The sequence below is a fragment of the Amia ocellicauda genome, chromosome 6 (assembly GCF_036373705.1).
Source record: "Amia ocellicauda isolate fAmiCal2 chromosome 6, fAmiCal2.hap1, whole genome shotgun sequence".
NCBI classification, from domain to species: domain Eukaryota; kingdom Metazoa; phylum Chordata; class Actinopteri; order Amiiformes; family Amiidae; genus Amia; species Amia ocellicauda.
Window position 1 is genome coordinate 18,504,520 of NC_089855.1, and position 72,089 is coordinate 18,576,608.

Below are 72,089 nucleotides of genomic sequence, written 5' to 3' on the forward strand. Positions count from 1 at the left end.
ATCAAAGTTCCTTAGTGCTAGATGTCAAGGGCTGTCTAATTAGGCCAGCCATACCACATATTTGGGGATTTAAATACATAAAAGTTTAGTTTAGTTTACCCATAACATGATCCGTCCCTACTGACTCACTGTTACTCTTTTTACTGTACATTATTGCTGCATTTAAATATGTTTTGCACATCATACAAAGCTTAAGCTTTTTTATATATATATATAATGGAATGGAACCAAATGGAAAATTAGCTTTTTTAATGGTTGTCCCTTTTTTCTTATTAAACTTTGGTAGTATAAAATATAGTTTAGTTTTCCAAATCTAAAAAGGACATACAAAGTAGCTTAATACAAAGCTTTATGTCAAGAACATACATTATTAATGGAAATGTATGCATACACTTACAATAAAGCAAAACAAAATGCAATGAAAAACACTCAAGGACCATAATAAATCTGTAATACTAGAAAGGAGTATTTTCTTTCCCTTGTACGGTCAAGAGCCAAGACTAAACAATGCTTCCGAGATTTCTGATATTCCCTTTGAAATAAAGGCATAGGGCCTTAGTCCTTCCAAAAGAATGTAACAGAAACGCAACACCGCATTTCCTCTGAGCTGTCACAAGTAGCCTAAATCATTACTGAATTCTATGTGTTTTGGATTTTATAGATGTATAAAATGTTATGTGCATAAAGGTTTCAGTATTACCTTCTTAGTCAAATCTTCCACAGTATAAATAAAACCATTTCCTATCGTTCGTTTAAATCTGAACCGACATTGGCCCTCCTGAGGTTCCGTAGTCTCCGGGAGGGGGGGTGACCTTTCTTGTTTACACCAAGATGGCGCTGCCCGTGAGAAGTAGCGTGAAAGGACTCTCGAGTTTCATTCAGTACTTTAAAGTGGCGAAAATGTTATTCAGCGATGGATGTGAACAGAACAGAAGGGTAACGTGTCTAAATACATGCCTTCAGTGTTAGTGGGAATGAATACGACAGGATAAACTGCGGTCAAGGTCATAAAAAGCAATTAGCTAGCAAGATCTATTCGTGAAATATAGTTGGAACCAAAGCACGTACGTTAAACGTTGTAAAATAGTATAATTCATAGTCCGATGCTTTTATATATATATATATATATATATATATATGCAGAAAACAATCACAGTTGTTAAATGCAAATCTTTTCGTTTTTAGATTCTTATGTGTGCAATCTGGCTTAAAAATTCGTGCTTCTACTGTAGACACTTCGTATGTGTGTGTGTGTGTGTGTATATATATATATATATATATATATATATATATATATATATATATAGTTGCACAAATTTATAATTTTCTTGATTTTAAATAATTCACTTCACTGGAATTATCTTGTCTGTAAACACAGGAAGTTTTAAATTGGTTTTAAATTGAAAGATGATGATTTAACCACGTAAATATCCAACAGAGTATATTTTAAAGTACAGCTTTCTCTTAACAAGAGACAATTTAGACTGTGTGTTCACTTGTAGGTAGTCTGTGTCACTTTATCAGCTGTAAATGTAGCTGTCTAGCTGTTGCCATTCAACAATATATTCCACCAATTTAGGTGGAATGGATTTGCATATTTGTAAGAATTAAACTACAATTATCTCTAAGTTGTTCTATAATTCCTTTGTGCACATGAACCTATAGAACAGAAAACTGGAATACTACACTAATGACAAGACACATGGTTATTTTAAATGGACATGCTACCAGTACTTTTTGGTAAAATCTCAATATCAATACAATTTAAAATAATTCCCCTGTTACAAAACAATTCCACACACAACATTATCAGTATATTTATAATCCGTTATTAAACAATCACAAAATGTATTTGGAGTCCTACATTGGTTTGAGTTGGAGTAATCAACCCATTAAAAAACAAATATGGATTTTTACAAACTCTGTGATTTCTGTTGAGGTAGATTGTAAACTGTATAGAGTTTCAAACCAATATATTGTAACCATGTTAAAGGGACTAATTTATACATTTATTTCTGTGATAGATGTCCAATAATGTCTTTACTTTAAACCTTATGAAAAGGACATGAAATATTAATGATGCATATCAAAATAAATATTACAGTTTTTCAATTTATATGTGGAACATTGCTATTTCCTATTGGGGATTTGGCAATGTTGATTTTAAAATAATCCGTCATTAAGTCTAGCGTATTAAACCAAACTGAGTACAGACGTTTTTCATTCTTCATCATATTAACTTTCAGTTCTCTGCTCCACTATGTTCACACCTCTGTGTTTGTTGGTAATGGAAAATGCTTCAGTCAGGTACAGAAACTGAAAGTGTTGAACCCCAAGGAGGATATGTGTAATAGTAATAGTAATCATCATAACGAGTGATTCACAAGGGCTCCTGAAGGCCAACTTTTAACACTTTTGGCAAAAGATATTCAGGGATTATGTGTTTTTGCACATTACTCAATTTGGAATGGCTACTTTTTTATTACTTTCAAATTTAAAAGTTGTTGTTCCTACTTGTTTGGTTAAGGATTTAAAGAGAAAAAGCCGGCAAGTTATTTGAAGTGTGTATGTCTGCTTCTGCTAATTGGCCAGCAGCAGTCTGGGAAATTTAGTAATGCATTCAGTAACCCCAGTCATTCGCATCTCAAAGGTAAACTGGGCAGCACCGGACACACACAGACACACATATGTTTGTAGTTTTACAATTGTAATCAAAGCTCTTTGGGGTGTTAGTTGTACTTACGGTGAACTGGTACTTGCAGAAAATGTGATGTGCAACTCTCCATCTCCTCCTATCTCTACAAAACTCATATAAACAAAACCGATGACATTGCTTATCTCTTGTCCAGCTAGGGGCAGTGAATGAGAAGCTATGGATTTCTGAAACATTATTTCTTGAAATATTATTAATAATAAACAGAGAATAAACTTTACAATTTTTAAAGTAAATAGAGTAGTGCTTATCTGTACTAAGTCATCCACTGCAGTGGTAAAGTTACTAATTAATCCTCTTCTTGTATTTTGTGCGCAATGCTGTCCTGTATGATTGTTGCACACCAAACCAAGGGGTGCTATGATCCTCTGATGGATGCAGTGAACTTGCTTGTGTTTGTATAGTGCTTTAAAATCCTTTGGGATGAAATCGGAATGTAAACGCAAGATCTCATGTACAGTTCTATGCAACATACAGGTTTAATGATGGTCATTGTTTTGAAGAGTCTGTGGTTCAGGGGCAATCTAGTGATTATTCCAAAATTGAAACAATTAAAATAATCAATTCCTGATTGTAATATGAAGTGGAATTATTTCATCTAGGAAAAAAAGTTGTCTAAATTGTTTGTGGTTTCAGATCAGACCTGGGTCTCTAACTACCCAGCATGGCACGAGCAGCATTGGAAGGCTAATAGAGTGCGAACTCAAACAATGAGTCCCAAGGTGCAAGTAACAATCATTAGTACATTTACAGAAAACAAGGGGACTAATTATGAGTCTATTCCTGCATGATGGTGCAATTAAGTTCCTCATGCTTCACTTTCTCTCCCCCATGAAGTATGAGCTGCGTGTTGTAATGCTGCCACATGGTGTTTTATTGTTGGAATGCAAAGCTAACTGCTGGGCGTCTGTATTTTGTTAAGACGAGGTCAAGAGAGACATTGAAAAGGTGTGTGCTGGAGTGGGAGAGGGGAGGCCACATCCAGGCCCTCACCACAGCAGCAGTTCATTACCAGAAACAACATTAGAAATGAAGTGTTGGTTTTCATTTAATTAATTTGCAACAAATGTGTGTACACTAACGCAGACACACACACAATGCCCTAAGGTGTGATGTGCGTCAAGAAAGTGGGAAAACCCAGAAAACTTCCTGTAGAGAGTAAAACATCATATAGGGACCAATTTATAGCTGTGTTAATAAGCAAAAGAATGTGACAAACGATCAGCCTTGCAGTAATTGATTACCTGCAGTGGAAACATTCACCCTTTTAAACTCCTAGCTTCCGGTTAGTGCATTTATATTAGGATGTTTTATTGAGATGTACAAACACAGCCATGTAGAATTTCTGTAATGTGGTGCAAAATGTGTAGTTTCACAGCTATTTCTAAAACCCTAATGTTTGTTTTATAATATTTAAGGTTTTATCTGTACAGTTTTACAATTCTTACTTGTTTTTAGCACTCTAGTGAGAGACTTTAGTCCAACAGCATTATGTCCTCTCTGGCCTGTATTGGCTTAATTTCTTTAGAGGAACAATGCCTTGAAACCATAATCAGTGCTTGACATTAGTCAACTGTACATCTTAAGACAGTTGCATACTCATGTTTATTAATAATTGAAATTGAGCTCCAGAAAGTGACACACACAGTGAAGATAAGCAAGGACCAGACACAAAAGTAGCAATATTTATTAATTAATTTATGTTTACCTTTATGCATGTTATTTTTATTATGTATTAGGTAAGGGGGAAAAGCCCATTAAAACATCAGGCAACTTATTTACCTTAATTTCTTTACTGTCGTGTATCTAGCTAAAGTACTTTCAATGACTGCGTTGCAAGTTAAAATTGCAGCATTTTAGATCAATTAATCTATTTTACAGTGTTTTTAAATACATTCCCAAAAACTCCAGTGGTGCTGTAAAAATGTTCCATATCACATCATGTAAAAATTGGACAGAATACCTTATGTTTTAATTAAAATGTACCACATATCTGGTATCAAACTTTTGGGCCCAGTTCAAGTAAGCAGCAATTCCCCACACAGAGGAAATTACCAACGTCTTCAGAGAGCTTTTTGGCAGGAGTGTTTCTGAGTATTACCATAATTATATATTGATGAATTTATGAAGTGTGTGTGTTATTTTTGCTTCGTTGTTAGTTTTAATGTGTTTGTGTGTGTGTGTATATATATATATATATATATATATATATATATATGTTATGTTTTCATTAAGGAGAAAATGCTTTCTTTAACTCTTTGTATCCAGGAGTCTTTCAGAGATTGCCATGTAATGTTGAGCATGGTGATTAGAAAATGTACCGTTACCTTCTTTGTCTTATATCTCAATCTTTGTGTGCCTCAATCTCGAGTCCAACTACAACTAAATGGATATTTTTTAAACTGACAACAGTAAGTCTCAGCCATGTAGTCTTTATTCTGTTTAAATCAAAGGTTTTTATTTTTGGCAGTCTGTGGTTTGGATTTTCCATGACAAGCTGACATAGCTTTGAAGAATAGAAAATTTAATATTAAATTTTACCTCAATATTTTTGGCCTTTGAAACTGGTCTTTTAGAGCTATTTTGATGAATGTTAACTTTTTTATATAGTTAACTATATAATATGGGAGGAAGGGTAGTGAACGAGTGCCAAGGGGGTTTACCGGTGGCAAACAACAGTGGGTTGTCAGGCGGCACCAATGTTTGTTATAATTTAAGTTGGTCACAGTATATATACATGTACAGACGGCTGAAAAAGTGAAGGAAAAACCTGAATAAATGAGTTGAGGAACATAACGAATGCAGATGCCTCCAAAGAGGTGTACTGAATGATCCAATTAATTAATTAACATCCTATCATGCTCTGTGGCATGTATAGAAATGCTGAACAGGCCCAGTTGACCTTGATTTTGGATCAAGATGGCAAGAGGAAAGGATCTGAGTGACTTTGAAAGAGGGGTCATTATTGGGGCACGAATGGCAGGAGTTTCAGTCACAAAGACGCTCAACTGGCTATTGTTCTCGACAAGTGGGCGAGTGCATGTGTGATGACACCAAGAGAACATTACAGTGAGGGCGTCCAGAGGTGCTGTTATGCTGTGGGGGGCATTTTCCTGGCATGGTTTGGGTCCACTTGTCCCCTTAGAGGGAAGGGTCACTGCAAATCATTACAAGGTTATTCTGAGTGATCACCTTTATCCTATGGTGAAACATTTCTCTCCTGATGGGTGTGGTCTCTTCCAGGATGACAATGCCCCATACACAGGGCAGGAGGGGTCACTGAATGGTGTGATGAGTATGAAAATGATGTGAATCATATGCTATGGCCTTTGCACTCACCAGATCTCATCACAATTGAACACCTATGGGAGATTTTGGACCAATGTGTTAAACAGCGCTCTAACACCATCATCAAAACACCAAATGAGGGAATATCTTTTGGAAGAATGGTGTTCATCCCTCTAGTAGAGTCCGGAGACTCGTAGAAAATGTGCCAAGAGTATTGAAGCTGTTCTGGTGGTTCATGGTGGCCCAACACCTTACTGAGACACTTTATGTTGGTTTTTCCTTTAATTTGTCACCCGTCTGTACTGCACTGTGACCAAATTAAATGATACAGAAATAAAGGTTGCATGAGTCCGTAAGAAAAAAATCCTTGAAGATACATCTGTCATGTAGCCTCCCTTAATTAGATCTTAGTGGATCAGTGGATGTCATCACTTTTAATATGAATTTCAAATTGAGTTGTCCTGCTATGACAAACCTAAGAAAGGTTTTATGTAATGCTACTGTGATTAAGTTAAATTGGTAATAATGGAGCTTCTAGTTTTTAAAGAAATTCATGCCATGATGTTATATTCTGAAATGTGTGTTACTTTGACTAAGGCAAATTTTACTGTGCAAGATGCTGGGTAAGCCATGGTATAATAATGTAATTCAGTCTTGTAGATCAGCGTTTCTGTCTGAATCCTCAGATGGTGTACTTGCTAATCTTAACTTCTTGGTTATTTTTGGAATCTTTTCCTACCTTTCTACTGGGAATGCTGTTTTGAAGTAATTTCAGCCTCATTAATCAGGTTTCGGACCCACGTTGTGTAGGCTCTGGCTCCTACAATGTGTTTTTCAGTTTTTTTCCCCCTCTCAGCACAGTGTGAAGCGTAGAGGAAAATCATCAATCTTACCTGTCTAAGACGTCAACCACAGATTTAATCAAACGCTCCATTCTGTCTCTCTCTCCCTCTCTTTCTGCCTGTGCCTCTCTTTTGGTCTCATAGTTCTTATCATCATCTGTCTCTTGTTTTCTTTTCCTTTTTGCATTCCTTCTTTTTGTTGTGCTGTGTAATTCTTGAATAAGCAAGCAAACAAACAATAACTTGGCAATGGAAGAAGTAGTGTTGCCTGAAACGTCTGTGAAACAGCCTGGCAGTTTGTTTTCTGTAAGAAAGCTGACATGAGAGACAGTGGAGACATTGCCCAGTAATGTCTTTTCGTGGTCAGCAGGGTGTCTGCTTTAATGGGTATATGGTTAAACCTGACAGAAGTGTATACAGTGGGCTGCGTGTTTTAAACACAGCAGGACCCTCGTGTTAACTATGGGAGAGTGTGGAGCTCACTTCAGACCTCATTCGTGGTTGCTTTCAGGTTTTCTTCCCCTCCTCTTTTAATAAAAGCGACGGCTCTTTAGCTCTATCACTGGCCTTGTGGGTGTGAGGTGCTACTTGGCCCTCTGGCAGGCGCTTGTACTTTGTACGTGTCAGCTGCAGGTATTAACACTAACAGACGAGCATAGCGTGAGTTCTCACTTCTCTCTCTTCAAAGGGACGTCCGTTTATTCAATATTGGTATCAAAAGTATCAACTGTAATTGGAATATATTGAATTTAGGGGGGAACAAAATACATTTCTTCACTGTAATAATTTGTGAGAACTGATATTTTATTTGTTAGTGTCAAAAGTGCAATGCCTTCACAAAATCAGAAGTCATAGATGCTTTGTATGTTTTCTATAGGGCTGTAGATTAAGTGTCCAAGTTCTAACTTTCAGTAACATGTATCATTTAAGATGTCCTTGTATAATGTTATTGCTGAGGGAAAAGTATAAAAGTAGCCTAAACTTTTCTTAACTTCTCCCCCCAAAACATTTTTAATGTTCGTGATCTAGCAGAATCTGAATTGAAAACAATGACATCTCTGCAGATTTGTGCTGGAGATTAATTATATTTATCCATGTGAATATGTATTCTCAAAATACATTAAAACTACTTGTATTACTGATCTCTAGTAAAGTCATATAGTAATGTATACAGCATATGGGAGCAATGTATGAAAATCTGTCATTGCCTTCCCTAGACTAGCACAACAGCATTGCTTCTGTCAATGTAAAATATGATCGCAGAAGAACACCTAGTGACGGTGCTGCCGAGCACAATATCAAGAGGGGCCATGAATTGAAAGAGGGAAATCATCAAAGAGAAATTGTGGTTTCCTGAGGATCTGGAAACCTAAAACAAGAGTTCAAGTGCATACACTAATGTGTCTGTGACATAAACACCCAGTGAAATTTGTGAATACCCTCTTCTGTTCTTGGAGGTCTGTGTTGTGAACCTGTGCTTAATGCTTAAATAATGCTTTTCCCTGCCAATGCCTGGTAAATAGGGGAAATATGTTATCCTTACCCACAGTAGCCATCACATACATCTAGGTTACAGTTACATCCATAACTAGCAAAGTATTGTGCTGTGATAGATGTTTGGAAATCTACAAAACATGTAAAATGAACAGAGGAGCCAAGACAGGGCAAATGGTGAATTTGTTTATAGAAGAGGCATCTTAGAGTTATTGAATAGTTAAAATATGCCAATGTGTTTATTACAGAACTGTATTGTAACACAATGTATTTTGGTTAAATTATGTAGTTTTTAGACAATTATGTAGGATATGATGCAACATGCAATACCCCACAGAAGGTTTGATCAGCAGCTTCTCTACAGGTACTGTACACTACCTTTCAGCTTGTCTCTGGATAATGCCAGGCCTTGTACACTGTAGTATGCTGCTTCCCACTAAGTTATATTTTAAATGAATAGTGCTAAGTTGTAGTGTTTTGTTTTGCATGGAAGCGAGGAATCAAGCATTTGCATCATTTAAATGGTATGTGGCATGCACTGTCTCTCATAGTTCGCTTGGGAATTTCCCTTGTTCATCTTGGCTGCTTTGCCTCCACGCTGCAAACTTGCCCCCCCCCTACCCCACCTGCTCCCCCTAGTCCTTACGAGCCACATTCCTGCCTCATGATTTCATTGTACCAGGCATAGCCGTACTGCCAGGGCCATTCTGGAGGGGCGCCAGGCCCATGCCTGCTGTGTTGCAGCCCTTACAAAAGAAAGAAATCAAATATTTGTCTAAGGCTCCAAAACACTGTAATTTTATTTTAATTCATGGAGAGAGGATCCCCTAGCCCCTTTTTTTTAAGTGAAAAGGAGGGGGAGCTTTTTTTGATATTTTTGTAGAGCCCATAAGAAGAAACAATTAGTTTCTTGTGGCTCTGCCAAGGGCTGTGTAAGTGCTGGTTTGCTGTGGGATATCCCCCAACCATGCAGCGGTCAACAGAGCAGGAGCTGTCCTGCTGCTGGCACCATCCAGCCTCTGTCTGCATCACTGAGTACAGAAGTGTTCATTTCACATGCTCAAGGATTTATTTAGTTTTTTGTTTGTTTGTTTAGCAAAATGTACAACCATAATCTCATAAAATTATATTTGAATTAATTTTGGTAGGCCACCTTACAGCTTTGTTTCACTTTCAGTCTGTTTGTGATTTAGTGATCACAGACGTCCATATTTCAGAGGTGCAAGGCAATGCAGAATTCTAGTTTTTCTAACCATTAAGTCGCCTGCTAAGCAGCGGATTGAAATTTGAAATTCCTTTTTTAATCTCTTTTACAAACTGTTCCCTGTTTCTTATAAATGCATTTCAAACTTTATTTACACATATACACTCACCTAAAGGATTATTATGAACACCTGTTCAATTTCTCATTAATGCAATTATCTAACCAACCAATCGCATGGCAGTTGCTTCAATGCATTTAGGGGTGTGGTCCTGGTCAAGACAATCTCCTGAACTCCAAACTGAATGTCTGAATGGGAAAGAAAGGTGATTTAAGCAATTTGAGCGTGGCATGGTTGTTGGTGCCAGACGGGCCGGTCTGAGTATTTCACAATCTGCTCAGTTACTGGGATTTTCACGCACAACCATTTCTAGGGTTTACAAAGAATGGTGTGAAAAGGGAAAAACATCCAGTATGCGGCAGTCCTGTGGGCGAAAATGCCTTGTTGATGCTAGAGGTCAGAGGAGAATGGGCCGACTGATTCAAGCTGATAGAAGAGCAACTTTGACTGAAATAACCACTTGTTACAACCGAGGTATGCAGCAAAGCATTTGTGAAGCCACAACACGTACAACCTTGAGGCGGATGGGCTACAACAGCAGAAGAGCCCACCGGGTACCACTCATCTCCACTACAAATAGGAAAAAGAGGCTACAATTTGCACAAGCTCACCAAAATTGGACAGTTGAAGACTGGAAAAATGTTGCCTGGTCTGATGAGTCTCGATTTCTGTTGAGACATTCAGATGGTAGAGTCAGAATTTGGCGTAAACAGAATGAGAACATGGATCCATCATGCCTTGTTACCACTGTGCAGGCTGGTGGTGGTGGTGTAATGGTGTGGGGGATGTTTTCTTGGCACACTTTAGGCCCCTTAGTGCCAATTGGGCATCGTTTAAATGCCACGGCCTACCTGAGCATTGTTTCTGACCATGTCCATCCCTTTATGACCACCATGTACCCATCCTCTGATGGCTACTTCCAGCAGGATAATGCACCATGACACAAAGGTCGAATCATTTCAAATTGGTTTCTTGAACATGACAATGAGTTCACTGTACTAAACTGGCCCCCACAGTCACCAGATCTCAACCCAATAGAGCATCTTTGGGATGTGGTGGAACGGGAGCTTCGTGCCCTGGCTGTGCATCCCACAAATCTCCATCAACTGCAAGATGCTATCCTATCAATATGGGCCAACATTTCTAAAGAATGCTTTCAGCACCTTGTTGAATCAATGCCACGTAGAATTAAGGCAGTTCTGAAGGCGAAAGGGGGTCAAACACAGTATTAGTATGGTGTTCCTAATAATCCTTTAGGTTAGTGTATATGTACTGTGTATCCATATATATTTATAAATGCATCATCACCATCTGCTTATATTGATGCACTGCTGGATGAAGGCCTTCCCAAGATGTTTCCACTTTCTACTGTGTATTTTCTACCACATGCACTCCATCCCATTGTTACTCTTCTTTTGATTTCTTCCATAATATAACTGTCTGTGCTGATTTGTTGTCCAAGCTAGACATAACTTTTGACTTCTTAGATTACCAGTTGACCAAAGCTCTTATATACACACACACATACACTTTTTATATAGTTCTTATTTGCTTACCATTGGTTTCTTTTTTGCTGGGTGTAGTAATTTTTACATAATTTCTTAATACAATTTTGGAAGGTTGCTGCATAGAAATTGTGGCGTTTAAGTCAGGATATTTCAGTCAGGATTTTTTAAATCTGAAGAACTGCAAAGCTATTTGTCCAATTTCAAAGTGTTAGAGCTGAGTTTCACTGACTGGTAAATTGCATTCTGCTGCCTAGGCCAGCTGGCAACTCACAGCCTTTTTATCTGGTGTATTTCCAGTGGACACATCAGCCTTTGTCCAACGTCTGTAAAAGGTTGCACACAATATGTTTAGTACATTCTCCATATGCCAAACTGTCTAATGCAAAGGTCTGTTTTTCCTGTCGGCCTCACACTCGCCCTTTGACTTTATAAATGGTCCCAGCATTTATATATTCCCTTCCCAGCTCTTTTAGCACCACTACACATGGTAATTAGGCAGGCATACCTCTTAAATTCTTCTAATTGTAGCTTATATAATTCAGCTTGATTTAATGTACATACTAATAAGTTATTTACCTTTTATGTCATTATCAGCAGCATCAATTCAGTTGAGTGTAGGATAGATCTCTCTGAGGAGGAGGCCATTTGACCCATCGTGCTCGTTTAGTGTCCATTAATAACTAAGTGATCCAAGGATCCTATCCAGTCTATTTTTGAATGTTGCCAAGTTTTCAGCTTCAACCACATCACTGGGGAGTTTGTTCCAGATTGTAACAACTCTCTGTGTGAAGAAGTGTCTCCTGTTAGGTTGGTTCATCATTATGGGCTCCACAGTTATTGAGGCATGTGCTTAAACTCCTGCTGTTTCCTGTCGCCCTTGCAGAGTGCTGCAGTTCGTGTGTTCTCTGGGATCCAGCCCACAGGGATCCCCCACCTGGGGAACTACCTCGGTGCCCTGGAGAGCTGGGTGAGCCTGCAGGGCCAATACGACTCGGTGCTCTACAGCATCGTGGATCTGCACTCCATCACGCTTCCCCAGGACCCGGCCCAGCTCAGGAACAACATCCTGGACATGACGGCCAGCCTCATCGCCTGTGGCATCAACCCACAGAAGTCCATACTCTTCCAGCAGTCCCAGGTCAGAACAGCCGCTTTAGTACATTACCAGATAAAGCCTCGTGTCCCGGCTTGGTGATATCCTTATTTTAATTTACTTGGTAACTTATGCTAGGCAAACTTAATTAATAATCATTATTAGTTGTGAGGAGTGATTTATTTCCACCAGTGTAATATGCCCCTATAGTTTGTTGTTGCTCATGTGGTTATTATAGCATTTCAGGATTTGCTGGTCCCTTTACAGTGGAATTTTCTCCCCCACAACCCTCTTTTTATTTGAATTAAACTTCATGCCACATATCTTGGCAATGCGGGGGACCTCTGGTTGAATACAACCAAAAGCTCATTCCATATGTAAAAATAAAATGTACATCCAAAACAAACACTTGACTTCACTGAAAATAGTGACGAGTTGAAATCAATAGTGGCTTAAGTGGGATGTGTAGCTGAAGGGGGCTGGGGAGACGGGGGTTAAAAGAGGACAACATCCTGGAGTTTATAATCGAGTCATGCTCTTCACTCACTGGAACAACAGCCTGAGGGGAGTCTGTCATTGACTTTATGTTTTGTAGTTTACAGAAACCAAAAGATACTTTAGTAGATATACGTGTACGCACAAAACGCATAGGCTATTTAATTTTTTATTTATTTTTTGCTAATGAAAAAAGGCAAATATTTAGAACATATGTATTATAGTTACGAGCAAAACTATTACACTTCGGTTCTATTCTATGATGTCCACGTATGAATGGAGTTAAAATGATCATGAGTCAGTAGCTTGTGAACAGACTTAAATTTTTGAGGTATAATCCATTATCAGATTTAGATCACAGCAGGTGAGTAGAAAGGGATCTGAAACCGAGAGAGATCAAATGACTTTAGTTTGCTGATATAAGGACCAGCTAGTTGATCTGGAAGTTATTTTAAAATGTGAGTGAAATGAATTAAAACGGATGCTGAACTTTGGGTACTTCTTGCATATCTTAATTTTTTTTCCTGTCAAAAATTCACATTCTCATACAATATAAATTCACAAACTGCAACAGAATAGAAGTCAACACAAAAGGTTGGTTGAACTGAATGACAAACAAAATACAAAACTCTCCAAAAGCTGTGTGCAGATGTTTAACTTTAGGTTTATGTTACTTTGGGTGGAAAATAAATAAATAATTGAACAACTAAAGGAAGTGTGTATTTTTAAAATTAATTTTTTCACTTTCTTTACAGGTGTCTGAGCATGCAGAACTGTGCTGGGTCCTTGGCTGTTTGACCAGCATGCCTCGCCTTCGACATTTACCTCAGTGGAAGGTAAAATCTTTGAAGTATTATATAGATATTTCTTAACTAAAATATGTGTGAAAAAAGCATATGAAGTTATGTGTTCTCTAACTTGGCACCAAACAATTCTTCTCAGACAAACTTATTTTCTAAACATTCACTTACTTTCTTGTTAAAACAATATTAGAAGTCAAGTCTCTTTTACTGCAAACTTTTTTGAATTTCCTTATAGCACAGTGGGAGCACATTAGTCTGCCATTTTGCGCCTTATTTTTACTGAAATTTCGATTTCCCCAGACAAATAGTGTTCCAAATACACAAACCTTTTTAATATTGTAGAGCAGTATACTCCAGTATGAAAAATATGCTTCAATTGCATGAATAAACTCTTTTAAATGAAAACTACTTCCTGCCGAGGTCAAACCGTAAAGACAGACGGCAATAAATCAAATGTCACTAAATGCAATGAAAAATATGAAAACATGTCCGGCCTTTAGCAAAGTCGTCCTGAACATGGGCTCTCGTAAAACAAAAATAAAATCCATTAAGCATCCATATGTGTAGTCAGGCGCTAGAAGGCCTGTGATCTCAAAGCAATATGTGTGAGCTTCCCAGACAGTGCTAGTCACAGCAACATACCGGATACGGAGGTCCACCAGATGTCCTGGTCTGAAGCATCTTTGTGTGCGGTGAGTGTTGAACCAATAGGAATGCGATGTTACTTTCCGTCCACTTCATTTTCATTCACTCTCCTTCCTTGCTTTATACCAGATGAAGAGTAAACAGAAGACCGAAGGCAGCGTGGGCTTGTTCACCTATCCAGTTCTGCAAGCTGCGGATATCCTCCTTTATCAGTAAGGCAAATCACGGCATAAATATGATGGCACATATCTAGAGAAAAGCAGACAGTGCCTCTCAGTAACCCTTTAACGCAAGGTAGGATTTTATTCAAGGAAGACCACACTGGTGCCTGTCATTGACCATTTATTTAATTAAACTCTAGATGACCACATTTTGAGTTATAGTTAAAAGCTGACAAGGTGTCAAACACAATGTGCTTAACAGGATCAGCATTATAAATTGTGGTAAATAGGCAGATCCACAGATGTGAAACAGAAGGTACCCTGACTTACTGATGTTGCTAAATCAAAAACACAAACAGACTTAGACACCTCCTCTGTCTCTTCTGTGCTGCAGATCCACTCATGTTCCAGTGGGAGAAGATCAGGTTCAGCACCTAGAACTGGCGCAGGACGCCGCTCGCATCTTCAACAGCAAGTACGGCAGCTTCTTCCCCGTGCCGCAGCCACTTCTCAGTGAGTTCTGCTCAAATAATTTATTTCATGTGCCTGGGACTGAAATTCAAAACTTAGAAAGTACATTGAATGAGTCAAGCAAATAAAGAAATTTAAAATGAGCACTATATAAAAACTGAATCTGCACTCTTGCATACTCACTCATTTATGAGTATGATGAGTATTTTCATAATGACAAGGAGATATAAAGATGATTATAGACTGATTAAAACTTATAAACCTGAGGAAGTCCTTAAGTCTATGTTGGGAACAATTCAAGAACCCATCTAGCACAGATTTTAACTTATTTGTGTAATAATTTGGCTATTTAAATGCAGGATGTTTCTGCAGATATTATGGATTTGCCCATTTTTACCCCTGTCTGAAAATCATTAATTAAGAGGAAATTTAAATCATCATAAATATCTGCTTATGTAATGTTTTGCAATTGAATTACAGTCAAACCTTGTATTTTTAACTGTTGCTAAAAGTAAATGAAATCGATAAAAGGTGAAAAAGTAATTATTTATTTTTGGTATTTATTTTTTAATGCAGGTTCAACAAAGAAGGTAAAGTCCCTCAGAGACCCCATGTCCAAAATGTCAAAATCAGACCCTCAGAAGTTAGCCACGGTCAACATCACTGACACTCCAGATGACATCAGGATGAAATTCCGTAAGGCAGTCACAGATTTTACCTCCGAGGTGACCTTTGACCCTGAACAAAGACCAGGAGTTTCCAATATGATTTCAATCCATGCGGCAGTCGCAGGACTTACAGTCGAAGAAGTGATTTGTCAAAGTAGAGGACTGGACACCGCCCATTACAAACTGGCGGTGGCTGATGCTGTCATCCAGAAATTTTCACCGATCAGACAAGAGGTACAGAGACTCCGAGGTGACCCAGGGTACTTGGAGAAAGTACTGAAGCATGGGGTGGAAAAGGCCAAAGAACTTGCTGTTCCTGTTTATCAAGAGGTTAGAAAACTTGTTGGGTTTTTGTGAGGAAGGAAGAAAACTGAAGAGTGACAAGGAGTTCTTGTGCATCTGGATCATATATATTAGACCTATATATATACCTATATTTGTTATACATTATGTAATGTAAATAAAATGTATAAATACAGTTGGGGTGCCATATTGTTTTCTGGAACTCTCACAAAATGTTTAAAGACAACCAGCGTTTTAGATGCGTTTTGTCTTTAACCAAGTCAGCATTGTGACTGTCACACGCTATGTTTACATGACATGAGGTTTTCCAAAAATGACTGTATTTGGAAAACTGAATCAGAAATTATATTTTTATCTTAAAAGGCCATTTCTCCTTGTTTACATGACAAGCCAGTTAGTCTTAAAGCGTTCCACAGATGTTTTTTGTAAAATGTAGAGAAGTCATGCAGACGTATCCGTGGCTGAGCAGAAATTAAGATCAGTTTGCACATGTGCAGTGCACTGTCAGAATACATTTTTAGAAAACTATTTACATTGTATCTATTTTATTTGTTTGTTAACATTCAGAAATCAAGGGGATATTTCTAGGTGTTGTTTTCTGCAAATTGGCTTTCAGAACATTGTTACATTAAAAAAAAAAAAAAAAAAATGTTTACGTCACTTTTGATATTTGAAATAATTTCCAGGAAACTCGGTTGAATTTGCATGCAACATAAAACTAACATATATGTGGAGCACAGTGTTTTTGTATTTGTTAACATAAAACTATTTGTAAAACATTACTTGAGAAATCAAGTGTTCCACTTAATGCTATATATTAATATATCTTTTGAATGTTTTATTTTTTGTTTTTTAAACCCTTTTGTGATTGGTATTTGCACAGTGCCTCCCTGCTGTTCCGGTAGCTGAGGAATGTAAAGGGCTCCAACCAGGTGTACAGTTCACTTATTTCATAAGGTATAAAACCAAAGTAGAATAGAAGTAAATTAGTAAATCCTTGATTTATATTAGTCAAACATGGAATACATTTGGAAACAAATACTTGTATTAGTTAGAATTATGAACAGGTGTGTCTCATGGAAATGTCCAATCAAAGATATTTGTTTCTTAGTTAACTGTTTACAATTGGAAAAATTGCATTGAAATAACTACAATCTGAGAGAAAATTAAAGCAGACGAGCCTTCCACATCTGGATCTGGTAGAAAAATAAAATAAAATAAATTCACAGCAGGTAATGCTTCTGAAAGTCTTTTAGAGAACTGATGGCCAGCCTGTATCTGATAAGAATCTGGGAAGAACCTGAGACATAATGTCTGTTTTCAGATGCAGCTGTGTGCACATATATGTAATCAAAAGGTTTGTGTTTTGATTTTGATTTTAAATATCTTATAAATTGTTGTTGTGTTTAGCTGCATTCCCGAAAATGCAATTTTTTGTTGAGTTAGCTTCTTAATGCAGTGTTGCATTTATCACCTATGAGCAGATGTGTCTAAAGGCTTTGCAGCGTTGTTTCCCAAACGTAACAACATAGATGGCTGAGAAAAAATGCTTATACATCCTTTTGGTCAGGACTGTCTAGAGTGGGATAGCAGTGAAATAATATACAGTTGAAACTGCTGAATAAACACAGGGGAAAAAATGCATTCTTTCAGAGCTTCTGGTAATTGGAAAGAAGAGCTGTAACAAACCACTTCAACATCTGGTTTACAATAGAATCTATTGTTAAACAAACCTTAGCCTGGGAATATGTAGAAAAGGCAATATGTTTTAATAAAAAAATATATACATGTGCTCCATTTTAATTTAATTTATTAATTGTTCTTTAATAATTAAATAATTGTAATTTATTAATGTTTCCTTCTTTCTGGTTAACAACCCTTAAGTTTTATTACATATTTCCTTTGTGAAACTGCTAAATATTAAATGGAAAGCCAAGCACACTGTCAAAGGACTTTATTATTTGCGAAGCTTTTCACTTAGTAATGTGGTGGCATTGTAAAATAAGCCTGTGTGAATGTACTAAACAACGAACTGTAAGTAAGGGAATAGTTTTTTCCTAGTAATGCAAGTTATGGAAATTTAATGAGCTAACTTCAGGCTAACCATTATTGTCTTATCAACTTTTTTATTGCACTATTACCAGAATAAGGGTTTTATGTTGCAGCTCCAATTACCATGGGGTCACTGATACTTTCCTATAATTGAAATGTTTTAGTATGTAAACATTAGTAATTGAAGGGTACATCTTGTGGGTTTCTTCATGGTTTAAAATATTTTGTTCTTTTGACTCCAGTGACATTTAACGGCGGGGGGAACAGTATTATATTTTTCAATGAAATGTTATGCATTTTGGCAAATTCCATTTTTTTCTTTTTCAGTTTCAAGAGACCTTCAGTGGATCGTGCTTATTTAAAAATCGTTCAGCAATTTAGTTAAATGATTATTATTTAAGTATTTTTTCTCTCCCCAAAGACCTCTTACAGAAGACGAGGTTAAGACCCATCTAGAGTCAAGGTTTGCCCACGAGCACAGTTAATGATGTTTCTCTTGCCTTCTTGAGCAAGAAGAGCAAAATTACTTCCATCTGTACTAAGAGCATCCCCCCCAATACATGAAATGATCAGGGGTGTTGAGGGAGCAGTTATTTTTGTAGAGTGATCCAAGAGAAAAGTTTTGTTAATTTGAAAGGTGCTATCATGGGATGCAATGTAGAGCCGCTCTTAAGCTGTGAAATGGTTTTTCTCCCTTAGGTCTACCTGAAATGCCATGTTCCTCTTTGTTGGGTAGAGATGATTGGGAACCTCTTTCTACCACTACCAAGACTTCATAAGCCCAGTTGTTTGAACCTTTCTGAACCGTCTGTAAATGTGTATTATAACTGTAGATGAGTATGATGCTTTGGTCACTAGAATCCTCATACTCCACTGAATGCCACTGGAAAAATAGCATTAAACGGCATATATATATATATATATATATATATATATATATATATATATATATGATTATGAAAACAGTAGGGTGTCACTCCAGATTCACAAATGATTTATGTAGGTGACATTATTCTGTAACACACATTCATAAACACATATTTTCCATTCTGTTGAGTTTGTTTGCTTGCTTGCTTTTTCAGACCAATGTTTAGGGCTGTGGGCTTTCAAAAACACATGAAAGTAATAATACCAATAGCGTGTTACGAAAATACTACTATATATACATACATACATACATACATACATACATACATATATACCTACGTAATAAGTTACACTCTTAGAACTAATGTGTTAAAATTACAACACAATACTGGGTATTTTTAACACATTAATGTGTTTTTTCCACACAGAATCGCATTAAAAATACACATTATTGTGTTGTAATTTGGTCAATTTTAACACAATGTTGTGTTGTCCTTCAGCAAACTCAGAATGTGTTAAATATAACACATTAGTTCTAAGAGTGTAAAGATAATGAATGCTGACCTCCACATTTATATATGCTTAAAATGACGAATACATTTAAAAATGATTTATTTTATTTTTATTTCTTTATAAATAGTCCTATGCCGGGTAGCGTTTAATCGTTTTGAATCATGATTTTGAAGCACTTGTCTAAAAAAAAAATACTTTGCCGGGAGAAATGTACCCGAGTGAATGATTTCTCTATTCTCTATTTTTTTTTCAAAAGTACGTTTCACCAAGGCGCTATAATGTATTATTTTTATTGTTATTATAGTTTTGCAACAACTATCGTAATAATGTATCTATCGTTCATTTCATTATCGGAAGAGGAAACACTAAACAAAATTAATATTTTTTTTTACTCGTTTATACAAATTTTTCCATTACTGTTTCAAATATGATGTCCATTTCCATTTTTTTACCTTTATTTTTTAGGAAGGATAATATATATACAAACATATTTATTATTCTCTATTTCAATGTATTTTCAACTTGATCCCTAGTGAAGAAATTGGTGGGCATATTAAGGCAACATCTTGACAATTAAGCCTAATTATGTTAAATTGCATTTTAAGCTTCTAACAGTAACACGCACACATACGCTTATTTTCTCAATTTCGGTCCAGACTACAGTTCTACAGTCTCCAGTTTTCCTTCAAATAGAAATAAAAATATCTGGCCTTATTTTGTTTTTTCCCCTCATTTTATAATAATGGAAATAATTACAAGGCTTCCAACTGACACATTTAGAATCTGTTTTTTTATTTCTCACTGGTAACCCGAGAATTGAGTTTAATTTAATTCAATAGCTTGTTCGTATTTGTTGAGCCGTTTACAGTCGCCAAATATATATTTTGCAGCCCGAGGAAACCTCTGTAACAGAGATGACGTCAGGCTTGGTCTTTAACCTGACCTCACCCCAAGTCACCCCCCGTCATTTCTTACACCATGTATAGTTATTCAGTCGTTTTTTAATTTTCTTTTTCTTTTTAAACCCCCTTGAAGCTTGAGTTAGCCGGTTGATGCTTATGATAACAGGTCAATAATAATTAAGGGACAGTTGTCCACCTCCATTCCTTATGTTATGAATTAAGCCCTCTAAATTAATGATCAATTAGTACATCAGGAGTCTTACACACATTAATCAAATTACTGTCGAATGAATACTTTTACGACCTTTGAGAGCCATCAACAAGCTGTCTAAACAATACTGAATAGCACATCACACAGAATATACGTATTAATAACATCTATCTGCAATTACATATTTATTGAATTATAGGAATCCAACGCAATGTGTGCAATGGATTTCTCCAGTGTGTTTGTAACCTTTTGACCTATAGAATTAAGATAAAAGATGAGTTAAAGATTCTCAAAATGGGGATCAGGTGTATACGAATTAATGTTATATTAAAATGTGTCTTATTATAACTGATACAATCATGTCAAATGTTTATAAAACTATTTTGAAATCACAGTGGATTAGATTAGGGATAGGCGAATCGAAATTGACCATCTTCAGATCATTACAGACATTTTTCTATAACGTTTTTGTCTGTGGAAATTATCATTATAGAAACTAAATAAGAAAACCGCAACATAAAGATAATGGTTATTATATTAAATAAAATGTAATTGAAAATTGAATATCTTTTTTAATGGAAAACTAGCGGGGAATGTTTGACCAGATCCGCTGAATAGGGATTGAGACCCGCGTAGCTCTAAAATCATAGTAAATCCATCATCATCATTAACAACAATAATGAAACATTCATTATAATAACAAAAATAGACCATAAACTAATTCAGATTAGTATTATTTACTGACTAAACGTGAAAGCCAGGCTTATGTTTGATTGCAAAGTAAAAGTAATTCAAACATTTTCAAATACAACGTTTTAATAATATATTTAATTGATTAGATTATTAACGTTGGGACAAATTTACCTACGATTGAAACAAGTCGATTAGCCAATATGTAATCTATAATTAACTACGATATATCTTTTATTTTCACATTGAAGACATTCTTGCTTTAATAACTCCGTTTTTGTCACATTTAAATTATGTTTAAATAAGAAATCGACATAATCGTTTTGAAACTACTTCATATATATATATACCATCATATGCTTACAGGTAAAGTACGTTTAGTTATAGGTGATTTTAATTAACATAATTATTACACTAATATGTGCATGCATCTTTCTATGTATCCAGTATGTACAGTATATATGAAAAATTACATGTACATAAATGCACTCTAAAAAGATGGTTACAAAATAAGAATGTTCAATTACATTCAGCAATAATAATAATAATAATAATAATAATAATAATAATAATAATAATAATAATAATAAACACATGTTTTAATCACGCAGATGATTCCGGTTGACCGTGTTCTTCAGAGTGACGATAGTCTCTGTATTTGCTATCTGCCGAAAGCTGATTAGACATATTTCAGTCCTAAATTCTCTACTTCCTAAAGTCTACTTCTATTTGCATAAAATATACCTTAAGCATAGTGATCTTATACTGTATCGCAAAAAGAAGACAGATTCGTGAAACCAAATACAAATAGTAGTAGCATTAGCAATAATAATTATTATAATGTATTATTATTATTATATAGGCTAATTATTGTTATTATTATCATCATGTATCGCCTCTTTCTGCTGGTCTGCTATTTTATTGTCTCTTAATAATCTCTCAGCCACCTGCCATGGGCTTTGAAGTCACGTACATTAAAACTGATTCTTGTTTCTGATTGTGAAGGTCAGTTTGGGAAACAATATAATTGGCTATATTTCTCATACTTCATGTGCATGTAAATACCGCAACTGAATAAAAGACCGAGCGCTCAACATACTCATGCAGGTTCACAGCTGCTTCAATAGCTTCAACAAATGTGTCGTTTGGGGAAAAATATGCTTTAATATCCGCTAATAAATGCACCCACAGTGGGATATGTAGACGAGAAGAAAAAGTTTGTAGGATAACGTGCGCAATATAGTCTACAGAATAGCTACAGGGTAAAACTCCACAAAAAAGGGCGAGTTGAAGGAAAATATAAAGCACATGCTTTGGTTTGATGTTTTTGATGTATGTTTTAGTTGACATGATGTGTAAAAGCCCATATGATGAATATGCAGTATTAAATGTTTGCGACGCATTTTCAAAGCTGTAGGCCTTAAGGTAGGCTACATTTGGGAAACCAGCAGTGTGATTACTTGTACTGCCGAAAAGTGTTTAACTCTGATACTTCTATGATATTATATATATATATATATATATATATATATATATATATATATATATATATATATATATAATAAATATGCAATGCAAACAAACACACCTTCAGTATAGACTATTATGGCATTGCATATAAATACATATACTACATATATACTTTTTTTAAACTATTTCACTTATTTGTTTATGTCAATAAGTAAAACAGCTTAAACCGTAGTTGAATTGATTTTGTTTTTCAGTATGTGACACAAACCCTGTTTGTTCTGTTGTCCTGATGGGGTTAAATTAGTGTATGATGTCCAGGAATGACCGTCTAGTTTAAGGGCTTCACACCAGGGTTAGTGTTTCTCTCTCCTGCTATTGGACAACATATTTTGGCTCTTTCCCTTTCCAGGAGCCTGATTGGATGCACCGTTTTTGACAGGCTAACGGAGGCTGCCCTAAGCTCTGCGAAAAAAAAAGTTGCACAGAAGTGTGTATCAATCAGAGAGAAGGACCGAAAGAAGTCAAGAAAGAGAACAAGAGGCAGAGGGGACCCAAAAACCCGAGATAAATAAGTCCAAACAAAATCCACTGACAGGTTGCAACTCTAGGAAAACCTCCAGGAATGGGACCTCACCATCAAAGCTGATGTAACTCTTGTTAGTTATAGACCCTGGATTACATGTTGGAGAGTGTTTTCTTTATTACCTGTCTCTGTAACTGTATTTGGGTTGATTTTTTGGAAGGGGTTTCTTTTTTCCTGTGGATTTGGTGTATAAAATGAGTGACAGACGGAGATCTGCAGCAGCTCTCAGCTCCAGAGCGCACGCCTTCTCAGTGGAAGCGTTGATTGGGACAAACAAGAAGAGAAAGCTGAGGGAGTGGGAGGAAAAGGACTTGGACTTGTCCATGGAGAGTCTCAGCCCCAATGGACAGCTAGGAGACGGGGAGGACCCGGCTCACTGCCTGGATATCAACCCCGGTTAGTGCTCAAATGACGGGTTTATCGTTACTTTTTTGCATGAAAAGGAGAATCTGTGCAGTGTGATTATGTACCGTCGATTGCTGCCAATATCGAACTCACATTAAAACAAATAATATCATACGATTTTTCAGAAACCAAATATTTGTTTAATGTTATACAAAATATTCCCTAACACACATACACACACAGACATATATATGTATGTATGTATACCCCGGCCCTATACACATATGTGTGTGTGTGTGTGTGTTTCTAGTTTGTATATTCATTCATCACAAGTAGATCTTAAACCTTTTATATACTGTTTTCTGTTCTGGAAAACGACTAAATGTTGAAATGATATGTGTTGATAACTGGTAAGATTTGGGCATCTTTGAGTTTATTTTGTAGCCTTTACTTACTGACTTTACTGTAAAAGACTGTTCAGTTGCTTACAATGTTTATATCACTTGGCTCCCTTCGGCTTTCTTGGGATTTCTGGGGTATTAGATGTTGTTTTGATACTCAACAGTTGTTACTCTTTGGGATCCGGTAGTATTTAGTTCATGTAAGAGCTCTTTATCCATTGAAGATTGTCCTGAACAAAATTCAGACACAAGTTTGTCATCCTTAAGCCTGTGTACTTTATTTTCATTGCACATATTCTGTCAGGTTTGCCTACTTCCACACTAAAACAACTAATACTAAAAACGAATGCGTTTATGTCACAATGTTTTGGAAATACAGAGCTACGTTTTTAAATACATGCTTGTTGATTTTTATACACAATGTATGATTTCATCGTCTGAAAATTATCTATTTTTATAGTGTACAATATGCAGACTGTGTTTACAGATGTGTGTAAAGAAACTCTTGACTTTTAGTCACCTATGTAACCCAACATTTAAATGCCATTAAAGTACAGGGAAAAGATAGGTATATTTATTTTAAAACAAATTAAATAGTAACTCAATGTTTATATAAAGTAATAACATATACTAGTATTATTAAAATGTGATGTAGCTCTATTTTAAAATAATTATGTAGTCTTTGTCCAGACTAAATTTCTCCCAGTCTATTCAAAGCCTAACAAACAGAAACAACTCTCTTGATTAGTTTAACTTTTTCGGGTTTAAGAAACAGTTTATTCACAACCAAACCCTGCTATTCTTAAATCAATGGTAACCTACGCGTAGTAGTCTTTCCCCTTTAGTAAAAGCACAACATGTAATAATTAAGCATTTTTTTCCATACTTTGGTCGTGAATCTGGCATTCAAAATATCTGACAAGAAATAAAAAAATATTCTGTAGAACCTGATTTTTTTTGTTCTGGTATTTAAACTTTTTTTTTTTTTTTTTTTTTTTTTTTTTAATGTGCGCTCAAAATAAATAAATACAAATTTAAAGTTTTCAAATACAAATATGTTTATATCAGCCTATCTTTTGGTGCTTCGATAACAATTGACACCATTTCTTTTATTTTGGACAATATATGGTGCGCAATAGAGCTATCATTATTATTGGCAGATTTGTTATTAGCACACCGATGCGACATACATTAAGTATAACTTAAGAAGGGTACTGAAAAGTATATACTGTATACAGATCTTATCTTCATACATCGTCAGTAATAAAAAGAATAAGAATATATTGAAAATGATTAGTCGGAATTGACTGACGTTTTTGTGGTTATCAAAATCTCTGACTTTTTGTAATATACAACAAAAAGGTTTAGCTTTTACTAAAATAAAATAAAACATATTTTAACTAACATGCGTTTCCTTTCGCATTTCTAATGACTCATTTGCGTTCATTTCAATATGTGATCAGGTATTTCCAAAAAACAAATCTGTAATGCATCTGCTTTAGCGAGGAGCTCATTGTCATTGCAGGTTTGGATGCGCTGATTTAATTCTCCCTCCAAATGATTTCAATGTGTATCTTTTAACACCTACGTGGGTTTCACAGACATTGATCAATATTAAGTAATAGCATGCATATTGTATTAAAGTTCAGTACGTCAGTCAACCTAATTACATCCCTAAAAAACAAAGTTATATAATTTTACGAGAAACAATAGGAATTTGTATGTTTTTGATTAGAAAACAGCTCTTTCAAATTAAAGGAAAAACTGAACAACTACGACAACATATAAGGACAACGTAACTTCTACTTTAAAAAAAATAAAAAAATAAAAAATGATATAGGTTATCAAACCGTTGTCAATCAAACTTCGAAGCGTTTATTTTCATATACAAGAGTCATTCATCTCTGCTGTTTGCATCATGTTTGCAGGGATTGTGAGAAATACAACAGCCCAAATACAATTCGTATATGGGGTCAAAATATTTATAAATATCAATGCATAGCCTATAAGGTGCGATTCCCATCAAATCCGTCAGAAATTGCTTTGATTTGAATCGTTATTGTTTGTGACTAAAATAGTTTATATTAATTAGGAATCTCGGAAACAGGCAATAAATCAACTAGGTTGAACACAAACCCAGAGTAAGTATTTGACGATGCTCGTTTTGCTTTCTACATCAATTTCCGTCGTATTTTAACGGCCTAGTATTTGCACAGGATTTTCATTTCTTGTGATTTGCCTTTTTAACACAACCACGGCTTTGTTGCTGGCATATGAACCCTCTTTATCTCCAGTTAATTGAATAATTGATCAAGTTTTCACCTACAACTGATTTCTGTGGAGTCGTAGACTAATTCTCCGGTTGTTAAATTGGAAAGCGCGTTTTTCTTTCGCTAAAGTGCACACAGTTAAAACTCGAGGTTTATAGAAGCTTGTTTAATTTGGTGTATAATCTTATTTTAGAGTGGCTTCTGAAACATTAACACATTTCTTACCTCAGATACCAAAGTGCGAAACAAACACAAAACCTTGATATGTAACCTTTAATGTTACATTTTTACATGACCTCTATGGCTAAGGCATAATATCAGCATGGAATTTGAAATATATTAAAAGTGTCAACATCCATGTGTTCTTCTTTTACTTAATAATAATAATAATAATAATAATAATAATAATAATAATAATAATAATAATAACATCAACAACAACAGTTTTGGTTTCAGGCTGTGTGTCAAAATGCAGTCTGTCTTGAAGGTCTGGACAGTTGAAGATGTACTGGCATCACATTTGTTCTAATGTGGGTGTCCCGTCTGTCAGTGTGGTACATAATCCTCAGCAAGCACAGCCTGGTCTACACATATTCAAAGCAGCTAGTCTTTGTGGTCAGTGTGTGTGGTTTCATTTTTGTCTTTAAGCAGAGGTTTGTTCCCTCGTGTGTGCCTTCAAAAGTTGGTATGCCATAGATTTGGAACTGTATTCCTGGAACAAACATCAACATCAAAAGTAACAAAGCAGAAAACTAAACAAAAACAGCAGCATTAGTAAATGAGGGTTTATCACGAATCTGTAAGCTCAATTAGGTAGTGAGTGGATCTGTTAGAAAAACAAAACCCTGGGACTAAAACGCAACATTGAACTGAAATGGGGGAGTCAGTAGACATGGATAAAAATATATATGCTTGATTACTTCACTTAAGCAGGGTAGCTGTGAACTTTGGAACTCAGTGTATTGTGTTACTTTTAACTTTCAAACTTTGAGTTATATGTAAGTGGAATGAAGAGTGTCTACACATCAAGTCATATCGAACGTGCTCTCCAGGGCAGGGTGGGGATTAATAATTGCCAATGCAAAATTTCCCAAGTTCGAAGTGAACTTGAATAGAAATGCTATTTACTATTATACGTACAGGTAAGCTTTTTTCAGGGGGAAAAACTGTTAGAAAAACGTGAAAGAAAAGATTCAGATTAGGACTGTCTGACATGAGGGCCTAGACCAAATTAAAACTTTGACCTATCTATGAATCACATCTATTCAATTTTGATTGATATGTATTGGAAAGTGGCTTCTGACAATATATATATATATAGGCTGTACGTGTACTTATTTAGATTCTCCCTTCATTTGAAATTATGTTATTTGGTGATTCATTTAATTTAGTTTAACGAAAATCATTAATATAATTGTAAGTGCTCAGTTTGTTGAACACTGATTCAGTCTAGGGAGAAAATTCAAGATTTGTTGTTTGAATAGGGGGAATAAAATGTTATTGATTTTATGCCTTCTTATTCATCCTACATTCATCTCTTTTAAATTGAATGCAATGTAAAGTATTAAATATAATGTGGAGTGCTTCTTTGAATGTATAGTCTCATGAGAACTGAGTGGCATACTGTTTCTGCTTTTGAGTTTCAGCACAGATGGTTTAGATAGTGGGAAAGGTCATTAGAGATGTCTGCTTTGAGGGTAGTGTCTTTGCTAAATTGTTCATAGCATTTAATATCCCCTAACAGCAGATCATAATCTTTCTTTTTATTTCAAACCTGTTGTGGGCCTTCCTACTGCTTAGAACCATTCAAATACTGGGTTTAGTTGTTGCTATGTTTGTTGGGATTTGTTTCCTGAAAGTATATCATAGATCTGGTTGTGTCTTCACATGTATTGAAAGGTTCTGATTTCACTCCACACACTGAAATCACTGCCTCACCAAGAGGACCAGATCCACAGACCTCCTCACTGCTGAGGGTATGCATGGTCAAACAGCTGGATTTCGGCCGAGCCATAGTTCATGGTTTACGTTTCTGTGAAGCTACACACTATGTGAATATTTATTCCCCCCGCCCCCACACACACACACACTACTAGAGATATATTAGGGAATTTGTATTGCACCATCATCACATTGAACATAAATAACTGAAGTAATGCTTCCATTGCAAAGCTGCAGGCTCATTTCATATTTTACTGATGAAACACAGAAGTATATATCTAAAAAGGGTACACAGCAGGAGAGAGGGAGCTCTACACCTGCTTGTATCTTATTCTTCTGTCTTGATTGATCTCTTCATTTTATGCAATACAGACATCTAGGTTATACTTTTGACAGTAATTACATTGTGAATAATTAAATTATGACTTTAACATATCAATTATTATATGAAATTCCTCAGATTGTCTTTTTCTCCTGTTTACTTAAACAAAGTTATATCATCCGTGAGCGTAGTTCCTTAGCCAAGATGGCACAGAAGTGTATTTTTGAATAGAAATATTAACTACTTTTTAAATTAATTAAGATCCAAATATATTTTGCAGTGTAGTTAATAGCAGAAAATGTAAATGAGTGAAAAGACTCATAAGTTTCTTATGAGTTCCACCGTTCCAAACTGGATTACTTCACAGATTAAGCATGTTGTTTATGCTTCCGCCAAAGTACCACAGTTGAATTTAATAGCTCACTTTAGTGCTTTTTCCCCCTCACACCTGAAAAGCTATATGACCCTCTAAGATCAGCCTTGACACTTGCCAAGCCAATAATCACCTAAATACTGGAAAGCAGCTCACTGCACAAATGACATACACAATGTCCAGGAACCATTGAATAAGGCACTTTCAGGAGAAAGTTTTGCTAAAGCCAAAATGTCTGTCTACTTAAAGCCCAAAGGAAACTGTGACAGTGGCCTTTTCTATGGTCATGCCATTTATATACACAAGATGATGATACTTAAGAGGAACCTGCAGGCGACTGTTAAGTCTGACACAATCCCAGTGATGGTATTTCAAGTCCGTGAGACTTCTAAGAGGTCTGCCGTGTTTTCAAGCTGTCGGCTGAGGGCAATACAGACGCAGAAAAACTCTTCACTTTGATAATCTGAGCTTGATCCCGATGAATTTTCTCCTCATTGAACATGAGCTCTCCCTCGTAAACCTGGCCAGTTACAAGTGATCAGTCTAATGAACTAGCATATGTTTAAAATACGTTTAGTTTATCTTGCATTCTTTCTCTGTATTGTACATATTTTAATTAATGAATAAGTATATATATATATATATATATTGTTTGTTTCTTGAGGGAATGCAAGCTGTAGATGTGAAGAATGCTCTGGATCTTTCACTTTCTTCGCTTGTCTGTCTGCAATGTCCATCTGTGATTGAGCCTCCTGGAGGGAAATAATAGACACAATATATTGTTAAGTTGTTAAAATATACTTAAGCCAGTAGGGCATGTTAATTTGACTCTGCTTGTTATGGCAGTGTTCACCCCCCCACCCTCCCCCCCAAGATATATCTAGTGTGAGCTGTATATCGTGGTTGAAGCTTATGCAGCAATTGGTTATTGTTGAAAATAACAAGTCACTTTAGAAAATTTATTCTACTGCCAGTCAAAGTTGATAATTATGTATAATTTTGAGAATTCATTGGTTCCTGTTGACAGCAGCAAACCCTCACTGGTGAGAGATTGCAATTTTGTTTCATTTTTAGCCGTTTGGGATTATTATTGACAATACCCAAACCACGATGATAAAAACTGATAATTTTCTATACCATCCATCAAACAAATGCATACTTTTATGTTCTTCATCCCAACCTTGGAAACCCATTTTTTTCATGACATCTGTTAAGGTATAATCAGCTAAAATGAAACTTTTATTCTTGTAGTCGGTTGTTAAAATACTATTATGAGAGTTTGTTAGGGCAGAATATTTACTGAGATGTCTTGATTCACAACTAAAATGCATTTTATTTCAGTGCCTAATTATTAAATAAATCACTATGGCATTTAACTAAAACATGCTATGTCTGTATTGCAAGATGGATGAAAACACTTATTACATAAACTTGTAAAGCTCCCGATTGGATATCACTAGATAAGTCACCAAAGCAGGGGTGTATAATTCCTTAGGTGCAACATTTACAGAACTTGAATGCTTCTGTCCTTCTTGTGTTTCTAATGATTTTTAAAACTGGATCAAGTTCTAAGTGTTATAAGGTCAACATTTTAATATGGTTTTCAATGTCCAGTGCAGTACAACTAATTTCTTATATATTGGATGAAATGTCACGGTATTCCATGCATTATTTATATTAGTTTGGTCACCTGCTAATATTGTTACATCTTCACAATAACCTATGCTGTTTCTTAGAAAATATTTACCAAAAAACAAGCTCTGTCAAGGCAAAGTGAAATCTACTGTCTTTGTTGCATAGCTGAGGTGATTACAGATGCAACTAACATTCACATTTTCCATAAAATGTCCTGCGTGTCTGTGATGTGGCTGAGCTGGGGATACAGTACATCTGTAGGTAATAAGACTTTTCTAGTGAGAAGGGAAAGCCATTAGGATAGGCATGGCGTGCGACACTTCAGTGGGGACTTGGGTACAAGGACTGTCTGTAGCCGCAATGTTTGAAGCATTGCTCAATCGGGGTTCTTGAAAGACACCATGTAAATGTATTGACAGATTCAGAGGCCAGCCCGGGATCCGACAGCGAAGGCCTGGCAGAGCGGACGTCGTGCTCCTTCGGCTCCCACTCAGACCTGGCCCACACGCCCTGCGACGCGTCCCCCCCGTCCTCCATGGAGGAGATCCAGGTGGAGCTGCAGTGCGCGGACCTGTGGAAGAGGTTCCATGATATTGGCACGGAAATGATCATCACTAAAGCTGGCAGGTAATACCCTTCCTTGTGCACGTGGCCGTAAGTGGTTCTCTATGAATCACCTAACCCCATGAATCTGCTGGCCTCAGCAATGTAATGCACATCTTGTATGAGCTCTTTGAAATATAAACACAATTCAAACGTTATTTCTCACACAAACACACAAAACGTGTATTGAAAGGCTTATTTTGTTTATGAAGCTTAAGACACCCCTACTAAACAATTGCACAATCAGATGCTTCTTCCATTAAACGCAGGTTGAACACGTCTGTTCTCAGGAATGCTCAATAAACACAAACCCAAGGAAACACACTTTTAGAGAAGCAGAACAAGCCCAATTGTAAAGTGAAATGCGCGGAGCACGCCATGTTTTGGAGGCAGTAATGTGCAGCACATGAATGCAACGACCCGTTAGCAAAAGCCAAGTGCGATCACTGCACATATGAGCCTGTATTTAAAAAACGACGCCATCACAAAACATCGTTTACTTTGCATTGACCCGCCTGGGTTCAGCATCGAAGCTGTAACCCATTTGATGCGTCATTCCTATTATTATATAGACTTATATGTCAAATAACAAAAGGCAATACGAGATTTCCTTTTGAATAACTGTTTTACATTGTGTGCTAGGTTTGCGTTTCTCTGCAAGCCAGACAGCCAGAAAATATGCAGGAAGACTGTAGGACCCATCGAAAACTTGAAGTAATTGAAATCTGAATAGAAAGAAAATAAAACACAAATCAGACCTTTAGAAAATGTCCACCTATTCGAAGAAGATAAATACTTTCCCATGTGGTTCGGTCCTGCGCTCAGATGCGCATTTACAATGAGCTAAGGAAAAAAGGCTACTGACCATAACATGTATTTCAATAATTCGATAATAATAATAGTATTCTTGTTATTAAATTCGAATTGGTTAAATTAGCCTAAACACTACAGATATCAAGGCCACAACTAAATAATGCATGTTACTGATTGATTTAAACGTTTTGATCTCAATGATATTGCGTATGTTACCTGCTTTAGTGAACGGACAGGAAAATCTTATTTTCAGCACAAACATTAATGGTTTTAATCAGATATTAGACACGCTCGAATGCCTGCTGCATTATAGACGTTACAACTAGTTTTTAATTTAAGGTCCATGAAAAAGATCACGCACAGGCCCGGTGATAAATATCAGAAACCCCATCTGGTCCCTAGTGCTCTCCAAGCAAACATTTGAGCTGATTATTATTTAAAATATTATAATAGATTTGATGTCAAGTTTGCAATTTCAGTTTTTTCAATCTAAATTCGTCTAATCACATATGATAACATAAAATAATAATATCTAAATCGAATCGAATAAATTAGAAAGTATTATTATTATTATTATTATTATTAGTTTAATTAATTTATCTTTAGTATGGATAATGATATTATCCTTATTAACAAAATGAGAGGATGCAACATTTTGACTGATTTAATAAAGCGGTATCACTTTATTGGCCTTTTAATTGAGTAAAAAAAAAAACATTCATTACAACAACAAAAACAACAATAATAATAACAACAATAAATGCCATAGCATATAAATTGGTTTTAATACAAAATTATACAAACTGTTTTCTAATCACATTGTTTGCAAGAGTTGCATATTAATTGCGCCTCGAAGCTTCCGTTGAGCAAACCGTGCATCTCCCAATTCAAACCTTTTATCGATTATTACTCTCTCAAATTACAATTGTAAAGAAAAAATGAAATACAAATACAATAAATTAAGTAAACAAATGCATGATTATAGTGAATGCTCCATCACTAATTATCACGACATATAGTGAGAGATTGAATATCATTTTATATTGATATAGTTGTAGGTAGTGCGGAGTAATTAGAAACCCACCACATGTGCTATGTTCACTTTGTTTGTGCTGTAAGGTGGACGACGTGTTTTCAATATATAATACTACATATTCTGTATATTCTCTATGACAATATTTCACATATTTTGATATAGGAAGGGCAGTGATCAACTTGCACAAAGTTGTGTGTGAGTTTTATTTTTTAAATAAAGATGCATACTAGTGTTGTGTACTGTACTGTGAATCAAATTAGTTATAACAACATTATCAGACCGTCATGAAGAACAAATCTATTTTATCTGTAGGATATATACACACACACACACACACAAATTGTTCTATTTAATCATTAATATGAAAGGTAATTGTTACATTTATTAAAAAAAAATCGATTCGGACATTTAAGAACAGTGATGAGAAATGTTTACTTACACTACTTAGTTTTTTTTATAAATTTATACATTATTTGTAACCATAATGTTTCCAATAATTATCAATGAGAATTATAATTTGGATATATACTATCTTGGTTTTGTTTCTCACTCACACAAAATTATTAAAGTAAATAATTCAATTAAAACAAGTTTATTTTTTAAAATAGGTCTAGCATTTGTTGTACGTGTATTTTACGTGCCGTTTTGTTTATGATTTAAGAGAATTATTAAATGAATAGTCTTAAACACGTCATGTATAATTTTATTAAGTATCATAGGTATTTATCTCTGCAGATTATCATGAGGGCGCTCTACATTCTAACATTTTTATGTTTGATCGCAGTGAAATGGGTTTAATTACTAGGCATGCATTATTAGCAGTATAAATTAAGTCAATAATTACAAAACATGAAATCCTCTTTGTGACCCCTTCTTGTGTATATTACATTTTCTTAATTGGCTCTATTCTCATAGTGCTCCGGTAATGAGCGCCATTGTTAACTCATACCACATTATAAGCCGCGTTTTAAAGTTTAATTGCTTTCGCCATTTAAAAAAAAAAAGACTTTCTCGAATGGCGGGGCATTGATTTCATGGTTCCCTTTATAATAACCATATACATTTCAAACAAAACGGAAGTGTGAAAAAAGCCATTTTAAGTGCAAGGGAAATTAATTACATGTCTAAAAAGCAAAATAGGAATTAGCATAAATCATGTTTTCCATTGTTTGATTCCGTTATTGCCTTATATATTATATATATATATATATATATATATATATATATATATATATATATATATATATATATATATGTATATATTACGAAATAAAGAAACTATGTATTTATTTATTTTTATTTTCTTAATTTGTTGCAAAGTAGACCACTTACCAGCACCAGTATGCAGGGAATACATTTATTGATAGTCAGTATACAGTATGCATCACCCCATGCAAATGTATGTATTTCTATTGCTGTCAATACTTTTGCTATTAAGGCAGTTATAACCCATATATGTATACCCTTATTTCAAACAGCCATTAAAAGCATGAGTGGTCATTCAAGGCAAGGACAGCTATGGGTATAAGGATTTCCAGTGAACACCATTCAGTAAGAGTGTTTGTCCTACTTAAGAAATACCAAATTGGGTCCATTAGTTATAGCCGCTTACTGAAAACAGGAACTCTAAACCTCAAGAAAGAAAATTGACATAAATAGTTGTTAATTGTATCCCATGATACAGTTCTGGAGAGAGAAAGTTTGAAAAATGGCTCAGATTAATCAGTTGAAGGCTGCGAGGGAGGAACGTGTCGGAGTGATAGCCAGTGCTGTGATCAGTAAATGATTCCTGTTCTCTGCAGGTCTGGCATGGCGACCACTTAAGAAACTTTCTCTCATTGACAGAATACATTCCCCTTGTTTATAGTGGACTAAAGACCAAGTACAGCAGAGCAGTAGCTGTCTGTGCTTCTCCTATGAGTCTTAATTTAACCTCTGTGGTTTTGATGGTTCCCCTGCTTGACTGCCTAGTTTCCACCATGAGGTTCCCTGCGATGTTTTGGGGTGTATTTCTTATTCTGTTGGTCGTCTGTACTTCATAATTACATCAGTGAACTGTCATAACTATGGTATATTTTAAAGAAAAAACTTACACATCAGTTTGGAGACACTCAAAACAACTTCTGTCAGGGTGATTGTGCAGATTGTCACAGAGCAAAAGGAGTAAAACTGCGGTTTGCGCAGAAAGTTCATTGGCTGTCTCTCATGGCAGGGCAACGGCCCAAATATAAATGCCATCGAGAACTGCTGGAAGATGACTGGTGCTAAACTGTCCAAGTAGAAGCCACAGACACTGATGGAAGTGTAATCATTTATCATCCACATTGGGTTCAAAGAACTGACTATTAATAACATCCAACAAATAATTGGATCAATACCAGATCCCCACTGCTGTAATTAAGGGTGGATCAACTAAGTATTATACATCGATAAGTATTTAGTTTGCTGTGCATGTACCAGAAAAACATTGAAGTTAACATTTTAAAAAGTGCCCTGAATCAAATCATTGTTTTGAATTGATTAGTAATACAATTATTTTGATCAGTGTCATATATTTTAAACAATTTCAATAAATTAAACAATTTTATTATAGATAAATGGATGATTTCAAGGTTGTTTTTTTATTGCACTAGTGTTCCCAGTCTTAATCTCAAGCCTCTCCAGGCCTGGCTGTAAGGCACTGCACTGCCGCCAGCCTCCTCAGCCCCCCGCCCTAACCTCCAGACAACTGGCATTGTACCCCCGCTCACTTCAGAGTACTCCTAATGAATGTTCACACAGCACCTGTCTTTACAATGTGACATTAAAATAACTCCACAAACTGCAGAGCAACAACTGAATTAAAAGGGTATTCCTGTCCGGTTAAATGCAAAGCTTATGCAGCACAGCTAATGTTCATTTTGAAAAATTGATGTACGCAACAAACGTAGATGAACAGCTTCTCATGGCAATTACACAGTGTAGCACTATAGCACCCCCTACCCACTCACTCTCTGCCCCCCATCCACCTTGAACTGAGAAAAGTCCATTTAGCCTCTCTTGCATTGTTACACTTAGGATAATAGCGAAAATAATAAATAACACACTGACAATTTTTGAAGGGGATAATTAATGTAATGGCAAAATGGATAGCAAGCATCTAACCTTTTATGTTAGGTGCTGTGAGTGTTCAGTGTGCTAGCCTCGTCTGTGAGTGTTCAGCGTGCTAGTCTTGCTTCCTGCAGGTGTTGGCTTTTGTTCAGACAGAGGGCAGGTTTGCAGAACTGCCATTGGCTCCCACAGCAGTGGTGAAACGCAAGCAGGCACATTTGGAGGGGGTTTTGTGATTTCAGCTGCACTCAAAGCATCATCTGTGTAGCAAAAAAAATTATAAAGCAAAACAATTGAAGACAGACAATAATAATCAAAACCAGGAAATCTAGAGAGCAAGCATAATGAAAGTTTTTTTTTTCCTTCTAATTTCTTTATAGGAGGATGTTTCCAGCCATGAGAGTAAAAATCCTGGGCTTGGATCCCCATCAGCAGTATTACATCGCCATGGATATAGTGCCAGTGGACAACAAGAGATATAGGTAACCACATTTTATTACTTACAGTAATCCAAGAGTTTACAATTTAAGCTCTGTATTTGACTTTTTTACTTTTTTAATGTCTGTTGATGGATTTCAGATATCTTATTTGTGCACTTCATGTGCAGAAGGAAAACGAAACATGGTATTATTAAGGAGAGAGTGGCGTTGTCATACTATTTAGAGTCTGTAGTTTAAAGCAGGAATGTAACTTGATGATTTTCAAAATAGAAAGCTGTGGATATGAATGAGTAACTAAATGAACAAATAAATACACATATGTAATTACTCCCTTCAAAGGTTTGCCCTGTTTAAATGGATTTTGTAATGTTTTTGTCAGAGATGCACAAAGAAAGATTCAGAGTGACATTGAACCTTTTGTTGCAAATGCATGTGTAGTCAACGTCATAAACAGTAACTCACACCCAAGTGTACATGTAATACACACACACACACGCTGGCATGCTTGCTGGGAGTGAAATTGTGATACTCGCTCTGTCAGTAAGGTAACCCGAAACGGCACCCGGCCAGTGTGTGAGTGTGTGAGTACGGCTCAGGGTGGGAGGGGCATTCCATCTGTCCAAAAGGGTGTCATATAAACTCCCATCTTTACTGATTGTGCTTGTGCCAGATGGCAGATTTATGAAAGATGAAAGACTCTAATCAAATTTCCAGTTCTGTTTCAAGCTTAGATTTCTCCTTTAACACTTTCCCTTCTTCTCAGACCGTGACCCTAAACAGAACGCCATGCAGGAAATTATGGAAATGCCTCAGATTCTCAGCAGGGGAGCATTTAATGCTCGTAAGCAATAACAAAGATGAAAAAAATTGTTTTGTCAGTTTTACCCTTTGGTGACAATTTTGGCAAGGGGGTGAAGCTAAGCGCTTTCAACTGTTGCATGGCCAGAACTAAAGTCAAACAGCTGTGGTGGGGTTTGCAGCAGTATCCCATTCTCACAATTTGCCAGAGGAATGCTGTGTTTTGGGTGGAGCAGGATGTATTAATCTTTAAATATAATTTTGCTATTATGACAGCAAATGTAAGAAAAGTGAATGAGTGAGATAACCAATTGTTTGATACAGTTTCTTAAAAACTGATTTAGAAAACATTCTTATTTGGTGTAGTTATTTGAATGTTTTATGGCTAACTTAATACAATGATGTCTGTCTGGTAGATCATTACATCAGTTGTGATTTGTCGGCACATCTTTACGTACTATAGGGATGTTACTGTTATTTAATATATCACGGACATATCTCTCTTTCTTTCTCTCTCTCTCTCTCTCTCTCTCTCTCTCTCTCTCTCTATATATATATATATATATATATATATAAACTTCTTAACATTGTTATTCGACATGGACAGTTTATTCAGTGTAGCTGCAGTGTACACACCTCTACAGAACTGGACTGGAAGGACTAGAGACAGTAGGATGTGAAAACTGAACTTTGCTGATCCTTGAGTGTGTTGTCTTTCCAGGGCAAGGTGTGGGCGCACTGGCATGGGTTTACTGCTGCCTCTGCCCTGCAGGTGGCCAGGAGCAGCGATTGCCTCATGCCTCTTGTGTTTTAGCTCTGATGAGCACTAGAATAGGAATATTAAAAAAAAAAAATAGATAAGGTGGATGTAGTGTTTTCTGCTCACTAACCGTGTTCACTGCTCCCTGCTCCAGGTACGTGTATCACAGCTCCAAGTGGATGGTAGCAGGGAACGCCGACTCCCCGGTGCCCCCGCGAGTCTACATCCACCCGGACTCCCTGGCCTCTGGAGACACATGGATGAGGCAGGTAGTGAGCTTTGACAAACTGAAGCTCACCAACAATGAGCTGGACGATCAGGGTCATGTAAGTGTACATTTCTACTTAAAAATATATGAAGAAAATACATTTATATAGGTATTTTTTAAGAGATTATTTGTTCATTTTACCACAATTCTTTAGTCATACAATGCTGACAGAATCTTTCCCATGTTTTCTCATACCTTACCTGTGCCTTCCATGGATACAGGATGCTACAGAAAGGTTACGGTCAGTATGCTCTGGCCAACCTTCAATAGGCCTAGACAGCTACTTACCATTTTGAAGAAACAACACTTATTTTTCTGCACATATCCCTCAAACTGTACTGTGAGTGAAGAGAGATGTTTTTATTAACTCTGCATTAGGTAACACCCTCACTCCCAATGGGCTGCTGTAATCACAGCCTCAGTTCTTTTTATGTGTCAGTGAATTGACATTGAAAAAGTATGTGATACTGACTAAGGGTCCCTGGGCAACATCATTTCATAGGCCTTTCGAGGCTTTATTCAAATTTTAATGTGTTCTTATATCTGTTGAAGTGCTTTATGAAGTTAAGATGATAGGACCATTTGTCAGATATAGTTTTTATTACCACATTAGAAATGTTGATTTAAAACGTTTTCTTTCTGTAAATGTCATTGTGTTTGAAATTGCTCATTAAGTTCTTAATTATGATTAATTAGTTTAGCATAATAAAGGCTTTCCAAAGATCTATATTAAAAACAAAATAACAATAAGAAAGGCAATACAAATAACAATGCCACTCAGTCCTGGGTCTTTTTCACATAAGGTTGTACAGTTATGTAATAACATGGTTAAAGATCACAGAAGATACACAGAAATAACCACAACAATAGGAAATGGTTTACACTTTTAGGGTCATGTGAATTGAGTTTTGATACCCCATTTCTCTATAAATCATGCACTGTGTTTTATACTTGTGTTAATAAACAATCTTGTCAGGTGGTCCAAACATGACAGAATGTACAGGGCGTTACATAAAACACTCCTGAACAATTTAGCATCCACAATTGATGTTGTTCTTTTCAGCTGTTATCATTGCTTATGATAAAAGCATGGCATGAGTTCTGCTTACGCATGAGTTCAGTCAACAGTTTTTGGCAGTCAGCAGAGTTTAAATAATGTGGTGTGTCATCTTTCAGAGAATGAGATTTAAATTGTGTGTTTATATCTTTAGCAACTGAAGGGATTCAAATCATTAGTTAAAGATAATATTTGCTTGAAATGTATGCTCACAATTTAGCCATTAGGGGATAAAATTTGACAGCAGCCCTGTGACCCAGAGCTCTGCAGCTGAAGTGCTGAGTAGGAGTCTGGCTTTAGTCAGTGCAGCAGCTTTCTTGCAGTGCATTTCAGATGCTGCAGGTTTGTGAACAGTGTAATTACACCTGCTCATGTAGTTGTAGTTGTAGTTGTCATAATTATATGTATACACACAGACACACACACACATATATATATATATATATATATATATATATATATATATATATATATATATATACACACAGACACACACACACACACACACACATATATATATATATATATATATATATATATATATATATATAATGTTGGCTATATTGTGATTTGTGAAACTTTACATTTTATGTGGAGATAGGTCTTTAGATCAGATTTCTTTTTTTTCTTTCATCATCCCCATGTTTTGGTCACCATTTGTTATTTTTCAAAGCTGGGTTGCAAGAGGTGAAGAAACCTCTAGAACACCCCCTGCTCAAACCGCAGTGTCCTGCCCCTAGTCCTTAGCTGGCAGTTCTGTCGAGTACCAACTTGAACAGTATCAGTGTCCGCTGTTTACTTTAACTGACACTGAAATAGAGACAGTAACATCAAAAACAACCTTTTAGTTTTACACTGACAGGTCATGAAAAGACAAAACACCAAAAATGTACAGAATTAAACAGCTTAATTTATGAGAAAGTCTCCATTCTTTTGTTTTTTTGGATTCGAGTCAGTGACTTTGAGTGATGATATCTCATTGAACACACTTATTAGTATCACTAGTATAGTATTTGAGTGCGACAGAACCAAAAATAAATACTATTTACTCGTACCCTGGGTATTGAAAAGTAAATCCTCGTAGGCTCTCCACAATAATAAACTGTGTGCTGTGTGATATCATGACTGATATATGACTGGGGAGTGATCAGCCCGAATGCTCTTGTGGTATAAAGATAATATCTGCAGCAGATCATATCAATAGACACCTGGATAAATGACATCTTATTTTGAGTATCATTAACCAACCGCTGAGCAATAATTTGACATGTTTTTGTGTAAATGTCACATACATGTCAAGATAAGCAGCTCAAAATAACAGATTTGTTTTAGTTTTTTTTGCAAAATCAGATATGAAACACAAGCCTGCATTAAGTGTTTCTTATTTATTTAACTGTTTACTTTAACCACAGAGCAACATAGAGCGCAGCGTCACAGACGATAACACATGTCCACCGTGAAATGTACTTTTGTTCATGAAAATAATAACTCAGATATATATTTCCATAGAACCTCATTTTTTATATTAAGTCATAAAACAGAGGAAATGGAAGACAGCAGCAATATAAGCTGACCAACAGAAAATATTTAGCTTCTGTCACATTGTTTGAATTTAGCAGATCTGGCTTAGGTTTATTTTAGGTAGGGCTGAGGTCTAAGTCCCAAATTGGGAGTCCCTTGGGGTAGCCAAAGAAGGGTGGGAGGGGTGGCCGGTATATTAAATTTACTGTCACTATTTTTGCACCGCTTTCAAAACGTCTTTTTGTTTGACCCTACGTTCCCCACTGGCACCAAGGGACATGCGCTCACTTTTCTTATAATTAAAAACAGAGAGGAGACCGGAGGGGAAGTCGCTCAACCATCCACATCTAACACGGTGGTTCTAGTGTAAAATCTTCACATTCACTGCTCATTTTCCACTTTGATCTGATTTTTTTTGCCGTTGCTATTTCTATCTGTCAGATGTGGATGGTGATTCCAAATGAACAAGCAAAGGATCATTTAGTCCATAATAACAAATCTCTTGCTGCATTCTTACACTCCACCACATTTCCCCACACTAGTGCAGTGGGGAGCTATTTATAAGGAAATGCCTGACTTGTGATTGCTGTGAAAGCTCCAGAGCTCAGCAAACACCCGTCTCAAACACTGCATACCCGCATCATCCCAGAAAGGCTTGTTGTGACGCTGATGAATTCCTTCCAATCACAAAAACAGAGGCTTACTTTTATATGACAACAGCAGAGCCCATTGCTACACCTTTTTCTATCTGTGAGAAGACTTTTGTGTACAATGTGATGTTGTTCTGATAGTATGATTACAGCACACCATTGAAACAAATGAATGAGCACACCCCTTCGAAACAAAACACTAGCTTAAAAAAACAGATTGCTGTGGAAGGGGATTCTCTGCGCCCCCTCTGAGCAATTCTGGTTTTATTGCCACGTGACGGCAATAATGTACATTTCTGTGGACCTATAATCGATTTCTGCTACTTGAATTTGCAGCCAAACCTCTGATTGTGTGGATAGTAACTGGCATCGATCTGTCCTTCATTTCAGATCATTCTTCACTCCATGCACAAGTACCAGCCCCGTGTGCATGTGATTCGCAAGGACTTCAGCAGCGACCTCTCCCCTACCAAGCCTGTCCCCACTGGAGAGGGAGTGAAGACATTCAGCTTCCCTGAGACGGTTTTCACAACCGTCACTGCCTACCAGAACCAGCAGGTGAGGCCTTTCTTCCTCCTCTTGTGGTTAGAGGTTTAAATGATCCACCAACCATATGAAAACTCCTCCCCAATGTGTCCTAAACTCTGTGATTTGTAAGTGTGCACTGTACCCCCACTTCCTTTGCTCTGAGAATGGTGTGAAATGTATTGCATTTTATATTCATTGAGGCCCAGGGTCTCAAACTTAGTTCCAGTACAGGGCAGTGGTGTCTTCTGTTGTTTGTTGTCCATTACCAAGTCAATCTAAGTATGTTCCTGCCTGGATTTATGCGTCTTTTACAACTGATGGCTGAAAGGATGCTCTTGATTTGAGGAAAAGTACTGCTAAAATTATTTGGAGCATGGAGAAGAGAAGGAAATACATCAGTTAAATCAGGTTTTTATACCAATTTAGTTACTGAAAGCTTGAACAGAACCAAAGCCAGTTGACGCTGTGGCCCTCCAAGATTTTTGTTTTGGATCTTTTGTCTGGTCCAAGTCTTGTTTATTGAGTCTGATGTAAGGGTCTGGGTTGAGGTGCTCAGTCCCTTTTACAGTTTTGAAAACCTTGAAGTGTTCTCTTTTCCAGACTAATAAGATGATCTTCTTTTTTTTTCTATACACACATGTGATACATCATTCAGGCTAGCCTTCCCCTATGCCTATTCTTTCTAATGCTGTTTTGTACAACATACTGTAAAAAGCATCTGTAAGGTAATGATCTTTTACCAAGATCAATATTAAAGAGCCCCGTGCCCCCCCTCCCCAAACAAAATCTACTACTGAAACACACATATATCACTCAAAACTTGAAACACTCAAACATGAAGAGAGTTTTATTTCTGGAAAGCACACTTTGCCCTTGCTATACGAAATAGGAAATGAGAGCTCATTTGTCACAGATGGAGACAGAGACAAGGCTGTCCAGAGGCAAGCATGAGCCCTCTAGCCCGTTAGATGTGATTTAAACGAGGGAGGATTTATTGCCCCGTTTCCTGTATTTATGGTGGAGGACATTGAATCACAACGTTTGGAAGTCTGAGGCCAACTTTTCCTTCTGAGATTTGGAGTGAAAAAACATTTCAAGTGGCCGAGGGAAGAGAAGAGAAAGCTACCTACTTACTAAAGTGGAATGATTCCAGGCTGAGACACCCTTCGCCAGCTTTATAATTTTCATTAAAACAAGGGTTACTCTTTGTGTACTTGCAAAGATTTGGTCTATTTTTCTTGATTCCTTTCTAAGCTGTGTTTTTAATATGCTTCTCTTCTGTCATTTTTGTGGGATCTTTATATTTTATAGGAGTTATCATGTTGCTCACAGCAGTAGTTATTGATTTATGAATTATTCTTGGACTATCACTTTTCCGGTGGTTAAGAAGAAAATGTTACACAATGTTTACAAAGTTATACTTCCCATTCAAAACCATTTTACAGAAGTCTAGAGTTACTTCACTTTCCCATCTAAGGTGAAGCCTGCATTTTTATGTGGGGTAGCAAGACTCCACATAGTGCTAAACTGTGAGTACATCTGGCACAAAACATAAAACAATTATCAAAGGAAGTGTTTGATGTGTAAATGCAGATAAGTATCATATTCTTTGTAACATTCACCTAAAATCTGATATGTATAATATATGAAATATATATAAAAAAGAGATGCTATTGTTGCTTTGTACTTCATCAATAGAGTCAAACACAGGCTGTCCTGCACCTCTGTACTGACCTCACTCCTGAGAAGAAAGTGGATCAAATCTCAGGAATGCAGGACTACAAATACAGACTACAAATAAATCTCTTCAGGGAAGAGTGCAGTTCGTCATTATAAAATATATGTACTAGGTTCTTTTCTGATTCTATTTCTTTATTGATACAGTCATGCCTGATTAAGAGCAAAACAAGTGCACAGGATTTCCATTCTCTTTCAAAGTGTTTTTAATATCCTGTTTAAATGTCTTTTTCTTTAACAGATCACTCGACTAAAAATTGACAGAAACCCTTTTGCCAAAGGATTCAGGGACTCAGGGAGGAACAGGTATTTACATTTGCAACTACACAAGAGATGCGTAGAAAATTAAAATTGTATAAACTATAAAGTTTATAGTTTTTGTGGCATTCACATAATAAATGTTATGGAAAAGTAGGTCATCCTCTTTTGTTACATTCATAGCTAGAAGTTAGACTCCTGCAGGAATTAGCCAATGGGATGTCTTAAATGTGCTGCCATTTAGAAACCTGTACCTGGTGTCAGTTTTTTTTATTTACCAGAGGCTTCTTGCTTATGCAAAATAGAAGCCTGCCATGAAGCACAAGTTTTGCAGTTTGTGATTGGCTGGTGGGTGTAAGGCCCAAATGCTGATATTGAATGTGTATCTCATGCCACCATCAGCAAAATGTGAGAGATATTACAGATAAGGCATTACCACTGTCTGATTAAAGGGATTTGCTGTACTCTGGCAGCCTTTCTCTTTACAGCAGATGCTTTAGCTGATATGATGCTCTTTCCCCTCCGTTAGGTTTGTGATTTGCTTCTGAATTATCATGTAACGATGGGAAAATGCTGAAGTATAGCCACTGCAAATGAAAGCAAATCCATCTGGAGAACATTATTCCAAGAGATATTTGAGACATCTTTTTCATTTTGCAGACAATAGAGGGTCTGATTTATGAACTGTTATTAAAGTTTTATTGCAGAAAAACCTACATGAAAAAGGCATATATGTGCATGTATATATCGTCAAGGTCTAATATTACCTGTTTAAAAATGAAAATTATATAAAAGGAGAAAATCACATTCTTATATACTATAGTAGGTTGCATAAATGTCCTTGAAATTACTATAAATTATCTATTAACCATATTAAAGGACAATGGTACTTCAATGCTGGCATGAAATGTCCTGAAGGTTGGCTGATGATAATTGATCTTTCTGTAAGGTATTGTTTTGGGTGATGGTTTAAAGTTCTTGTTCTTTGTTTATAAAGAGCTGGTAACTTGGTGGTACTTGGTGGTACTTGGTGGTACTTGGTGTTGAGTGTATGATGAGCGAATGTAGCAATATCCAATGAAGTGAATTTAGAGAAATTCTGCGGAATAATCCAAAGGCCTCAGATTGAACAGCACTGATAAATCATCATCAGCTGACAAAATGAAATGATGTACAGATATATTATTATTATATTTTATTATTATCATCATCATCATCCTCGTTACTAGTAGTAGTAATAGTATTTCTTCAATAAACACTGTAATATATGCACATAATTACTTTGTAATCCTTGTTTATGGATTGTCAGCCATCTGCTACTTTTTAAAGTGTTTGGTTTCTTTTTAAGCAGAAAAAAAATAAGCCATAAAGTTGTGGTTCAGTGCAGCCTAACTGTACTGAAGAGAATGTCAGACAAACAACGTGGGGCAGAATGTGAAATATTTACACATTTAAGCACTTAAGTGTTTGAATTTAAACACTTTCAATAGGTATGGTTTTAATTTGGTTAACATACAGTCCCTTTATTTCCTTCAATGTTCTCTTGTTTTGCCAGTTTTGCCGGTCTGTGGTTTTCAGCCGGAGAGAGCTGGTTTGCTAGCAGGAGTTCTAAGCCCTTAAAGTGGTTTGTTTGACCTGATGTCAGAATCATACCTCACAACTTAACATTACCTTTGCCCCACGTACAAATCCAAAACAGTAGTGTGCAATGATCATAACCACAGTATTCTTTTGTACCCAAATGTATACATAACATCATATAACCATACTTTATTATTATTATTATTATTATTATTATTATTATTATTATTATTATTATTATTATTACCTTATTAATTAAGTAATTAATTTATTAGAAATCAGTCCCTCTTCAAATGTAACATTTCTCAAAACTGCTGTAGGAAATTGAAATGATAGGTGGTGGTGTGATGTGATGACTTTGAGAAAAAAGAAACCCATTGTGTTTTATTTGGTTAAATAATGGACATTTTCATGCTAAAGTAAAGCTCCATCAGTTAGCATAAACGTTCACATACTTTGATGAATGTACAAGCTGCTACAGAACCCCATTATAATGTTTCTCAGGGAAGGTTTCATTTAAAGTAATTGTGAAATAGCCTTGTTTATGCAAAGTCAAAAAGCAAAGAGATTTGTACTTTCTCATGCTGGAAGAGGTTGTGTTCCTTTGCAGACAAAGCAGATTACATTGAAATTCTTTGAGCCTGATGTGAAAACATATTTTAAATAGATAACCCAACCTTGAGAAGTCCCTGTACTTGAATCGACTCGATGGGAGCACAGGAAAATTGATGCCCAAGTCTGCATCAACATGTCACAATGTTTTAGTAGTACAGCCTTCACCGGAACTTCAGTTTATACTGTGTCCGCCTTGATTAACAGCTTCAAGTCAAACCCTAACATTATCTGATAATATATCCAAACATATTTGTGTATATATCATGGCCCAATGGTTTCTCTATTGCTGTGTAATTGGCCATCTTCAAATAATAAAAGGGCATATGGCTAGCAATACAACTACTGTATTTAAGTAGTAAAATGAATATGAATTAAAAAAAACAGAGAATCTGTTGCTATAATATGTATTAATGTGGTGCTGAGTTTTGACTCCACTGTGGTTCAGTTTCTGACTAATGCAAGAAATATATGGTCAGAGATGACAGCTTTTTAAAGACACATTTTATTTTGTGTCTTTAGAATTTACGAAGAAAAGACTGCAAAGTGTGAAACGTTAAGAACTAGATCAAAGCACCCACACAAACAATGTCAGTAAACACATTTTTTGTGAGAATGTTTGGCAACCTCTGTTAGTTTTATAAGAACAATCTGTAATGGGAAGACGTCTCTCAGCCCACTATTGCTTGTTTACTGGCTAGAATAAAGTAAGTCTTAATACGTGAAGATGGGCAGTGTAATGTATTGAACAAGACATAGAAAACTATACCAAATGTGAAACAAATACAAAACATTGTATTTATTCCTATCAATAGTGTACTGACATTCAAGAGTGTTGAATCAATATCATCAATCATATTGTTTTGTTGTTGTTGTTGTTGTTTTAAATTCTGTGTTAAATATGATCCCTTTTACAGTTTAAGTTTCTGTTTAAACTAGTAACATAAACTGGGCAGTATAATACTTATTGTCAAAATAATAAGCAAGAAAATAATTAATATTTATATAATAGTGCCAAAATACCTAGAGTATGACACCTTCTAAAACAACAACAACAAAACCGTTTTTTTTCTTTTGACAGCATAGTGAAAAGCAAGGTGCATAAATCAGAATGGAATAAGTCTGGGAATAGGGATCTGTTTAGAAACAAAATGTCATGGAGATTTATAGGCATAGTAAACTTGGTCCTTTTAATGGTTCCCATTTGAATTTCTCTGCCTCTGACTCTCCTCTCTCTTTGTCTAACAGAACTGGTCTGGAGGCCATAATGGAAACTTACGCTTTCTGGAGACCACCAGTACGGACCCTTACATTTGAGGATTTCACCACCATGCAGAAGCAGCAAGGTGTGTGGGTCTGACATATCATCTGTGTTCTCAGCAGTGCTCCCTGTCACACTAACATTTATAGTCATGGCATACCAGACTTAAATCATGATTTAGTTCTATCTATCCAGGTAGAGAGATACACTTACAAAATGACAAAGATATGTACTCACTCTGAACCATTCTCTCTTATGCACTGTGTGCTAACTTGAATAGATTACAGGTTGATTTTATTTTATTGATAAATTTGCTCGACACCAGCTCAACAGGCTAATCCCTCAGGTTTCGAAAACCCTCTTTTCATACAGGAACAATACAGGAAAACCGTAGAATTTTTGACATGACATCACCACAAACTCCAGCTCATGGCAAAAACACAGCACGGCTTTCTTATTGAATGCACATGGTGCGAAGCCTAGGCAAGCCAAGAATGTCCTGAATTATTTAATTATGCAGGGTTTTGAACAAAATTTTGAACAACAAAATGAACCCCTGCCAAATTCTCATTAATAAAAATATGTGACTGATTTCCCACAGCTACAGCATCGTTCCAAAAAAACTTGACATATTTAACATGAGGCACGGCCAAGATTTTGTTTCTTTTATATATATATATATATATATATATATATATATATATATATATATATATATATATATGCTTGAAAACAAAATTTGGATAAGATTTATTTCTCCTTAACAGAAAAACTGAATAAAATCTCTAGTGGTCATCCCCATCAGCTGTTTCAATCAATTGGCAACTTGCACAAATATGTTTTTAGTTTTTATGATTATCTCGATGTATTGATCAAATAATGATCTGAAGAAAATCAGAAATCTGTAATAATATTGTATTTGTTTGCCTGATGCTAGTACTGTATACACAGGGCAGAATTATGCTGTGATGACATAATAGAGAGGAATAGAATATACAGCAGCTTCAGCCTCAACACTAACGTATCAGTCATAGATAAACAGCTCCTTGGCTTCGTGGGAAAGAGCAGCAGTAACCATTAATGAAAATCTATCAATGTTTTTATTATATCCATTGAAATGCTAGTGGTTCCAAACAGCTCCAGTTCTTATATATATAACTCCAATTACTACATTTAGTTAATTTTGCCTTTGTCAAGTAATGTAAGTCAATACATGCAATACAGGGCCATATGTATTTAATTAACTCTCAGTTTGTGTGAAATAAAAACAAATATCAGGGAAATGCGTTGATACTCTGTAATTGAAAAAGGAATTTGAACCAGTGAATGTGTTTCTCCTTGCTCTTTGAAGAGCATTGGCAACCTTGTCATATACCTATGTGGCTGAAAACAATCTCACTCCATTACGAGCATTAGCTGTTGGAGGTATTGGTGTTGAATGGCAAGACCTGCCAGTTCCTAGCCCCTGACACCTGTGTTTGTTTCGCAGGAGGAAGTACGGGCACGTCTCCAACCACATCCAGCACTGGGACTCCATCGCCCTCGGCCTCCTCTCACCTTCTCTCTCCCTCCTGCTCCCCCCCGACCTTCCACCTGGCACCCAACACCTTCAACGTGGGCTGCCGGGAGAACCAGCTGTGCAACCTCAATCTCTCAGAGTACCCTGCCTGTGCCAGGAGCAACATGGCAGCCCTGCAGGGCTACACCGGCCTGGGTGAAGGCTCATACGGGAGGCTGCAGACTGGAGGGAGCACTGCTGGCCAGCCCTCTGAATCCTTCATGCCCCAGAGGACTTCATCTTTAATCACTGGAATGCAGGCCAATCCAGCTTCCCTGCCCGGCAACAACAAGATGGACACCTACGGCGGCCAGCTGGGTTCTTTCCCCACCTCCCAGCTTCAGTATGTGATGCAGGCAGGAAGTTCCGCCTCCAGCTCCTCCTCTTCCCACATGTTCAGTGGAAGTCACATGCAACAGGGATCTTACAATGCCTTCTCCCTTCACAATCCATACAACCTCTATGGATACAATTTCCCTGCCTCCTCGAGACTGGCCACAAGCCCAGAAAAACTGACAGCTTCCCAGAGTAGTCTGCTCTGTTCGTCCTCACCTAATGGCCCCTTCGGAGACAGGCAGTACCTGTCAAATGGCATGGATGGGATGCACATGATTGGCAATCCGTCCCCTGCCCAGCAGACAGCCAATACCTGTGATAGTCGCCAGTATGCAGCTATGCCTGGTTCCTCCTCACAAATGTCAGTGCACATGGTGTAAACTGGATTATACTGCAGCAATTTGACTTGTCTTGTTTTTTTCCCCCCATTTTTCATCTTGTAAACCTTGTAATCAAATGAAGGAAATGTGTCATTGAAATATACAACACGTTATTGGAAATGGAAAAGGTCTAAACCTTTTCAAGGAACTTTCTCAAAATATGAGCGTTTGAATGAATTAAAAGAAGAAATCAAAGTGTTAATTTAATATCTCTGTTTTAAAAAAAAAAAAAAATTGGAAAGAAGTAAAATGCTGTACTGCTCATCAGCAGTCCACACTGACGTGTACTTTCATTTTTCTACCTTACCTGGAAACACTGAAGGCAGGAGCACTTCCTCCACTTGAAATGTTTCATGAAGAAGGAAGGAACACAAATCATTTAAGGGAGAAAGCAAACAATTTTGGTGCAATAGTGAAAAAAGAACTGCTGAAACTCACCTTGGTTTCAGTTATATTAAACCTTATCTAAAACATTATGTGAACAGTTTCCCTGAGACTCCAGTCCTAAGAACTAAATGGACACTTGACTCTTAAGACGCTCTCAAAGGAAACACGCTAATCATACAAGTTTGGACAAAGTTCTTTATTTTAGACAAACATAAGCTGAGTATTCTTGCTTAGAGACTGAAAGAGGCCTACAGCCTAGGAGAAAACCCTTCTATTAAAAGTGGAAAATACTGTTCATTGACTAATTCAGCGGAAGAGGATGGGAGTGTTCAAAAGCACACGAAGGGGATTATTTGAGACCTGCTTAAAAACATTGAAAATAACCTCTAGGACTTTCAGTGCTCTGACTAATTCATCACAGGCTCTGACCTCCATCTTCCCAATACTCCCTTCACCATTTGCATTGTTGAGGTGTTAAAAAATATATCGTGGTGAGAGCAAAAGGCTTTAAGTGTGCAAATACAAAGTAATAGGAAAAATAAGTATTAAAATATGTGTTGATGTGTTGAAGATAACTATATTTATGTGCCTAGCATTAATACAATTACAATGCCCCAAGAAGGCCAGTAAGAGGAATGTACAAAAAGACACAATAAAGAGTGAACGAATGAAAGGGAAAGAGAAACGGGGTGTTCAATAAAAGGCCGATTGAAGAATCTGTAAATAGAAGTGCAAAGCACAAAAAAGTTCAATAAACATTTACGTTCATTTACATTTGTTTCTTGGTCTCCATATTGCTTTGGGACAGAGCAGTATCACATAAGTCACAAAAGGCGAATATTTAAACGTACATCTGTGTAAAACATTGGAAACAACAGATTCCTAGAAGATTGGCTTTAAACTGATAAGGACCTGTAATATTAATCCGATGGGAAAGTAATAATGTTAAAGATTAGTTCTGTACTCCATATTTTGGAAATGAAATCATATTGATCTTTAATCAAGATAGCGATGTTCATACAGCAGGTCTACAGTGTTGTTTATGGAGCCTACAGCAGGAATGTTAGGAATGCTTATTTTAAAGCAGAATAGCATTGTTTCAGGCCTATTACATTGTTTGTGTTTTGTCTTGTTTTGTTTTTAGTTTTCCTTTTTTACTGTATAATTAATGATGGTTATTATTTTTCTCATTAACATAACCAACTGTGCATATCAGGTGTAAGATTACAGTATTTCAATAATTCATCAAGTATTTTAAGTCACAAAGAAGCATTTTACCAGCAGTTGAGGTAAAATCTGCATCCCCAATGGAGTTCAAAAGCCCATCTCAATGGTCAAGTGCACTCCTAACCCAGGGTGGAGAAAGGCCAGCATACTTCTGCTGTCAAAAACAGTTGTTTTAAAATCTGTGACTGATTTGATTTACTGAGTTCTGTCTTTAAGACATCAAAAAAATACTTGTGAGTTCACCAGGAACGTCTTGGGATCTATTACATACATGATCACTGATTCACAGTGATTTGGGGTCACTTTTCCAATCAATTAACTTGCAATTTTACTTGCATAATAGCATCTCTAAAATGTATTTATTTTCCATGAAAAAAGAGTCATATACTATTAGAAACACCTGTTGTCTAAGTATGTTACAAATTATTGTCATAACGTCTATACTTAGACTATACAGTGTTTTATGGTTTGGCAGGATGTTTTCTGCTTCATGTAACTTCCCAGTATTTAATATACTCATCTGATATCCTCTGCCTTTACTTTCTGCATTTTCAATGTATTTATTTACGGTGGTTATGAATGCTTATTACAGCCACTGCAAAAGAGGAGATGAAAGAATAGGAAACCACAAAACTCCAAAATAAAGTGCATAAACACAATGAACAAAGGTGTATTATTTACTGGCAGTTAAATGAACTACATGTGGAGCACAATGCCTTCAGTATTTGTATATCCAGTTAGTGAATTCCTATTGAGTCCACTGTACATTGTTAACAAAATGCTAATACATTATTTCACCCAGACACAGACTGCAGCTTTCTAAAAATCATAATCCACAGCCCTGGTCCAGAGCCAGACCCTTTTAACTATCAAATACATATTTATTCCTGCTTTGCAGTCATCATTTGTGTAAGCTGTATTCCTATTACCAAAGTATTTTCACTGATCTTATGATTGGTTTAATAGAACATCTCAAATCATAACTAATAAAATTCATCTAATTTCAATTATATGTGTACATATTGCATACTTCTGAACAAAATATTTTATCATATTTACATCTACCAAAGTAGAGAGAATTTATTTAACAGGCTGCAAGCTTTGACTCTTGCTTAAGGAATTTCTGCAATTTTAATTCAAGATGTTTGGTGCTAAGGAATGGTGCTGTGTGGGAACAGAAAACCATTAGAAACGCCATTCTTGATTGAAAAATCTCCATCACTGTCTGGTTGAGTTGGATTAATTTCCCTTTATATAAAATCTTAGATAAGATTTCTGGTAAACTATTGCCCTCTTGTGTTTATTTTGTTTTCTGCTTGTGTTTTTTAAGTCAGGATTATTTAGAGGAAAATATTCTTCTCAAAATGGTTTAGAAATCCATATTTCTCTACTGAGTGTGTAAGTTGTGTCACTTATCTGAAGGTCTAGTAGCCACATAACATTACCTGAGTAGCAAGTTGTAAAACATATTTTTGTGATGAAAAACAGTTATATACCCTATATTTTAAAAGTCTCCTTTGCTACAAAGATCCTTTTCGTATGATCACATTTGCTTTATTATAACATTTTTTAATATTCTTATTAGTACAGGTTTTATACTTTTATCTGTTATTAGAAATTAAATACATTCCAACAGTACGCTTTTCAGATGCAACTAAAACTGTATTCCAAATATAAGCTGTTAAAATAAAATCAGGGTACAGACTGTTGCAAGTGAAGTTTGTGAATTCCCAGAACACAAGTCCAAAAACTCATTTTCACATCCTGTTTTTCATTCTTAATGAAAAACAGAGCTGGTGGATTCAATTGGTACTTGATTCATAGCTTCCCATTCTCTGTGTGAAAAACACAACATGGGGCAGCTTGTGTTTCTGGATGAAATACTGCACATGATGAGATTGATCTAGAAAAAAAGAAAAATGTTGTTGAACAAAATGGCCTGGCATAAATAAATAAATAAAACGTTTGAGTGCAATTTTCTTGAAACAGGTGGAAGTGATATAAAGTGATGGAAACAACTTAGCCCTTGAATGAAGAGTACCTGTTGAGTACAAAGCCATTATAAAAGGTTCATGGAGAGCAATTTCCACCTGTAAATTAAAAGGGCCTGGCTCTTGCACAGACCCTGTGGATTATCAGGTTAATACAATTGCAGCTTGTGTCCTGGCGCACATGACTTCTGAACAACATCAGCGGCTTGACAGTGAGTAGGATTGACCTTCTCTCCATGAAAAGCAGGATAGCATTTCAGCCCAGTGGAACCATGCTGTTGAGGAAATTTGCACTTGAAAAGAGGTCTGGCGCTCCTTGGAATGGCATACAGATGTGGCTGGAACCCCCCTGTGCCGAGATACAGCCAAACAGGTGTTAGATGTGTCTACAAGAGGAAAGGCCTGGGCTAATTTTTCATTTCAGGTTGAAAAACGATCACAATGCATTTCCAACAGGCTTTCGATCAGATAACAGGTATTTGCTATTTCAAAGGCAATGTGCACATGATACTTTGCCTGCTATCTTGAAGCACAAATTGCTTCCTGAAAAAGAAAGAACGGAAAAAGCCCTTCCCCAACACACATGCACACGTATGTATAATCCAATTCTCTATGATGATTTGATATCTTATTACCACACATTTACAAAGAAAAAACATACAAAGCCTAAATTGGTTACGCCACTGTGGAAAACACATTCAACCCTATAACAATGACTTGGTTATATCAAGAGCTCAGCTCAGCATTCCTATTTCCAAAGTACTGGACCAACCGAAGCGACTGTTTAAGGGTCAAGTTGGATCAAACAAGAACTTCTCTGACCTTGCGAAGTTCTGAGTGGAGGAGTTGTGCAATATTAGTGCAGATGGCTGACATTGACATAAAGAGATAAGCACCAATAAAAACAACCAGTCTGGGACCACTGCCAGGGGCCTACACCTTAAGGTGAACATTTGCCCGCTGTAACCAGACATGGTTAAGATAGAAACCTGACTGCAAGATAATAATACAAAGATTTTATTTCATCTGTACATTATAATTGGTCTGTTTTCATGCATTACCACGTTTGTTTTGCACAATCCCTGTTAGTTGCAACAGTGGCCTTTAACTTAGCAATATCACAAAGAGTGATAGTATAGCATGTCTACAAAAATTAAACTCTATTTATTTATTTATTAGATTTTTTTTTTTAACATTTGTTTAGTCTTTATCTCTGGTGGACAAATTGAGATGTGTTCTCATAATCAAACATCTACATTTGCAGAGAAGCTTCAAGCACTAGCCTGAGGGAAATAATTAAATAACATAGCTGAACAACTGTGCTGTTTTTCCAGTGTCATCTGTTTTAAATAAATGCATTAATAACAAACAAATATGCACGTTCTATATCAAGTGACGGTATGCAATGATTGTGATAGTATTACTGAAATTGTATGCGCAGGTTTGTGGATATGTCAAACTGTTATATGTTCACAATATGTTTGAATCCCTGCACTTTGCCACCTAGTATTGATAGCACTTATGAAGGATACATAATCATGCCTAACATCAAACTGAAGGTTTCATTTGGTCAGCCTCTGACTGGGCTTAAAAGTTTAATTCCAGTGAGTACAGCTCCCCTCAATCAGGGTCTTGTTAGCAATGTCTTTACTCACCCCTGGTGATTATGACACATAAATAATTGTTGCTTGTGCAGTTGCTTATTAGGCAGAGCGCGTGTGAGACAACGAGGGGGTGTTTAAAGGCCCGTGCTGAAGAACTGCAGTGCTGGCTCATTGTGGTCTCTGGTCTCAGGGGAACTGAAAACATTTGGCAGCTGACTTCTGACCCTGTCATCACTGTCAGCATCGGCCAAGGGAATGCTCTGCTGGAGAGAGGAGATGCGAGAGGAGAACTGGGGAGCAGGACTGGACGCATCCTTCCAGGGGCCTATCGTCACAGGCTGTCCCCCTCACTCAGGGTTGTGCTCCAGACACACACTGATTTGTCATGAAATAAATAATACAAGTTCAATCCCCTGCTAATGACAAGCTGGATACTTTGAGATGCATCTGTCTGCTGGCAACTGTTTAAATGCCTTGGCATGAGGTTCTGCAATAATAAAAATGATTGTAATGGTGGAAGCAAAGGTAGTTTTTGTGTAATTGTTGTTAAATTGTGCACAAAATATCACTTTTCCATTTTTTAAAAGTTCAGTGCCGGTATAAAATTGCAAATGCAATGCACAATCTTTATTACACTTCATAAACACACAACACACTCTCACTTCATCATGCAGTTAATGTGGCATGGTGCAAAATAAGAGAAATTACTTAGACATCCCGTGTACAGTTCAGGATGGAGTTTCTCTCTGGGGAATCAAGGGGGTTGCTGGATCGGCCAGCACAGACACAAAGTGAAACTGTCTCACCACTTCACTGCCTGAGAGCACACACTCTGCAGAAGCAGGCTGTTCAGCCAGCCTGAGTCCACCGCTCAGGGCTTCAGTCTGAACTGATTTCTCAGTAAGTTTGTGAGTGGAGACAGGCGCTGGCTACACAACAGAGCCGGATGTTACAGATCCATTCTGACATTAGCCTCTGCCCTTCCTCGTGTGTGAGTTGTAGCTTAAACAGAGCTAAATCAGAGAAAATACACAAGCAATATTTTTCATATTCACCACAGTGAGTCTTTCCATCCCATTTTTAGAAATAGTCAAAGCAGTACCAGTCTTTGCACGTGCTGCATATAGAGTGGAACAAATTACAATATTGAGACAAATTATTTTACTATATTTGTGAAATGTTGGACTTTAATTATTTAATTTCTAGACTTGATTAGTTACCTATTCAGTCATTCATGCTTTATTTGTATTTTACTTTCTTACTTTAGTTTTTAATATATAAGGTTTATTCCCCATAGTACTGGTCATATTTGACAGAACTTGTTTCTGCTTTCGCAAAGTTTCACTGTGTTGTGTTTATATCCGTGTTACAAAGAATTTGTATAATGTTATTAGACAGTGGAAACAACTATAATTCACACCATTTGAAATACATCAAAAATCCTTCAGATGAATATTCCAGAAAATATGTGGGTTACACATGCATCCAATAAATCTGTTTTATAATGCTTGTCAGAAAAATCTTGCTATAACTGTAGGCTTATGCGCATCAGTTATTTTATAGCTAATGTGACCATCCAACTGCAATGCTGATATGGATTCCTAGTTACTCTGTCTATTTATCTATCTATAGATCGCTCTGGCTATAATATATATGCTGAGTGCGTGTCTGAATGCAAGCTTGAAAAATAGCACCGCATTCTTTCTCACACTTCCTGGACTTGCATTGAAGAACCCAAGCCAGTTTCATGAACAATTGCACTTGACCTTTCTTCAAAAGCCTATTTACTACAGGTTTGACAGTTTGGAAAATGACTTTCTATTTTTATATTGATAACCCTGCTAAATACCTTTGTTTTAATCCAGTAATACAGATGATGAAAGCTTCCTGACTTTATGTTTATCCTGTATCTCTCAACACAACAAGTAACACAGCTAAGTGCACTTTAATAACAACAACCAGCTTTGCTACTTCTATGGTGGAATTCCTCATTTCACATCGCTCGTCTTATTACTCTGGACAGATTCATTCATCATGACAGAGATATGGATTGGAATCACATTCTTTTTCAATGTAGGTGGAAAGCTGTCTTTTCTTTTGTTTTGCTCTTCCGCAGAACCCAATGAAATGAAAGGGTAAAACCTGGATCGGCGCTGTCAAGGACAGATAGGGGTTGTGACTTAAAAAATGTCCAAGACTGATGGGAAGTCTGCAGATATTTATAGCGTCAAGCTGGAGAAGAAAGAAGAGGATAAAACCACAGAAGTATGGTCAGAATGACATTCCAGCAGTTGATTTATCTGGCTGGCTACTCAAAATGCATACATATTCCATAAATGATTCATGTAAACATCATTTTTAGACGTAATGGTTGTGACATAAGGAAGAGACAAAAATAAAGCAAAATATATGTCTTAATATAGGAACGACATGAAGTTCAAGTTCAGATGTACTAGAACAAATGTAGACCCGCAGTCTTTTCGCCCCCCGTTCCTGCTCTCTGTGCATCGCGAGGTTCAGAGTAATCTCTACCACCTGTTGCAAAAAGGAATGTCAAGTTAAATTTACAGCAGCAAGGGGACCTAATGCAAAGAGTTTTCTAATTGGAGCATTTTAACTCAATACACATTCCCTTTGAAAGTATTAGAAATGCACTGGTGGTGGTTTGAGGAGTTATACCTGTGTAACAAGCACTGCTGTTAAAAGGGCAGTGAAAGCTGAACACATGTAACAATAAGGAGGATAAAGAGGTTTTTATGCTCTGTCTGCTTTCCTTTCCTTCATTTTACTTAATTAAAAATGAAAATCATCTTTACTCAATTAAATCAATCAATGTTTATTTGGTATAGTGCCCTTCACAGGCTAGCCACAGAGCGCTTTACAGATTGTAAAATAAACGGGTAAATAAACAGGGAAGCAGGGAAAAACAAAAACTCCTGCAGGATGGTAAATTGTTACAGGAAAAAATAAATCTCTGGGGGTCCACGGCTTAAGGCCTAGGCCTAATGGTTGCCTCCCCTCTGGGCAGGATCATTTTATGATACAGGGAGCAAGAAGATCTGGAAGGACTTAAGTGGTGCTGTTAATTTCATACTGTAGTACAGAACTTTGTATTTTTTATAGTATATAGTATGTGTAACAGAGTTGCCATCAGCCGGTGTGGTTCAGCATTCCATTTAATGCAAAATCAGGTATAATTAACAGTATAAAACAGTACTGTAGAAATGATGTGTTGTGTTCTCTACAACACCACTCTATTTTATGTGATCTCGTTAAAGCAGGGGTTCCCAAAGTGTGGCCCGGGGACCAAATGTGGCCCCCCAAAGCCAACCTTCAGCCACCCCTTTTCTGAACCGTTACTATATTTTTACACTTTCTGAAACATTTCTGTTACAAATTGCACATGTAATTTGGGGAAAAATAATACAAAAACAATAAAAGTTCATAAATGTTCTCTAACAGAAATTTATAGGAAATAAAAAGGTATGATTTGGGACATATTTAGGTTTCATCAGTGGACAATTTTGTACTGCGGCCCCCCATCCCAAGCAACCTCTGGAAATTGGCCCTCCATCACCAGACATTGGGAACCCCTGCTTTAAAGCATACTGTGAAAATTAATCCTTTTACCCTGACATATATAAAGTAATGTTGCCTTAAATAGGTCCGTACCAACTTCAGAATTCAAAACTTACATATGACGACAAATTAATTATGGTTCTTGGTGCCTTACACTCTTCTGACTACCTATCCCAGAAGTTCATGCAACCTCAGGTTTGACAAAATGGCCCCCATAGCACAAGCAGGACCAAACTTATTTACTATTTGCCTTAGGTGTTTCCAGCTGAAAGAATCCCAAAGCTACAACATACGAACAGGTGAGCTCCTCCTCATCTTTGTTAAAAAGTGAAGGATGCCTGTTTTTTACTAAAACAAAACAAAAAAGAGTAGAATTGAATGGATGTGCTACTTGGAAAATACAATAATTTAGTGTCTTTGTGGGAGAAACTCTTCACAGTTCTGTGTTTACCCTGTGGAACTAGACCATTTCTGAAGCCTGGATCAGCATTCATGTAATAACCTTGCACAGCAACAGCACCAGGCCTTAATGATTAAGTCTTTCGCTCAGCAATTATAAATGCAGTACAGAGCTGTATGATGAACTGGGAGGACAGCTACACAAGTGTACCTTTATTTAGGTACACAGTATGTATAACAGAACTGTCATCAGCCTGTGTGGTTCAGCTTAGCGTTGTTTTTGAAGCACATGTTTAAAGAAAGTGTGTTTTTTTATTCATTGATATATGTTGTTATTTTCTACCACATTCAACAATAATCACAGAGGCATGATTCGGAAATAACTCATAATAGTTATACTAGTAATAGTAAACAGGTTGTTGTACACTACCCGGTCTCCTCATGCAGCACAGTGTGAAGAGGAGCTCAGAGAGTCGTCACTGGGGCCTTACAGACAGAAAACAGATCACACATGAGGAGGATATTGCCTCTGCCAATAGGTTTGCCATGCTGTTCTGTGCCAGACCCAGTCCACAGTCTAATCTATAGTCTAATCCACTTACAGCCAATTACTCACTGTAATGAATGCCTACACACTACAATGTGACTGCTATGACTTAAAACCATTTGCAGCTATACTTTTAGAAGTGTCTGGCAATGAGCTTCATTTATGGACAGTGTGCTGAGTGAAAGGCTTAAAGACGGGAGAATTTTTGCATTGGACAAATTTGCCCTGTCTATGAATACATTATTTTCTGAGTGCCCAGAATCATGTCTTGTATACATATCTTTACATAGTCTCTGACAGTAAAATTGCTCTCTTTGAATGACCTAATATTGTATACAACTGTATTAAATAACATGGTGGATATTTAAAAAAACTCTGGTATTTGGTTTCATTCTGAAACACTTTTCGTAAATGTAGTAATTTCATGTATAGCAAAATGATGTTTCCTATTTCCTTTAACTAACTGATAATAACCTGGCATCTCTACATATATATAAATTCTGTGTTATTCATTACGATGCCCCCCCCCCCAACCATAAAAAAATCAAAACCATAAAAACCTTGTCACCTCGAGTCTAAGTAAAAACGATAATTTATTGAGTGCAACAGCGACAGGTCATTCAGAAATCATATTTCTTAAGGTATTTCTGTTGCAGATTTTTTTTCTTGAAATGACCAAAGCAAAAACAGATCACCGCTGTTAGCAAGTTATTTTCCTCAGCATACATTCATCTGCAGCTTCATAAACTGAAACCTGAACCCTCCAGCTTCTTTACTGAGAGATCAGGAGATTGTTTTATGTCCTTTTAGACAAACACATATACACGTGTGCTCACCCTACATATGGTGCACACACAACACTAGGCATTCATAGAATCACACTGTGCACATTTATTTAATTACCCAGGAAGTGAGTCTAGTGACATTCAAAATTTATTTATGATGTGTGAATAGTAATGCTCTAAGAACTGAAATGGAAGGGCCTTTTTTGTTACACATTGATGCAGGGTCATAATTCTTAAGAAGAAAAAAAAAGTTTATGTTCTGGCATGTATGTGAGGCCATTAAGAAATATAGTCATGCCCGTGAGGAAATGATTTTGTATAATGTAATAAAAAAGTAAATAAAATGAAAAATACCCAAACAAAACCAGAGAAAATTAGTTTGATTTATATATCTATTCCTTGCATGTTTAATGTTTAATGAAATTGCAGACTGTATTTTTGAAGTAGGTCACATGCAATTAATACAGCTTATTAGACCATATCCAGGCACTTGTTTTATTCAGTACAAAAGCAAAATAGCAATTAAGGTCACAAAGTACAGTAGGTCTCTGTTTCTAATTAAAAGTTTTGCTCTTTGAGAAAGATATGCTTGAACTAGAGGTTAGTTCTAGTTTTGTTAATACAATAGTAAGTTATTTAAACATAACATATGCATTGTTTTCATGCCAACACTTTCATCTGATAAATGCCGTGGCGTTTGTTGAAGGTAAACGGTTCTTCGCAGATCTTTTGCCTTTTTCACAGTGTGCATCCAAGGCCCATTACCTCAAGAGCTGTATTTCCATATTAAGTTTTCACAACCTGTTTTTAGGAGCAAAAGAAGGATAAAGTGATTTTACAAAGAGTAATGCCCTTGAACAGATGGCCCGGCCTGGGATGTGACAAAATGCAAACAGGAATTCGCGAGTGATCCAGAATTGGGCACTGAAACAGCAGATGAGTGTTGTGATGGCATGTCCTTCACAGGCCAGGGATGTTTGTGTGACAGCTGCAATGTTTATAGGCCGGCTTCGATGACAGTTGGGAGGGGATCGCTCTGCTCTTTTCAGACAGGAATTAGGTTTGTCATCAGATTCTAAAATCCTTCTGATTTATGGCATTTCCACTGGTGTTTTCCTCTTGATTTTCTCTCTGTTTGCACTGGATGATGACATTTAGGGTATCATTGTGTTTATTTACTCACAGACACTACAAATATACATTTTCCGCCAATACTTTTTTCTTTCTTTCTTTCCTGAAGCTGGAGGCTGTTTTGTTATGGATGTGAAAAGTCTGGAGTTGTTGTGGAAGACCTCAGCACTCTTATTGCTTCACTTTGTGCAGGTGATGTAAGCCTTTAAAACAGTTTTAAAGTTTAATTGACAAAATGTTTCCATCTTACTTGGAAAATAGTGCTGAATATTGTATCACAAAGAAACCAGTGATATTTACTTAAAATAATAATGTTTTATATGCCATAGTTTAATAACAATAGTTATTCATAACAGTTGTTTATAGTTTCATTGGATAGAAAAAAACTAAAAACTAAACCTAACTGGCACTTTGATCCCCCCATGTCTAAGGCTCGGTGCCTCTTTCAGTTTCAGTGCTGGTAAGAGAACAGGCCCAATGTACATTTATTCCCCTCCGCTGTGTAGGCCGGGGCTTCTGAACCCAGGTCTAGTGAAGAAAATAGTACATTTATGTGGATAATTATGATCTCAGGTGAAATGACAACTGGAAGCCCCTGTGGCCTTTGGTGACTGGTGCTATGGACCCCTGCTGTAGTTGTTTGGCCAGCCACTGTATTCAATGTAAGGAGGAAGCACGGGGATCACCCTGCTGAGTTCATCCAACCTAAACCATTCCTGGCTGCAATCGGCTCAGTGGGGCTCCCGGCCAGCCCTGGCAAATGCACAGCCACGATCTGAACTGCGAATTTCCGAGCGCCGTGGCTCGTCCTGCGCTCCAGATGGAGGCTTCTACCAGATGGGACACTTGGGATGCCTTGCAATATTATTCCATGATCAGAGTAAGACAGGCCTTAAGCACAAAGGGATAGTTTGTATTTTATGGCTAGAGTTTGGGTTTCACTTACTGTCATTTGCAGACGGCAATGATACAGATAGCAGGAAAATGACCGGGGGGGTGTATTTTGTTTGACAAGTAGAGTCTCATTGACAAAGGCCAAAAAACAGCTGAATATGCCAGATGAACAAGAGATGCTTTGTAGTGGAGTAGGGCGCACAGTGTTTCAACATTTCTAGAACATTTTAAAAATAATTGTACCATCAGGACACTCTAATGCTGATTGCAGTGGCTTCTTCATGATGAGAAATTAAGTTATTACAACTAGATCCTCCTTTAATTAGGGATTGTATTAGGTGCCAGAGAATGCTTGTTCTGAGGGCTATTTAAATAAGGCAGCTAGGCAGTCCTCCAAATTGTATACTCCTGAGGCCTACACAGGTGGTGCATCGATATTACATTTGATCATTCAGGTTTGCGGAAACCAGTCAGTAGTAATACAAGAGCTCATCTCTCTTTAAATACTCTTGGTCAGATAAATCCACAGAGAAAACATGTTTTGTTGAAATAGTTTTAATAGTAGAAGATGTCACTGCGTGTGCATTTGAGAGCACAGAAGATGCCTCGTTGCATTTTACATCCTGATGTGCTGATTTTTACTCAGGAGTAAATTACCTCATGTCCAAAGCAAGCTGAGCGCGACAGATGAGTGAAGGTTTTTAATCTCTCTAGGCCTGGATTGACATCCAGATCAGGTCTCAGATGGAAAGAATGTTGTGGTCTGAGCCTGGCCTCTGATTGATATTCGTCAAAATCACCACATTGCTTATAACTTTTGCTTGAAAAAATAAATGTATCTATAAGCATACCATGACTCCAATATACCAGGTCTAATAAATACTAATGGGATACACAGAAAAGGAAGATAAATAATTAACTATGGTGAGTCTTCTAGTATCACAAAAGAAATGCAAAGGACAATGAGGATTTACATTGTGTCTTCCAAAAGAAGCTATACAGTACACTTACAGTCCCTCCACTATTTATGTTTTAGTATTTCAATAAGGAATAATAAGGAAGTCGTATGCAAAACGTAGCATCTAAAGTATTGAGATTACATGTTCTAACACAAAAATCCAAAACGTGATCACTTAATTGCAAAGCAATACATGTTTATTTTATTTGTTTATTTGTTTACTTCTGTGTCATACTAGATAACCAAAGCTGTCCAATTGCATCTGGTTCAATTCCAAACCACGCTATTAGGGGATAAAAGTAGTAGTCATCTCTCTCTCTCAGAGTCTGGACTGGAATTTTTTGGTGTTTCAGTCAAATGGCACTGGCAGTGGTTAATGGCATGATACCACTAACAGTGTGCACAAAATGATATAGGCAGTGTATATTTGTAATAATCACACAGCAGTCTTGTAAATAAACAGTTTATTTGTTGAAAATCTTAGTATTTGGCAAGATATCCCGACAGTCAGTTTAAAGAACTGTTTAACAGTCAAAATGGTTTCTAGGCAATAAACAATCTTTCAATATTAGTCTAAGACAGACTTCCTTTAACTGTGTTTTTGTGACAAACCCTTTGACCATTGCTGAATTTACTTTGTTAGGAAAACTGCCAAGTATAGTAAAATCAGATTATATGACTGAACTCTCTCTTGAATAAGACTTGTTTTTAAAGGACACAATGGACCTAATGATTTCCATGGGGTCCCCAAGGCACTACCACTTGCTGGAGTGATACAAGTGGAGCCTCTCTTCTTTTGCACCGATCCATCAAGAGGTGACAGTCAGTGCCCGTAGCTGAATTTAAGTTCCACAAATAGCCCCAAGGCTGTTTTCCAATCATTCATCCAGTGCCCGCTCATGAGCACATCCCAGTGAGATGCTCCGTGCCAGGGTTATTTTCATCCTATCTCTGCGAGTCATTAATCACTGGACCATTAGAGGCGAAAAAACAACAAAACCCTGTGGACATGAGGTGCAATTTTCAACTGGTGGGAACAACTTTGAGACTTTTCGAAAATATTATATACACAGCAGGGGGTTTAGTCATGAATCTACCAGTTGATAAAAGTCATCACTCAGCAGAGTATGTCAGTAACCCTAGCTGGAAGGGAGGGGAGACATTAAGAATGACAATTAGTACTTCATAAATCAGGGAGTCTCATTTTGTCACCTGGAATCCCTTCACTAGGGGTGATGATTTCAGAAGCCTTTTCTGTAATCAGCAGCACAATGCACTGTTTCGCAGGGAGGAGGCTAAAGTTGAGACAGCTTCGACCAGCAGGATGTCTGACTCCAGTCAAAAATCACACTGTGACAAGAAACTCTCCTGTGGGAACTCCAGTGTGGTAATCTAGGAAAGGACACCAGTTTTCGCCAAGGAGAAAGTCTTGAGGCATACATAGGCCTACAGTACAGGTCTGAAAGTGGACTGCAGAGGCAAGACTCATCTTAAGAAGCAGGTGATTCAACATCTAGTGCATGCCCTACAAATTCCTTTGATTTACATTATTATTTACTACTTGATTTCTTAGCAGACACCCTTATCCAGGGTGACTTGTAACAATTGTAAAATACTAATGTGATATCTTGTAACATTTGCTAATTTATACAGCTGGGCATTTACTGAAGCAATCTAGGTAAAGTCCCTTGCTTGTGGGTTGGATTGAACCCACAACCCTGTGCTCCAGAGGCCAGAGCCCTAGTAACCACTACTCCACATGTAGGCCTTTATTCAGAGTATTGTTCTTCACATTATTACATTCACATAACTTTAGAACTTCACATTAGAACACTGTTCTTCAAATAATTAAAATATCACACTGCTGATAATGTGGTTTATGGTTTTCCCTTCAGCTTGTGCTCCAGTAAGTCCAATGCTTTCTTATTACCGTGCTCTAAGGAAACTGAATCAGCAGGTAGCTTATGTATTGGACCTCAAAGTGTGTGAGCATTACAATACAATTGATTAAGATATCATTACAGTAATGTAATTCCTTTCTGAAATTAGTAGATCCTTCAACACCCCCCACACACACACACTTTTGGCATAGCGGGTTTGTCGCTGTGCTGTCAGAGCTATTTGGTTGTTGGAGGTGTTCGTATGATCAACATCATACATTATAGTGCACACAATGTGGAGGCAAGGTGTACGGAGTTGGGGTGGATTTGCAAAGAAGGTAGAAGATGCAAAAAGGTAAAAGGAAATGTGTTTAGAGATACAGAAATGTTAAATGATTAGTGAGGTTAGGCATGTGTTTTTTCAAAGACAAGCATATTGTAACATTACAGTTTCATTCTCAGCTGATCTCTTTACTGCACATCCCTTTTTGTGGTCAAATAATGTTCTCCATATAGACCAATTTATAATTTATAGGTTTGGTAAATACTAAATATTCTTAGAGAGCTATATTTACAGTGTGGTTGAATGTTTTTTTTATGTCAGAATACATTTTATGGCCATTTGAATTTTCACCCATTTGCCATCCTCAGAGCATTAAACCTTATGGTATCACATAGCCCTTCACATAGGCAAATGGCCATCTTCACTTGGTATGTTCTGGAAGTACACATGGAACATTCCGTCTGGCTACATGGCTTGTCTAACGGCATACAGTAAGAAAATGTATTCCCAGACTTCTTCATTACCTCAGCATTTCTATAATTGAGTCAAAGCTCTTTTAAGTGTTTCCCTCCTAGGCATCTCTATATGCTGTATTTTGTGTGTGTCGTAGGTATACAGAAACAGGTGATAAAACTGTTGCAAGCACAAAATGTGCTCAGATGGTTTGGAGCTGATTTTTATAAAGTAGGAGAGAGAGAAAGAGAGCAAGAGAGAGGGAGATTTAAAGTATTAGTACTTCTACCGGTAAATGAATTACTATAAACCACAGTTATATCCCTGTCCCATAAAGACATGGAAAAACATCCCATTCTGTAAAACGCTTAATGAATGCAGATGATGTTAAAGGAATTATCCTGCTTATAACATTAAGGGCAATTTTCTTCAAATCGAATGCGGTATGATGAGCAAATCAATAAAATCAATTCAAATGTACTATACTCTGAATACAACAGAATGGACTATACACATGTCAAACATCCCTTATTTAAAAAAATGTGTCGCATGCACATGCTAGGACACGTGGTTTTGTCATTCTGTGCAAGCAATGGCCAATGAGTGCTCTCAGGGCCGGGGCTAATGTTTTGAGTATCCCATTTTCCATCCGGGGTCAGGTGGAGTGGGGAGGGAAACTGTTATTAGAGTCTGCCAGTAAAATCCATCTGAGAACACGGTGATGAAGTCTCTCAGACATACAGCAGACCTGCACAGTGCAGTGTAGAGGGGATTGTCTTTAGACATGTTAGTTCACCCCTGGATAAGGGTGTCTGCTAAGAAATCAAATAATAATAATAATAACTAACTTACAAAGCTGACAGAAGTCTATATGATACATTTCTATACTTTATACATGGCTGTAAAATATACAATAGAATTTGGGCAGTAATAGTTTTGGCAGTTAATCTGCAGATAAATCAAACACATCTATGCAAAGCCAAATGCAGTGAATAGACAATCAATCGTACACACAGACGTTTAATGTGCACCACCCGAGGACCACTTTGAAATGTGCAAGTTATGCGCATGAATTTACGGTGTTCGCTTCTGAGCTTGTGTTATTACAGAGCACTTGCTTTGGCACCGAGCCATAGCACTGAGTTACGAGACACACTCTCACGTTTCAAAAGCTGGCACTTCAGTGGATATCCAGACACACAAGACATGTATTTAAATCCCTGGCAGAAGATATACAGAGGCTCTACTCATCTCCTGCTGTGACCTTCCTTCCTTATCAGCCTCCTAACACTGAAGCAAGACCACTTGCGGAGGCAGTGTAAAGAATGTAATTGAAATCATTCAAATTGATCATTTTGCACTGCATTTATTTTATTTTATTTGGAAAGTAAAAACATGTTACTTGAAATGGAATCTCACTCAGCATCAATGAGTATTGTTATATAAATCCATAGTGTTTGAAACTGAATGTTGTATTGATAAAGGATCATGCCTCACATCTTTGCAGTTACTTTAGCATCAGTCAACTCCTGTGAGATTTCTCCAAACTGGAATTATACATGGAGGTCTCTCTTCTGAACCTACTTACAGTTTTTAACAGACCACAAATTACAGCACATGGACTTTTCAAATTAAAGGTCCGTGAGTTGAAGCTAAAAGTGGGATACAAAATACTTGAGGCATGCAATGGCACCACTCGTGTGTTCCAAACTAATAACATCACATGACAATTCCAAACCACACACATCAATCTTTCAGCAGAGTGATTTATTTTGGCCTTGTTGCTTGGCCCTAAATTATAAAGGTTAAAAACTGTAAAGGCATATGTGGTATAGCTAAACCAACAACGACAAAAAATTAGTAATTAGTACGTTGTGCAGTACCCTTAATGATAAATTATCCCTAACATCCTGAAAAGATGCATGGCTAGTTAATTTTGGCAACCTTTACAAAATTATTCTGAATGGTAAATTGCTAAAGCAGAATTCTATTCTACTGGATTCTGTTGGGGAAAATACACTGTTAGGCAATTTTGCAGTAATCTGAAACAGTGGTACTCCAGAGAACACATGCTCTATGACAATGCCCTAGTCAATTCAGTATGGCATGGAATGAAATACTATATATTGTAACAAAAACAGTGTGAGGGCTGGAGACCACATTTAAATTATATTTTTTATAGTCAAATATAATCTTATGATTGAGAGCATGACATGGTGCCCTCTACTCCTCAGTGCCAAGAAGGACTAACTGTAGAGCTAAAGCAAACGAGAATTCATGGATGGTAACGCACTCACATTCGGTGAGTTTACCACACAGACAGTCACGCACTCTACAGATCACTGAGGAAAGAATATGCAGGATCTTACAACAATGATGAAAATGTGTGTGATTCCAATCCAATGCCACTTTAAGGTACACTGGGGGTCCTTTAAAGATACCACATGATCATACTGTAAGCATTTTGGGATGCTGCAGGATCCTATATTCTTCCCATACCGTGAGGGAAAAAAGTATTTGATCCCCTGCTGATTTTGTACATTTGCCCACTGACAAAGAAATGATCAGTCTATAATTTTAATGGTAGGTGTATTTTAACAATGAGAGACAGAATAGCAACAAAAAAATCCAGAAAAACGCATTTCAAAAAAGTTATAAATTGATTTGCATGTTAATGAGGGAACTAAGTATTTGACCCCTTCGACTTAGTACTTGGTGGCAAAACCCTTGTTGGCAATCGCAGAGGTCAGACGTTTCTTGTAGTTGGCCACCAGGTTTGCACAAATCTCAGGAGGGATTTTGTCCCACTCCTCTTTGCAGATCCTCTCCAAGTCATTAAGGTTTCGAGGCTGACGTTTGGCAACTCGAACCTTCAGCTCCCTCCACAGATTTTCTATGGGATTAAGGTCTGGAGACTGGCTAGTCCACTCCAGGACCTTAATGTGCTTCTTCTTGAGCCACTCCTTTGTTGCCTTGGCTGTGTGTTTTGGGTCATTGTCATGCTGGAATACCCATCCACGACCCATTTTCAATGCCCTGGCTGAGGGAAGGAGGTTCTCACCCAAGATTTGACGGTACATGGCCCCGTCCATCGTCCCTTTGATGAGGTGCAGTTGTCCTGTCCCCTTAGCAGAAAAACAGGCCTGTACATGTGCTTTCTTGAGCAGGGGGACCTTGCGGTCGCTGCAGGATTTCAGTCCTTCACGGCATAGTGTGTTACCAATTGTTTTCTTGGTGACTCTGGTCCCAGCTGCCTTGAGATCATTAACAAGATCCTTCTGTGTAGTTCTGGGCTGATTCCTCACCGTTCTCATGATCACTGAAACTCCACGAGGTGAGATCTTGCATGGAGCCCCAGACCGAGGGAGATTGACAGTTATTTTGTGTTTCTTCCATTTGCGAATAATCGCACCAACTGTTGTCACCTTCTCACCAAGCTGCTTGGCGATGGTCTTGTAGCCTTTTCCAGCCTTGTGTAGGTCTACAATCTTGTCCCTGACATCCTTGGACAGCTCTTTGGTCTTGGCCATGGTGGAGAGTTTGGAATCTGATTGATTGATTGCTTCTGTGGACAGGTGTCTTTTATACAGGTAACGAGCTGAGATTAGGAGCACTCCCTTTAAGAGAGTGCTCCTAATCTCAGCTCGTTACCTGTATAAAAGACACCTGGGAGCCAGAAATCTTGCTGATTGATAGGGGATCAAATACTTATTTCCCTCATTAACATGCAAATCAATGTATAACTTTTTTGAAATGTATTTTTCTGGATTTTTGTGTTGTTATTCTGTCTCTCACTGTTAAAATACACCTACCATTAAAATTATAGACTGATCATTTCTTTGTCAGTGGGCAAACGTACAAAATCAGCAGGGGATCAAATACTTTTTCCCTCACTGTATGAGAAGGCTAGAAAAATACATTTATCATATTTCCACTTCCATAATTTATTCATACTCAATTATGATAACAGAAGACTTTGAAAATGACAAATGCGTAATTCAACAACCTTATAATTGTTGTCAAAGCAGAGAACTTATTTGGGCAAGCCAGCACTGACAGACCAACAGTAACGTAGAAATGTGAAAGGGATGGGAGCGTTCAATGCACATACAGAAGGATTACAGGGCATCTTGAATCTTTCAGCAGTTGCTTTTCGCTGCTCATGAAATTTTATTCCACCAATGGTACAAAGTCTCGAAGGAATGCTACACAAGTGAATTGTCAGACTTTTAAAAGCAAATGTTGTAGAACATGTTTGAAACGTGTTGTCCAGTTTCATTTTCGGATCAGGGCCAATGCATCTTGTCCATGCCTTACGCTAACCATCACTGGATTCCAAAACTAAATAAAAATGTCCCAAAATACGTTCATGCTGTGTTCTAAATTGTATTCAGCTAAACATAAATTTGATACTGAGATATTGCCAGAAAGGACATATTTTCAAAGTAAATAAATGAAATTCAATTTGTTTTTCTTGGACCTACCATGTTTCATATGATGTAAGCAGTGTGTTCACACTTCAGGTGACAACTACAGTAGACTTTTGTGAAGCAGAAGAACTGATGAGAATGATAAAAACAAAATGGTTTATTTTGGGAGCTATAAATTAAGTTGCACACACAAACACACACATATATATAGTTTTAAACCTGTATATGTAATGCTTGGAAACAGATTAGATAAGCTTTATTAAATAATAAAAAAACAACTTCCTTGTTCCTATCAGTCATGTGGAAATTCCTATTAGTCATGTGGAATACCTTTTCTTGCTTTAACATTCATTTAACATTTTCCATTTATCAGTCCTCTGCATACCACCTGTGTCTTTAGAGTGATGTATCTGGACATTTAAAACCCATATAAAACCACCTACATTATAGCACTGGTGCTGAAAGGGGGATAGTTGTTTTTAGAGAAAGTTACTGATAAGAACTGACAGGTCAATAAAAACAGAAATATTATCATCTCAGTATTAACTGCTCCAGCAGCTGTGACAATATCCCCAATGTCTCCTGATTTATACCCCTGTCCACTATCTTCTGTAAAGGTGATAATTTTACAACATCAGATGGCTAAAACCCACAGATATGTTAAACATTTCCATCACCAATTCAGTGCCACAGGTTTGCAGTATCCCCTTTCTACCCCTTGGACTAGGACCTTGTCTGCATTTCCTGATCTGATCTATTCACATTGGCAACCTTTGTAAATTTAATTTATTTTGTTGTGTCTGAATAGGTAATGCAAAGTCTAGTTTAAATGTTTTGGCTTTTTATAAATCTATTTTGAAAAAACACTGTCTACCATTAGTCTTGATGTGATGTGACATGAAAGTGATGTCACTCTGCAGTTAAATGATGATTCAAATATATTGAAACTTGAAAGTTGGACATACTGCCGTTCTGTTCCCTGGTTTGTAGACGGTATCTTTTGACACAGGTATACATATAGAAGGGCTATCCCCGACCAGCAGAGGTCTTTGTAATGTGTCTCCCAGATTTGGAAAAATCGCAACATCAAACCATGGAATTTCCTTTATCCTGGGATACCAAAGAGACGTATTGCACTAGGTACTTGTTCTAGATAATGCCAATGTGAGGCTTTCCCGTACCTGCCGTGCTGGGGATTGTATCTCCTGCTTGAAAGTCAGACAGGCAACACTTCTGCTGAAGGGAAAATTCCTTCTTAGCAAGTTTGACGGACAGCTTCTCTGGCCAGCAGGGGTCTTTGTTACGGGGGTCTTTGTCCTTTGTTAGGACAGATGTGAACAACAGCGATTGAAGTCTGAACTGCCGAATATAATACAGTTATAAGTCTGCTCACCCACTGGTGTTAGTATTTGTAATGTCATATGTTAATTCTTGTATCAGACAAACATGTTTGATTGCCACCAACATCAAAGGAGCCTGAGTAAGAGCACGCTCACACACAGTATTATAAAATGCATACTTCTGGGCAGAACAATTTGATTCATGTGCACTATGTAGTACTATGCCATATAGATCATTTTAATTTTGTCCCTTTGCTTTTAAAAATAGACTTTAAAGACATCACAATTAATCATCCAGACAGACATGGTACTTTTAGTCTATTTCAGAAATCCTTGCCACACCAAGGAGTTTTATTGAAAGAAAAAGGAGTTATATTTGTAGTATAACCTTTTCTCAGATGTTACAGTTGACGTCAGATAATTATTTGTCACCCGAATCTAATACATTTTCCCTGTGCCAAGTCATTTTCATGGGATCTTGCTGGTGCGAAGAGAATCAGAAGTATCTCACTGTTGGTCATTGCGGAAAATCA

The 72,089-nt window shown here is 36.9% G+C and overlaps 2 protein-coding genes across 2 annotated transcripts; both read left to right on the forward strand.

Annotated features, from left to right (window-relative positions):
• The first annotated feature begins 798 nt into the window (after positions 1-798).
• wars2 (tryptophanyl tRNA synthetase 2, mitochondrial) lies at positions 799-17,448 on the forward strand. Its single transcript, XM_066706509.1, has 6 exons — positions 799-936; positions 12,051-12,305; positions 13,511-13,591; positions 14,333-14,415; positions 14,759-14,877; positions 15,412-17,448. Exons 1-6 carry the CDS (start codon positions 832-834, stop codon positions 15,858-15,860), a joined length of 1,092 nt encoding a protein of 363 aa, XP_066562606.1. The 5' UTR covers positions 799-831; the 3' UTR covers positions 15,861-17,448.
• Positions 17,449-22,972: 5,524 nt separating this feature from the next.
• Positions 22,973-50,829, forward strand: tbx15 (T-box transcription factor 15). Its single transcript, XM_066706510.1, has 8 exons — positions 22,973-23,490; positions 30,801-31,008; positions 36,304-36,405; positions 38,076-38,247; positions 41,808-41,975; positions 43,924-43,988; positions 47,382-47,479; positions 48,884-50,829. The coding sequence occupies exons 1-8, from the start codon at positions 23,289-23,291 to the stop codon at positions 49,666-49,668; spliced, it is 1,800 nt and encodes a 599-aa protein (XP_066562607.1). The 5' UTR covers positions 22,973-23,288; the 3' UTR covers positions 49,669-50,829.
• Positions 50,830-72,089: the final 21,260 nt, after the last annotated feature.

Excerpts from the sequence above, each read along its gene's own strand:
- wars2 (XM_066706509.1), top strand. The coding sequence starts at position 832 with ATGGCGCTGCCCGTGAGAAGTAGCGTGAAAGGACTCTCGAGTTTCATT. Across the intron at positions 937-12,050 it reads GATGTGAACAGAACAGAAGG|AGTGCTGCAGTTCGTGTGTT; the intron begins GTAACGTGTCTA and ends TCGCCCTTGCAG. Across the intron at positions 13,592-14,332 it reads GACATTTACCTCAGTGGAAG|ATGAAGAGTAAACAGAAGAC; the intron begins GTAAAATCTTTG and ends GCTTTATACCAG.
- tbx15 (XM_066706510.1), top strand. The coding sequence starts at position 23,289 with ATGAGTGACAGACGGAGATCTGCAGCAGCTCTCAGCTCCAGAGCGCAC. Across the intron at positions 38,248-41,807 it reads AGCTGGACGATCAGGGTCAT|ATCATTCTTCACTCCATGCA; the intron begins GTAAGTGTACAT and ends CCTTCATTTCAG. Across the intron at positions 41,976-43,923 it reads CTGCCTACCAGAACCAGCAG|ATCACTCGACTAAAAATTGA; the intron begins GTGAGGCCTTTC and ends TTTCTTTAACAG.